At 35.2% G+C, this 72,089-nt stretch overlaps 1 long non-coding RNA gene across 6 annotated transcripts; it reads right to left on the reverse strand.

The window, feature by feature from the left end:
* Positions 1–16,054: 16,054 nt before the first annotated feature.
* On the reverse strand, positions 16,055–57,963 carry LOC128549476 (uncharacterized). 6 transcript variants are annotated; one of them, XR_008367741.1, is made up of 9 exons: positions 57,919–57,963; positions 48,360–48,494; positions 47,471–47,587; positions 30,883–31,096; positions 29,607–29,755; positions 29,124–29,265; positions 26,008–26,143; positions 17,618–17,752; positions 16,055–16,148 (listed from the first exon to the last, which is right to left on the reverse strand). It is a non-coding gene; the product is annotated as an uncharacterized LOC128549476 (long non-coding RNA). The 6 variants fall into 6 exon arrangements; XR_008367744.1 differs by lacking the exon at positions 57,919–57,963 and adding an exon at positions 36,529–36,658 and having other exon boundaries at positions 48,360–49,097; XR_008367740.1 differs by lacking the exon at positions 57,919–57,963 and having other exon boundaries at positions 29,615–29,755; positions 48,360–48,814.
* Positions 57,964–72,089: the final 14,126 nt, after the last annotated feature.

Raw genomic sequence — 72,089 nt, forward strand, 5'->3', positions numbered from 1 at the left:
TACATGTTAGCTTCTAAAACAACATTAGTTTAATGTGAAATAGTCTTAAGACACAAAGTACACGTTTCTTGCCATCAAAAGAAGCGTGGTCATACGGTGATAATTATTTTACTGAGGAATAATTGCTTTCGCATACAAAATGGCGCGTGGAGAAAGCGCCACTTCCGGTAAACGAGATCTCATTCCGTTATCACGGGATGTTGGCGAGATTTGCTCTACATGCCTTTCAAGTTGCCGATCTATTTATTTTTTTTTAGCTCTTTGAGATAATTTGCCATTTTCAACGTGAATATAACAACACAAATTTTTGCAAAATGTTGCAAAACAATGGGATTGGGTCGCCTGTAGTAAATATATCTATATTCACTATATTTTTTTTTTTTGCAAAAAAAAAAAAATCTATAAATCTTTGAGAGATCTGTAACACAGTATTGCCATTACCAGAATGTTTTTATTACATTATTCGATTGATAAAATACTATCCCACCTTTCATGCTTCTGTAATTCGTTTTTGTAATTAAAGATAGCTAAACTAGGACTTGGACTAAAGAAACATTTTAATATTTTTTTTAGACGTAAGAATTTCAGAATTGTTAGATTTCCAGGAAATGTTTAGTCAGTGGAACATTATCATTCAAACAGTAAACACCAAAAACATATAAAATTAAGAACATATGTACAGTTTTTAACCCTTTCTTGACCATGCCCACCGAGGTGTTGGAGAGTATATCGTCGAAGTCATAGTGCTAGTCTGTATATGTGTAATCTGGGAAAATTATAATATTACTAGCACAAAAATATTAACAAGAGGGCCATGATGGCCCTGTATCGCTCACCTGAGTACCATTGCTCAATATGATATGATCAAATTTTCACATAGAGCACATAGGCATACACATTAAATATCATCAGGATGAACATTTTCTTGTAACAGTCCCTTTTGACCTAGTCAGGGCCAATTTCCATACCAAGTTTGAGGGTCCTAGGCTCAAATGCTGCATTTTTGTACTAACATGACTATTCCTTATCCTAGAAGACTTAAATTACATTTAAAACCAATCTCATTAGATCCTGCAGATATATATTCGTTTACATAAAATAAAGGGTCATTTGTCATAAATTCTGTCAAAAGTTATCTAACCCGATTGTCCGAGTCCTTCTGAGATACACCCATTTTAATTTGAAACAAAGGGAGGTAATTTGACATAAAATTAGTTCATAGCTATCTACCCTACTTGCCTCTGTCCAACTTAAGACAATAATGAAATTTCAAATTAGTTCTATAAATATTTTCCGAGATAAATCCATTTTTATTAAAATCAGGGGAGGTAATCATATGCATGTAGAAGATACAGAGTTCATGTCTATACAACAATATATTAGTAAAGTATTCATATCAAGAAGACATAAATAACGTTTCAAACCAATTTATTAGAAGCTGCTAAGATGTATTCATTTAGATAAAAAATAAAGGGAGGTAATTTTTCATAAATTCAGTCAATATGTATCTCCACTGATTGTCCAAGTCCATCTGTTGACATAAATGAAATTTCAGATCAGTATCTTCATTAGTTACAGAGATATACCCATTTTAATTTGAAATAAAGGGAGGTAATTTGACATAAAATCAGTTCATAGTTGTCCACCCTGATTGCCCCAGTCCAACTAATGACAATAATGAAATTTCAAGAAAGTCCTATAAGAACATACTGATATAAATCCATTTTGATTACAATCAGGGGAGGTAATCAGACATAAAATAACTCAGGAACCTATCATTGGATCTAACAGATTCGTCATGGAATCCAAGATTTATTGTTGTTAAAGATATTCTGGAAGTTTGTATCAAATCAAACCATAAATGGAAGTCTCTATATGGCTGCAAAAGCCAAAATAGCAAATATTGGACCTATAAGGGGCCATAACTGGAACCCATGAGGGAATCTGGCCAATTCAAGAAAAGAACCAAGATCTTGTGGTGATACAAGTTGTGGGCAAGTTTGGTTATTACAATAAAATCATAAATAAAGCTGCTATTGTGTAGACAAGGTCAAAATACATGTAGCTAATTTTGGCCCTTTCAGGGGCCACAACTCTGGAACCCATAATGGGAACTGGCCAGGTCAAGGAAGGAACCACGATCTTATGGATGACACAAGTTGTGTGCAATTTTGGTTAAAATAAAACCATGAAGCTGCTATTGTGCAGACAATGTTAAAATAGCTAATTCCGGTCCATTTAGGGGCCATAACTCTGGAGCCAATAACAGAATCTGGCCAGTTCAAGAAAGATCTTATGGTGATACAAGTTCTGTGCAAGTATGGTAAAAATCAAATCATAAATAAAGCTGCTATTGTGAAGACAAGGTCAAAATAGCTAATTTTGGCCCTTTCAGGGGCCAGAACTCTGGAATACATAATGGGATCTGGCCAGTTCAAGAAAAGAACCGAGATCTTATGGTGAAACAAGTTGTGTGCAAGTTTAGTTAGAATAAAATCATAAATGGAACCTCTATCGTGCAGACAAGAAATTGTTGACGGATGCATGGACTGATGACGGACGAAGGGTGATCACAAAAGTTCACCTTGTCACTATGTGACAGGTGAGCTAAAACAGAAATTTAAAATGGACTTCATGTTATCAATCACATTAACGTGAACTTGGACACTGGAACCAACAACCCAGAATTCCAGTATCAGTCAATTGATGACTTCCATGTCAGTGTACACTGCCTAGAGAGTTCCCTAACCTGGAAAGGAACAATGAATACAAACAACAGTGATCCTCGGTCATACATCCTTTAAGTGTACACTGCCTAGAGAGTTCCCTAACCTGAAAAGGAACAATGAATACAAACAACAGTGATCCTCGGTCATACATCCTTTAAGTGTACACTGCCTAGAGAGTTCCCTAACCTGGAAAGGAACAATGAATACAAACAACAGTGATCCTCGGTCATACATCCTTTAAGTGTACACTGCCTAGAGAGTTCCCTAACCTGGAAAGGAACAATGAATACAAACAACAGTGATCCTCGGTCATACATCCTTTAAGTGTACACTGCCTAGAGAGTTGCCTAACCTGGAAAGGAACAATGAATACAAACAACAGTGATCCTCGGTCATACATCCTTTAAGTGTACACTGCCTAGAGAGTTCCCTAACCTGGAAAGGAACAATGAATACAAACAACAGTGATTCTCGGTCATACATCCTTTAAGTGTACACTGCCTAGAGAGTTGCCTAACCTGAAAAGGAACAATGAATACAAACAACAGTGATCTTTGGTCATACATCCTTTAAGTGTACACTGCCTAGAGAGTTCCCTAACCTGGAAAGGAACAATGAATACAAACAACAGTGATCCTCGGTCATACATCCTTTAAGTGTACACTGCCTAGAGAGTTCCCTAACCTGGAAAGGAACAATGAATACAAACAACAGTGATCCTCGGTCATACATCCTTTAAGTGTACACTGCTAGAGAGTTCCCTAACCTGGAAAGGAACAATGAATACAAACAACAGTGATCCTCGGTCATACATCCTTTAAGTGTACACTGCCTAGAGAGTTCCCTAACCTGGAAAGGAACAATGAATACAAACAACAGTGATCCTCGGTCATACATCCTTTAAGTGCACACTGCCTAGTGAGTTCCCTAACCTGGAAAGGAACAATGAATACAAACAACAGTGATCCTCGGTCATACATCCTTTAAGTGTACACTGCCTAGAGAGTTGCCTAACCTGGAAAGGAACAATGAATACAAACAACAGTGATCCTCGGTCATACATCCTTTAAGTGTACACTGCCTAGAGAGTTGCCTAACCTGGAAAGGAACAATGAATACAAACAACAGTGATCCTCGGTCATACATCCTTTAAGTGCTAGATTCTAATTGATATACATGTATCAATTACTAACCCTATCCTGCTAAATTTCTATAATAAACTTGTCCAATTTCAAATTTTAACAGTACCCATTGCCAAATGGTGTGCTTACCAAAAAGTTACCAATTCAAAAACAGTACAGATCTTGATCAGACTGCACAGAAGGCAAAATCAATCGTGTCCAGCATGATAAAGGTGAAAGGATAACCACACTGTGATTGCTTGTCAATACACTATAAAGATAGTATTTAAGCCATGTCTAAAACTCCAAATTATTCATCTTTTAGACACAATATTATGATTTTTGCCACAAGGCAAATACCATAATAATTGTACAAGGCAGTCTGAAAGACAGCTAAATTCCCCGCCACTGTTATGGATAGTGAAAGGGTAAACCACGATTCTTTAGCTGTGACCTTGACCTTCAGCTGGCATGGCTGACATATAAGTTCAGCACATCGTCTTGATGGGGTGATCATTTGACCCAGGTTACATATGAATCCTTCAAGGGGAGTAGGAGATAGGAGTGGACACAAAATGGAAGGCTCAAACATTTGACCCCTAGTTGTGACCTTGACCTTGAGGCAACATAGCTGACTCATGACTCCTGCACATTGACTGGATAAGGTGATCATTTGACCAAAGTTTCATGAAAATCCTACAAGGGGTTTAGGAGATACAGAGCTGACACAACATGGAAGGCTCAAACCTTCAACCCTAAGTTGTGACTTTGACAGCATGGCTGACTCATTAGGTCTTTATAATGAACACTGCTTATAACGGAAAGGAAAACCTAATTACTGGACTGATCATACCAAAAATAAACAAACAAAAAATGTGAAATTATTAATTTTCGTTTTGCACTATTTTTTTATAAACTTCAAAAGGAATAAAATCCAAATAAGAAATTAATTAATCAATTAATTAGTCAATTAATCAATCAATCATTTATGCCAAAAACTTGATGTCCACAAATTCAAGCCCCTATGAAGTAGCCGTATTTAAAGTACTTAATTTCTTGGGCACAAATTTTTGTGATTTACATTTTAATGATTTTTGCTGTATGAGAACTTTGAAAACATTCTGTACAGAAAAGAAATAGCATTAGAATATTCAACTTTACTGCGAAAAAAATAGACGTGTGAGGCTTGCTACCACTGAAGTGTTCTAGACGTGTGAGGCTTGCTACCACTGAAGTGTTCTAGACAGGTGAGGCTTGCTACCACTGGTGTTCTAGACGTGTGAGGCTTGCTACCACTGAAGTGTTCTAGACGTGTGAGGCTTGCTACCACTGAAGTGTTCTAGACGGGTGAGGCTTGCTACCACTGAAGTGTTCTAGACGGGTGAGGCTTGCTACCACTGGTGTTCTAGACGTGTGAGGCTTGCTACCACTGAAGTGTTCTAGACGTGTGAGGCTTGCTACCACTGAAGTGTTCTAGACGGGTGAGGCTTGCTACCACTGAAGTGTTCTAGATGGGTGAGGCTTGCTACCACTGAAGTGTTCTAGACGTGTGAGGCTTGCTACCACTGAAGTGTTATAGATGGGTGAGGCTTGCTACCACTGAAGTGTTCTAGACGTGTGAGGCTTGCTACCACTGAAGTGTTCTAGACATGTGAGGCTTGCTACCACTGAAGTGTTCTAGACGTTTGAGGCTTGCTACCACTGCAGTGTTATAGACGTGTGAGGCTTGCTACCACTGAAGTGTTCTAGACGGGTGAGGCTTGCTACCACTGAAGTGTTCTAGATGTGTGAGGCTTGCTACACTGAATGTTATGACGTGTGAGATTTGCTACCACTGAAGGTTATGATTTTTTGAAGAAAAGGGTTTGATTTTTATCTCACCATTAATTAATTTATCAGGGTTATTACAGTTTCTTCTTGTGGTTTCTGCATAAACATCATGTCTATTCATTTTAATCATGCGACAAATTGTTTTTTCAAATAATTGGTAAATGATATACTTCCCCTAACTATTAAAAGCTATTTTTTTTGTACAAAATTTTCAGGTCAAACTGAAAGGCATTTTAATTTACATCGAAATCAGAAAAAATGTTACAGCTATTGAAAGGTTTCTATTTAAAGAAAAAAGTATCAAAAATATTAAATCAATAATTTTTTTATTTGACTGGAAAAGGGAAAAGAACAAAAGAGGTTCAAAAATAAGCTACAGAACCTTTATTAAAGACCCTTGAAATAGAACAATGACCTCTTACCTAGACATAAGCTTTTATTGGGAAACAAGTAAATATCCATTTTTCCTTATGACCTAGTTTTGAACCCACATGACCAGATTCCCACTTGACCTAGAGATCATCAAACAAAGTGTTCACAAGCTTTTCGTTCATTTGACCTGGCGACTGTTTTAAACCCAAATGCCCAGTTTCCCCAACCTGACCTAAAAATCATCAAAGAAACATTTGTTAAGAATCAGAAATTTTGGGTTTCCAAATGGGGCCCTAAGAGTGTAAAAAGCTTTCCTTTATCTGGCCTGCTGACCTAGTTTTGATCCAACGACCCTTTTTCAACTTTGGGCCTAGAAATCATAAAGAAAAAAATTAAAACCCAAGTTTCAAAAAGTTTGGGGTCACTAGAGCTCCGAAAGCTGTGTGTATTTACGCAAAAAAATTACAGAAAACCCAAATGAATTTAAAAAGTGTGTGCCAAAAAACCAAAAAAAAATTCCTAATACCCAATTTAAAAAAAATGTTTGCTTTTCGCATTTTCTTAAAATCACAAAACGTTCGGGGACTTTAAGGATACAGAACAATAGAAAATAGCGCAAAAAAGGTGTCGCATAAGGGGGGATACAAATAGTCCTCAGCTTTTCTTTCCCCAAAAACACATGACAGATCAGCTTGAATGTAGGTGCTTTTTCTAATAAAATAAATAATGGAAACTTAGCTCAACACCACCGAAAATTTTTGGGGTTTTTTTTTTTCGTGATTTGCAGTTGTTATTTGATAAAAAATATTTTTCTTGCATCAACATGCCCCCTACTTTCTTTTGATTTTTATTGCATGACAAATTCTCAAGACAATGTTACAGACTTTTTAAAAAAGGGGTTGAGTGAGTGGGGGTATTTAAATAGGAAATTTTATAAGAATAAGAAAAAACAACTATTGAGTGTGTTTTTTCCCTTACAAATGCAGAAAAACGACGGGTTATACTTACCAAAAAAGGGTCACAGTTTTGGGAAAAATACAGTACTATTCAATTGGGTTTTAAAAATTGACTTAATGCAAAAAAGTAAAAAGAAAACGTATCAAAAAAAGTATCCAAAATACATAAAATGATTGGAAAAAAAAATATCTTTAGCACTATTACTTAAGATACACATAATTACCTTCATAACAGGCATATCTTATAAATATTTTTTAAAGAGACAGTTAAAAAGTAGACAAAATTTTTTCCATGAAATTTGAAGCAAAAAATATGGGTTTTTTTTTGATGTGAGTTTGGTGAAATACCCAATTCGTTTTAGCAAATCCCCAGTACTCGAAAAGGCTAGGTAATGATTTAAATTTACTTTTCCCCAAATTCGATTTCCAATACCCCAATTCAGGCAAAAAGTGATGGGAAAACCCCAATTTTGTACCCAAAGTTACCGGATTTTGGGTCCAATTGGCCCTTTGGGAGGGGTAAAAAGGGAAAATTTTGACAGACGACACAAGATGGACAAAAACCCGTCAAAAATGCTCCCTTGACACTTTTGCTCTGTTGACTAAAAAACAATCACGTAATCTTCGATCTTAGAGACAGTAAAGTCACTTCATAAGTTAAAAAAAATATTTAAACATAAAAAATTTTTCCCTGTTTTTTTTTGACATACAAACTTGTCTCGATACAGTTTTTTTCCCAGATAATTTTTTGCACATGGGAGGGCTTTTCCCGGGTGATTTTACCCATCCCGGCAAAACCCATCGGCACCCCCATGCCAGATGACTCTCGTGTTTTAATGACAACATTTTAGTATCAAATGTACAAACAAACAAAAAAATTTTTTTAATCAAAGGGAATTGCTTTTTTTTCCCAATCCATTCGTTTAAAAAAATTTCTTTGTCGTACTTTTTTGATTGTATATGTCTTTTTATAAAAATTTTTTTAATTTGATATGTACTCTTTTTGTGTAACAATTTTGGAAATAAATAAGTTTAAACCCAAACTGGGTTAGGGGGTTAAAGCACTGAAATTATTTTTAAAAATCGAAAAAAGCAGTCCCCTCGATAGTTTCTCTCATTTCCCATAGAATTCTTTGATTCAAAATACAATAGGGTTTTTAAACAGTAGCTGATTGGGATGCAGTATTCGGCTCGGGGGTTTTTTCCCAATCGGTCTCACGGGGCGCGCAAGCCCCGATTGTATCCACCCCCAAAATCCACAGACCCAAATACAAAGTCCTGTTTAGCTACTTTTAAAATGCCCCTTTTTAATATCCTTTACCATTTTGATTTTTTTTGTTCTGAACAAAATTTCAATGTTTATCGATTTTAAATGGAACAATGAATTTTTTTATTCGCTTTTTATAAAAGGTCGGGTCTGCATATTAATAAAAATAGTCCGGCAGCATACAATAGGGAAGGGTACAACGGAATTAAAAGGTACAATACGGAATTTTTGTTGTTTGTTATATTTTAAAAAAAAATACAAGCTTTTTTTTTCAAAATTTTATTAGGTTTTAAATAATAAATTATTTACTGAAAGAACATAACGTTACGCACAAACAATTTCAACTAAAGCGGAACTTTGTTATTGTGCGTAACGCAAAACATCATACGTCCTTTTTTTCGGATGTTAATTCCTGCTTTTTGTGTTCTTCTCTACTGTAAGAAAGAGGCTAAAAGAAGTTTTTCAAAAATTTTTAATTTCTAGTCTTTTGTAAAATACAATTTCCCAAGAAATGCTGGATTTTAAAAGGAGCTTTATTCGATTGCAAAAAAAAATCAGTCATTTTTTAGAATCAGATGGATATATCGTCCCTCGGCCACCTGCCAGAGTGGAATTTGGAAAAGCCTCTTCCCCCCCAATGGCAGGTCCCCCTCTGGGGGGAAATTTTTTTTAAAAACCGATTCTTAAACACATGCGATTTTTTTAATGTTAAAAAAAAAAACCAAAAACAACAAAAAAAAAACAACACAAAAACCCTTTGGTGAAAGCAGTATAAAGTAGTTTTGATTAAGTCAATGTCACTTTTTTAAATCTTAAAAAAACATTCTAAGATGATGAGGTTCTCCAGACTAGAATCGGGCAGCTGTCCCATTTTAACTCTTGCCAGTTGTTTGTTGTGTTGAAAAATATAAAAGGCTGGGGGGGTGATACTGCAAACTTAACCAAAGGTATATACATGTCCCTGAAAAATGCAATAATTATTGGTATGATTATGAAATACAAAGAATCTAAAATTCACATACAATTTTCTGTTTCTTGCCCTTTTTACGCAATTTTGCATTAATTTTTTTTTAAGAACACAAGGATTCCAATTACTATTATTAATAAATGTATTTTTTTGAAAAAATGAAATAGAAAGAATAAGGAAAATTAACATAAATTTAAAAGGGAATAATATAAAACCCCCGTCTGCCAAAAAAAAAAAAAACATTTTTAAATAAAATGTTACATTATTTTTTAACCTTTTTTGGGTTGCCAGACCACTGGGGAAAGGCAAAAGCACCAGAAAAGAATATCGTAATTTCGTATATGTAGATTTAACAGTGAGTGAGGGGAGTTGGGTTTTCGGCGAATCAAAACAAAATGGTCATAATCGCGAGCAAGTGAGGTCATTAATAAACAAGAGTGTGTGTGGGGGTTTGGGGGGGGTGTAAAAAGGGAAGGTGCGGTTTTATGAAAAAAGGTCATGGTTTCAGACCAATGGGTCAAGCCACATCCCCTTTCTTTGACACAAAACTGGGAACAATGTGGTTTAAAAAACTTGAAAATCATCACAATTTAAACAAAAAAATTAGCGTAATAACGAGCTGTCAGTGGACAGCGCGCCCTATTTCAGGCTTGATAGTATAAAATAAGCAATGAGAAAACTTTAACATACTATAAAATATTCTAAGCGAAAAAGGGGCCATAATTGTCAAAAAGCTTGATAGAGTTGCCTTTCCTTTTTTCAAATGGGGGCATGATGGTAAAATAGCAAAAAATGAAAGCAATATCCAATGGACTTTGAAAATATTTGGGGGTGGTACGCAAACTTTAACTTTATTTAAGTGAAAAGGGGCCCCAAAAAACAGCAAAATGTTTTAGAGTTGCCTCCCCTTTTTTCGATTGGGGGCATGATGGTAAACAAATATTCAAAAATATGAAACAATATTCAATGGTTTGAAATATTTTGGGGTGGTACGCAAACTTTTAAATTTATTTTTTAAGTCGAAAAGGGGGATAATTCAGTCAAAAAGCTGATAGATTGCCTCCCCTTTTTACGATGGGGAGTGGGAAACAAGTTTTCAAAAAAATTTAAGAATATCTCAATGGACTTTGAAAAATTTGGGTGGTATGCAAAATTTAACATTTTGTGGGGCGCTCACGCTGGCCGGGGGGGTTAAGATACTCCCCTATTCTTCGAATAGTCTCTAAAATGAAAAACCCAAAAAAACAGTGCCCCGGCTGTGACCTTACTTTTATGTAAAATTGATTTATGAAAAGCAATAATTTTCCCCAAATATTTAAATCTGTGTAAGGGTTTTATTGGAATCCCCTTTAACTGTTTAAAAGTGATAACTCAAGACACCAAGTGTTTAAACAAGGGGAAATTTAAATAACTACATAAAACAGAGTGATTATATATAGGGTAAAAAAGTCTTCTGCCTTTAGTTTCTTTTTAATAGAGAAAAACTGTAACAAGTTCTAGCAAAAAAAACCACTTTTGTGTTCAGTTAAAAAAAAATAAAACTGGCCTCGCAAATGCACCAAAAAAAACTGATTTCTCGATTTTAAATGGCCGAAAAAGTTGTAATATTTTAATAACAGTTATATATGTGGAACCCATTTCTGAAAGTGGGGAAAGGGAAAAGCAAAAAAAATTGTTTTTTTTTGTAGATGTTTTGGACTTTAACTTTAAAACTCAATAATCGTATAGTATTATTAATTATATGGCGGTCAAGGAGAGCTGGGGTCAAAAATCACTGGGCTTCATGACTTGGCAAGGTAGACGGGAGCAAGTAAGCCACTGGCTTCTTACATATGCACAGTTTAAAAATGGGCCCCAAGGGGAAAGCACTGGGTTATGAAAATACCAGTAAGTGGGAGCGAAATCATCCACGTCATGACAATGTACACGGAAAAGCTGGAATCAAGAAAGTCATGAGCTTCAGACAGTGTAACGGGAAAAGGGCTGCAGAAAGCACGGCTTCATGACGGTACCAGGGAGAGCTGGCGAAAAAAGTCATGGGCTTTATGGACATGCACAAGGAAAACCGACCGCAAGAATTTACTGAGCTCATGACATGTAACTTTAATGGCACAAAAAAGCATGGGGTTCACGACAGTGTACACAGGTATGGGCTTCATGACATTTAACAGGGAGACGGCAGCAAAAAGTCACTTTGGGGTTCAGACGTGTAAAAAGGTAAAGGGCCGCAAAAAGTCCTGAGCTTCTGACTGTCACTGGTAGAGCGGGGAGCAAGAAAGTCCTGAGCTTCATGACAGTGTACACAAGTAGAAATTTGGGAGCAAAAAAGCACTGGGCTTCATGACGTGTAACAAATAGAGCTGGGAGCAGAAAGTCACAGGGGTTCAGACATTTAAAAAAAAAGTGAGCTGGCAGCAAGAAAGTCCTGGGCTCATGACTTGTGCCCAAGGTTTGAGTGGGGAGCAAGTAAGCCCTGGGCTTCATTACATATGCACAGGGAAAGCTGGCCACAAGAAAATCACTGGGCTTCATGACAAATACACAGATAAACTGGAGCAGAAAATCACGAGCTTCATGACAGTGTACACAAGTAAGCTGGCAGCAAGAAAGCACTGGGCTTCATGACAGTGTACACAAGTAGACTGGCAGCAAGAAAGTCACTGAGGTTCATGACTTTTTACAAAGTAGAGCGGGGAAGAAAGTCACTAGCTCCGACAGTGGGGCCGGAAAAACGGCAGCAAAAAGTCAGGGGTTTAGACAGTGTACACAGGAAGGGGGGCACAAAAAAGTCACTGGGCTCAAAGGTAAAACTGGTAAGTGGGAGCAAAAAATCATGGGGTTCATGACAGTGTAAAAAGGAGAGCTGGTCGAAGAAAGTCACGGGGTTTATGACAGTGAACAGTACAGCTCAGCAAGAAAGTACTGGGTTCTGACAGTGTAACTCAGCTGGCAAAAAAAGAAAGTACTGGGTTTAGACAGGTACACAAGTAAGCTGGCAGCAAAAAAGTCACTGAGCTTCTGACAGTGTACACAAGTAGAGTTGGCAGCAAAAGACTGGGCTTTATGACATTGACACAGGCAGCTGGGGCGAAAACACTCGCTTCAAGACGGTACACAGTAGAGCGGCAGCAAGAAAAATCAAGGCTTTATGAATTGTAACAGGGCAGTGGGCAAAAAAAGTCACTCGGGTTCAAGACAGTGTACCGGTTTGAGTGGCAGCAGAAAGTCAAGAGCTTCATGACCGTGTAACAGGTAGAAATGGAAGCAAAAATCACGGCTTCCGAAGTGCACAGGTAGAGCTGGTAGAAGAAAGTCACGAACTTCAGGCAATTTTACAGGGAGAATTTTAGAAAAAAGCACTGAGCTTCACGCAATGTAAAAAGGTAGAGCTGGGAGCAAGAAAGTCATTTGCTTTACCATGTTAAAAGGGAATGATGGAGAAAAAAAGACGGGGAAAATTCCTATCATGATAAAAATCATGCAGTTTATCAATTTATATCAAAACTTTTTGAGCAGGTGTGTTTTAACTTTGGGCGGGCGGAAACACGGGCAAGACCCAAACTTTTTATGCCCCTACCCCTCATAAAAAGGGGGGCTAAATAGTGGTTAGTTTCAGTTCAATATTTGCATTTTTTGGAGAGGCAATGTATAGCAAAACCCTTTAACCTTAAAGGGGGAAAACTTTTGTTAAAATTTAGTAAGGTTTTGTTACTTTTTTAAGTTAAACGGGGCATATTTCTGGAAATTCTGCACTTAAAAAAAACTTCTCACACTAAATGCATGTATAACATGCTTCAATTTATTTATTTATCTATTTTGTTGTGTTTAACGTTGCACCGACAAAATTTAAATATATCATATGGCGACTTCCAGCTTTGTTTTGGAGAACATCACGAGCGGGCACATGGTAGAACCACTGACTTTTGGGTAAACCAACTTGTTAAATTCCTAGGCACATGAAGAATTCAAGGTCCTAAGTGAGGCTCGAACCTACATCTATGAGGGACAAGTGATTTGAGATGTTTCAATTGAATAGAAGATATTTAACTTAATAAAAAAAATAACCAGTACAGATATACATGTAGACACCAGACTTTCTTATTCTTTGAATAGTTGAGCTTAAATTCAGCTTTATAATTTTGGGTCCCTTGGACACTATGTTATTTTGCGTATGAACATAATAACAGTTTAATAGCTGAAATAAAGTTGATTCAATGCTTACAATTTGTATTTTTTTACTGAAAAATTAATGAATCCAACTATACCATGATGTTGTTAATGCAGATTAGCAAATTCCCTGTTTCAAGAACCTGCTGAACTCTGATTTTTCCATGAATAACAGACATTTTGTCCTTAGCAACTTGTATCTGCTGTATCTGTCTTTCCTGGGGCCATTTTCCTTTTCTTTTTCCTGTAAGACAATCTTAAAAGATATAACCAAGGAAGAGTTTAACTGCCAGAATTACATCCAATATACATTTATCACCCTTTATTTAAATGTGACATCTTCGAAACTTTTAAAGTACTGGCAATAAGCTTGAAGCCAATTTGATTTATTTTGTGCCTTTTTTTCCACATTGGCAAAAGAATAATTTCTAGACAATATTAATACAAAAGCACTGCCTTGCGGTTGCAGAGCTCATCTGATTTGACCCTGGATCGCTCACCTGAGTATATGAGCTATATGTTCAAATGGAAAACTGATGCTAAAATATTAAGAAGGTAGATCAGTAGGTCACATTCATGTGACTGAAAGTCAGTTTTAAGATCGGTGTGCAAAACTGCCAGTCATCCAAATTTCAAGGCTGTATCTTTAAAAACAAGAAAGACGGATCGCGGGGTCGTGAGTTCGATCCTCGGGCGGGGCGTATGTTCTCCGTGACTATTTGATAAACGACATTGTGTCTGAAACATTAGTCCTCCACCTCTGATTCATGTGGGGAAGTTGGCAGTTACTTCGGAGAACAGGTTTTGTACGGGAAACAGAATCCAGGAACACTGGTTAGGTTAACTGCCGCCGTTAATGACTGAAATACTGTTGAAAAACGGCGTTAAACCCAAAACGAACAAACAAAACAAAAACAAGAAAGTAGGCCAGAACGTTAAGATCACAGTCAAGTGATCTGTAATTGCTTGGGGTCATCAGGTAGTTATCAATAAACAACCTAGGAAATATGATCTGTTAATTTTTGAATTATTTTTCCCTATATAACTCATAATTTTAAAAAGTGACCCCCAGGGTAGAGCCTCTTTTCACCCATAATTTGAACAAACTTGTTAGAGATTCACCAGGCAATGCTACATACCAATATCAAAGGCCTAGGCCTTGAACTTTCAGACAAGAAGATCTTTATTTTTCATAAACATGTACCGTATAAGTCTATGTTAAACTTGGTACCCCCAGGCCAGGGCCTCTTTTCACCCTAGGGACATAACTTGAATAGATCTTGTAGAGAAACACTAGGAAAGGCAACATACTTCATACTAAAACCCTAGGCCTTGCGTTTTCATGCAAGAAGATTTTTTAAAGTTTTTTTTCCTATATAAGTCTATGTAAAACCTGAACCCCTGTCAGATCAGTTGAAAAATAAGCCTTTATCACTTACACAAGGTTTTTCTTTGATTGACCTGTCACCTATTTTTTTGACCCAAAATGACCCATTTCCAAATAGCCTAAAATTTCACCAGGGTTAACATTCTGACCAAAATTCATGAAGATCAATTGAAAAATACATTCTTTATCTCATACACAAGGTTTTTCTTCACTTGAGCTAGAGACCTAGTTTTTTACCCTAGATGACCCATTTTCGAACCTGGCCTAGATTTTAACAAGGCAGAGCTCCAGATAAGGGCCGTATTTTCGTAATTAAAGCATTTGAAGGGTCGGATACGAATTTATTTTAAAATGTGGCCATATCAATACGAATTTATTTTAAAATGGTCGTATCAGTACGACATCTAAACAGTATTACAAATTTCAAAGGAAGATCGAGCCGAATTGCATGTCGCCCCAATTTTGCGCTAATCAACGCTATCCTGACTGTTGACAATTTGCACAGTGGCCCAAATGAGTGTGGAATACACGAAACACACGCAGTAGCATAATTGTAAGATCCGCCTACTTCAGGTACTTGTGGATTTTCCAGAGAAGTGTGAAGCGAATCAAATTATCCGATACACTGCAGTCAATTGTGTTCAGCCAACGGGCGCTGCGGTTACGTATTGACACTTTGTTTAGTTGTCACATTTTCAGAGAGCAAAAAAAACACAATGTTTTTAAAAAGGGTGCGATTAATTAGAATATTGTACATTTTTTTTTGTCATATATGGTAAAAGAATGACATGTAATGTATTATTATGTTAACTCTAACTGACTTCCACCGATGAATTGATTTGAATATATGTAATTTTAGTTACACAGTTTTACTTTCTTTTTTATTCGAGTAGATACTTTTCACCAATGATATGACTTTTTCTTATTTTTGTCGTTATCTGGAACTCCCTTTACTAATTTCACAAATATCGGTAGTACCGTTACGATTTCACAGAAAAATCTGGTAGTACCGTTACTAATTGAAACAAAACCTTATCGGGGAGCTCTGACAAGGTATTTATTCTGACAAAATTTCATGAAGATCAGTTGAAAATACTGCCTCTATCGCATACACCAAGCAAATGTTGACAGACAGACGACAATGGATGCTGGACATTGAGCAATCACAAAAACTCACCGGGAGCAAAGGTGAGCTCAAACATTATACATGCATATAAGGTTTTTTGTGTTTTTTTATCAGTTTTTATGAACTAATATACCTGTTACCAAGCCAGCTTTATACCTTTGCACGACAGGTACATCTTTCTATCAGAAGGTGGCTGCATGGAATCTTGGGGAAGATGTTTGGCTATCTGTACGGCAAAACATCAAGGTTAAGTTTACTCTCTAGATAATGTGAAGAAGTTATCAGTTATTTGTAGAAAACAACAAAAATTTGTAGCAAAGGTCCCTGGCTTAGGGACATTTTTCACAAAACATATTGAATGCAATCAAAATGTCTTCTTCTATACTAGAGAATAATGTACATAAATCAGAACTACATATCAGAAAATACAAATGATCTTACTTTCATTTTTAAATTACTGGGAAAACTGATATAAATACATATGTATTGTACTTTATCATAAAAAGGGAAGTAATTTAATGAACAGAAAAAAGAAATTAAATGGGGTGCCTGTGACCTCAAATTTGTATATGACACCATGTCTTGTAAGTAAAGTTAACATCTAACTGTGACCTTGACCGTTGAAACAGACACATTGCCTCTTAATGAGGAATATTTGTGCTAAGTGATTTTAAAATTCCTTGACAAATGGCAGAGGGAATGGACAGGACAAGAAGCAAGACCATGTTAACCTTTGACCTCTATGTGTGAACTTGACCTTTGACCTACAGGTCTGGATCTTGCATATGACACATCAACGACATGATAGGGAAAATTTGTACCAAATAACTTTAAAATCCCTTTATAAATGGCAGAGCTATGGACTGGACAAGACGAGGACCAAGTTAACCTTTTACCTCTATCTGTGACACTGACCTTTGAGCTAGGGATGTTTGGGCTACAGAGTGACACATAACTTATTAAAGGGGAAAATTTAAATTTAAAAATCCCTTAAAGGATGACTGGGCTAGAAACATGCAACGAGAACACTGAGCCTCTAAGTGTGACCTTGTCCTTGGGACTTGAGGTCTGAGTCTTGCACATGACTCATTGCCCCATTACGGTCAAAAAAAAATTTTTCCAATCAATTTAAAAATCCCCAGAAGAATGGCAGTTATGGATCGGACATGAAATCAGACACTATTTACCTCTTGTTAAACTAAAAGCTACATGTACATGCAGATGTTTGGTTATCCATATAATTCATAAAACAGGATCAATCACACGCACTTCAAAGCATTATTCAAAGTGAAAAACAATTATCAAAACTTTAACCCGAAAATTTTTTTAATGAGGGCATGACGAGGAAAGACTGGTATGAAAATTTTTGGTCTCAGTTTCATATGATGCATGGGGTTATGAGGGAATTACTATTTTCAGTGAATTAAGCCATCAAGAATAACCAGACGAAGTAGAAGTTCAGGAAACTTCAGCATTTTAAACTGAAGACATGAAAGCCGGTGCCCGAGAGACAAGAATTACTATTTTCAGTGAATAAAACCATCAAGTAATAACACCAGACGAAGATAAGTTCAGGAAACGTTTAGCATTAAACTGAAGACATGAAAGCCAGTGCCAAGAAACAAGAATAACTCTCTGTATACTTTGTCAGTCAACCTTAAATATTGATTCGTTTACAATTTTTTTTAATAATACCATATCCTTACATATTCTGTACCCTTTTTCTATAACTATTCCTTCAACTCCATACATGTGAGACACAAATCTGTGCAACAAATTTGAACTTCTTGTTGCGTTTTTGGAAAACTGCCCTACCTTGAATATATTTCTCTACAAAAGAAGAATATTTCCTAACATGAGTACATTTAAAAGATAATCATGTTTAATGCAAAGAATATATTTAAAACATATCTCAGTGTTATATCAGAATTGTGCATTGTAGCAATTGTTAGATCACAAAAGCTCACCTTGTCAACGCTCACCTTGTCACTATGTGACAGGTGAGATAAAAAGTCTTATGTATGTAAAATGTGTCAGCTAAAATTAGAAGTAATCCCGACCTAATATTCCCACTTGGAATACAGCTTACTGTACCAATTATTATGAACAAAATCCTGTCCCAATTTTCAAAGTAACAGATAACTAATGTATCGCATACCACACATGCTTCAGAATGCAGTCATTATAGTAAAACTGGCTGAAACAAGTGAATGAAGTATTGCCATGCAATACAAAGTCCCCTACTGGAAGGCACCTAATTTTCTCTACTGCAGTATAACATAATGAACTGATATCTGTCAATGATGTATAAACAATATTGTACACATATACAATAGTTATAAACAACACACTTGGATTAAAATGTGCATATATAAAAAAACCCACAGTTGTTTTCATATTGAATTTTTTTTTTGGCTGATTATAAAAAAGTTTTCATGGAAGTTATTTATAGTAACAACAAAGGGAAATTAATCTTTAAAAAAAAAAAAAATAAAAAAATAAAAAGATAAAAATAATATAAGTCCACAAGAAACTCTTTACCAGGTAGAGATAGGTCAAAATACAACTAAAAATTGGATGTAACATGCATGCTGTACCACAAAAAAAGTGGTCTCGATTTTTCTCTACCGCCAGTAATAAAAAAGTTACATTAAAATCTATTTATAGTAAAAACAAAGGGACGTAATTCTAAAAACAAGAGGGCCATGATGGCCCTATATCGCTCACCTGTTATCATTGCACATGAGGACAAGAAGGTCTTCAGAAAAAATATCTAAGTCCAAAGGGCAGGAACAACAAAGGAAAGAAATTTAACCAAAAAGAAAAAAAAAATTCTTACAAGGTACAGATATGTCAAAATACACCTAAAAATTGGAGGTACCATCCATGTTGTACCACAGAAAAGTGGTATCGGTTTTTCCCTACGGCCAATAATAAAAAAAGTTACTAAAAATAAGCTATTTATATTAACGTAAAAGGGAAGTAATTAAAACGAAAATTATTGTAAGTGAAGAAAAGAAGGATCTGCCAAATAAATCTGTTGACATAAATGAAATTTCAGATCAGTATCTTCATTAGTTACGGAGATATACCCATTTTAATTTGAAATAAAGGGAGGTAATTTGACATAAAATCAGTCCATAGTTATCTACCCTGATTGACTCAGTCCAACTAATGATAATAATGAAATTTCAAGTAAATCCTATAAGTACTTACTGATATAAATCCATTTTGACTACAATCAGGGGAGGTAATCAGATATAAAATAACTCTGGAACCTATGATTGGATCTGATTTGTCATGGAATCCAAGATTTATTGTTGTTGAAGATATTTTGGAAGTTTGTATCAAATAAAACCATAAATGAAGTCTCTATATGGCTGCAAAAGCCAAAATAGCCAATTTTGGACCTTCAAGGGGCCATAACTCTGGATCCCATGATGGAATCTGGCCAGTTCAAGAAAGGAACCAAGATCTTGTGGTGATACAAGTTGTGTGCAAGTTTGGTTAAAATCAAATCATAAATAAAGTTGCTATTGTGCAGACAAGGTCAAAATAGCTAATTTTGGCCCTTTCAGGGGCCATAACTCTGGAACCCATTATGGGATCTGGCCGGTTCAACAAAGGAACTGAGATCTTATGGCAACACAAGTTTTGTGCAAGTTTGATTAAATTCAAATCATAAATGAAGCTGCTATTGTGCAGACAAGGTCAAAATAGCTAATTCTGGCCCTTTCAGGGGCCATAACTCTGGAACCCATAATGGGATCTGACCAGTTCAAGAAAGGAACCAAGATCTTATGGTGATACAAGTTGTGTGCCAGTTTGGTTAAAATAAAATCATAAATGAAGCTGCTATTGTGCAGACAAGGTCAAAATAGCTAATTCTGGCCCTTTCAGGGGCCATACCTCTGGAACCCATAATGGGATCTGGCCAGTTCAAGAAAGGAACCGAGATCTTATGGTGATACAAGTTGTGTGCAAGTTTGGTTAAAATAAAATCATAAATGAAACCACTATCGTGCAGACAAGAAATTGTTGACGGACGGACGCACGGACGGACGGACGGACACACGACGGACGACGGACGAAGGGTGATCACAAAAGCTCACCTTGTCACTATGTGACAGGTGAGCTAAAAACAAATTATTGTAAGTGAACAAAAGAAGATCTGCCAAATAAAAACAAGAGCACTGCAATGCACAAAACAAAGTCATATGACCTTTGACCCCTAAGTGTGACCTTGATCTTGCAGTGAGCCATCCGAAACATGCGCTCTGCATGTCATTTCGATGAGGTGAACATTTGTGTCAGGTTTCTTTGAAATCCTTCAAGGGGTTCATAAGTTACAGAGAGGAAGGAAAATTGCTAACCAACAGATAGACAGACAGACGGACACCGAGGTGATAACATAATACGTCCCTTCGGGCATAAAAAGGATCGAGATCTTATGGTAGCAACAACCGCGCATGTGCGAGGCAAATTATTGCGCAATCGGTGTTCCAGTCAAAACCTGACCCGAAAATATAGCATGTTTCATACGCACTTATACGAATAAAATAAAGGTTAACCAATTGAAAAATCTGCATAAATGGGAGGGGTTAAGTCCAAATATGGCGTATATGACATATTTATCCTTCTACGGTTGACATTTAGTAAAGAGAATAGGGAGCGAAAAAAACAAAGCTCGCGCTTTTCATCAAAACGGCCATATACGCTGCTGTTTTTGTGGTTTTTTGAAAGTTTTATCTTTGTTCCTTTAGAATTGGGCCACTTGAGGATAGTATATTAACGTGATATACCAGTATTTAGCTCATTTTCTGAGCAAGTGCTCGGCCGACAGGGGAGGTAATTTGCCAGGGTCACACCGTCTCACGTTTGTTCTTTCCAGAAAAATTCTACAGAAATAAACAAAGATCGACAAATACATCGTCATCTGTCCTGTGACAGTGGTTTGTTTCTATGCAAAGTTGTTTTATTGATTGTATGCATGTATGAATTTGCTATATTTTTGTGTTTCTACAGAGTTTAAGACATATGTAAAGCTATGTTTTTCGTACCAAAACTCGTTCGTACTAAACTTTAAAGTACTGTCTACTACTGATGATAATACGCAATAACAGTTATTGATGGTGTTGAATGTAAAGAATAGCCTATAGAATAGATGTTGCATTATTAGGATAGGGATTCAGTGATTTATATTAGATGTTAGTGTACTCTGAAACAATTCTGTACTCTCCCTAAAAATCAGCCTAGAACTTTAATTCTGGTCATAAATTATAATTTTTAATTATATAAAACAGTATTTAATAGAACTTTAATACTAAAGTTATAAATTATAATTTTTAAAGAACAGTATTCACTAATTCAGTAATCAGAAATTAGAGATTCCAGACTCAACTTCAAGTGCAGAAAACTGTTTTTTTTTTAAAGGATATGTAATATCTGTTGTACCAGGATTTGGTGATTGGTACAATGTAAAGTATGAAGAAGATGATGCTATTTATGCATATAATTTATGTGAAGATTATGAGCAGGGTGATTTACAGTTGTTGATAGATTAATTACAGAAGATACAAGTTAAACCAGTTGAATTCTGGACTGTTTTTGCAGAATTATGTACTTATTCTATACTGTGAAAATTAAGATCTGTGAAGGTCTACTTGAGTATTTCAGATTTTTTCATGGAGACTGGTGTTGGCATATACTGTATTATTTTCATGTAAGCACTGCTCAGAGTTAATCCGCTTTGCTATAGCTCATTTCATCTGTTCACTGTTGGTTTCAGCTTAGATTAAGAGAGTATGTAGGAGAGTGTAAAATGACTTTCACTTCTTTACACCTTTTTCCATTGGAATAAGTTTATTATTTATATGCATAAAATAACACATCTATGTCAGTAAGCAAATCAAATATCATTCAAAATTTTTCTTGCTAATTGTCACTTGAAGTAACACATTTGGTCATTTTTCAATTACACTCTCCACTCCTGTTAACTCTCATGTATGGCTGCTAGACTAAGTCACTTGCATGCTATTTTGCTGTTCATGGCTACATATTTGAATCACAATAGCCTTGTAAAAATATCCTGGAAGTTATCTTCATCTTTTGTATATAAGATGTACCGTTGTTTGGTGCCAAAGTAGATAAAATTACAAGGCTTACACTAACTGTTCATTGCAGTCAGGCTTATTTTAGACATCATGAAGGTTGCATACGCATTGTTTAATTAGTTTAAGACTGTTGGAAGCTAATCATATCAATAAGAATGCAAAGTTTTTAAACTTACTAACCAATGGATACATGTTTAAATGCATTTGACGATCTGTGCAGTTTGATCAGGATCTTCATTGGTTGCTTCTCAGTCAAAACAAACTGTGGAGATCCTGATCAGATTGTACAGATGTGTAGGCTGATCTGGTTCTGCACTGGTTGCAAATGTGTTAAGACATGTATCCATAAACTGTCATTTCACCCCCCCCCCCACCACCACCCTTCCCCTAAATTTTCATCACAAAACTTTTTTTTTTCATGTTTTTTTCTTCGGCCTCTTATCTTTACTAAAATGAGTTTATTTTGTGTAGGTATCTAACATATTCATATATCTTAAATGCTTAACAACTCTCTTTTTCTCAACATAACTTTTGTACTTTTGTAAACACTATTACTGAAAGTGGGTGGGGTAAATTTATATCCTCCAAACTCATATTCTGTCAATTTCTTGATGGCATATCTTTCCTCTCTTGGCAGACTGAAATGCTTCAAGTACATATACATAAAACTTAACTGCAGCATCATATAATAATCTTTTAAGTAATGAAACTAACTTAATGTATATATTTTTTTATATTTTCGGGTATTTTTGATATGAAGTAACATACTTAGAATCCATATAGTGGTGGCACAACAACCTGGAAGTTAAAGTTCAAGCTACAAAACAGGTCAGAGATGTATGTAGAACCTGTTGGAATTGACTATTGTGCTAAAAATCATTTCTGGGATGGAAAATTAAACCCAGGTCAACTTTTTTGTAAAATGGAAAAATGGCCCCTTTTTTAGCTGAAATTTTTGATGTTCTTAAACTATTAAACTGAAAGTGTTTTGACAAAAACTATTAAAAGTATACATTTTTGTGAATGGTTTGGTCCTATCTACCAGAAAATGTATGGTTTCACATGTATTTTGGCATTTTTCAAAATCAGTGATTGTTGCTACTTATGGTGATACAAGCTGTGTGCAAGTTTGGTTAAAATCAAATCATAAATGAAGCTGCTATTGTGCAGACAAGGTCAAAATAGCTAATTCTGGCCCTATCAGGGGCCATAACTCTGGAACCCATTATGGGATCTGGCCGGTTCAAGAAAGGAACCAAGATCCTATGGTAACACAAGTTTTGTGCAAGTTTGATTCAATTCAAATCATAAATGAAGCTGCTATTGTGCAGACAAGGTCAAAATAGCTAATTCTGGCCCTATCAGGGGTCATAACTCTGGAACCCATGAAGGAATCTGGCCAGTTCAAGAAAGGAACCAAGATCTTGTGGTGATACAAGTTGTGTGCAAGTTTAGTTAAAATAAAATCATAAATGAAGCTGATATTGTGCAGACAAGATCAAAATAGCTAATTTTGGGCCTTTCAGGGTCCATAACTCTGGAACCCAATATGGGATCTGGCTGGTTCAAGAAATGAACCGAGATCTTATATTGACACAAGTTTTGTGCAAGTTTGATTAAATTCAAATCATAAATGAAGCTGCTATTGTGCAGACAAGGTCAAAATAGCTATTTATGGCCCTTTCAGGGGCCATCACTCTGGAACCAATAATGGAATCTGGCCAGTTCAAGAAAGGAACCAAGATCTTACAGTGATACAAGTTGTGTGCAAGTTTGGTTAAAATAAAACCATAAATGAAGCTGCTATTGTGCAGACATGGTCAAAATAGTTAATTCTGGCCCTTTCAGGGGCCATAACTCTGGAATCCATAACGGAATCTGGCCAGTTCAAGAAAGGAACCACGATCTTATGGTGATACAAGTTGTGTGCAAGTTTGGTAAAAATCAAATCATAAATGAAGCTGCTATTGTGCAGACAAGGTCAAAATAGCTATTTATGGCCCTTTCAGGGGCCATCACTCTGGAACCAATAATGGAATCTGGCCAGTTCAAGAAAGGAACCAAGATCTTACGGTGATACAAGTTGTGTGCAAGTTTGGTTAAAATAAAATCATAAATGAAGCTGCTATTGTGCAAACATGGTCAAAATAGGTAATTCTGGCCCTTTCAGGGGCCATAACTCTGGAATCCATAATGGAATCTGGCCAGTTCAAGAAAGGAACCACGATCTTATGGTGATACAAGTTGTGTGCAAGTTTGGTAAAAATCAAATCATAAATAAAGCTGCTATTGTGCAGACAAGGTCAAAATAGCTAATTTTGGCCCTTTCAGGGGCCATAACTCTGGAACCCATAATGGGATCTGGCCAGTTCAAGAAAGGAATCAAGATCTTATGGTGATACATGTTGTGTGCAAGTTTGGTTAAAATAAAATCATAAATGAAACCACCATCGTGCAGACAAGAAATTGTTGACGGACGGACGGACGGACGGACGGACTGACGGACGCACAGACGACGGACGACGGACGAAGGGTGATCACAAAAGCTCACCTTGTCACTATGTGACAGGTGAGCTAACAAGGGTGCCTCATGGTGGTGAACATTTGGTCCAAGTTACATCAAAATCCCTCCATGCATGAAGAAGAAATGTTCCATACAAAGTCATTCTTGAATTTGACCTTTGACCTCTAAATATGACCTTGACCTTAGACCTAGGGACCTGGTTCTTGCGCATGACATGTTGTCTCATCCAGGGGAATATTTGTGCCAACTGATATCTAAATCCTGCTTTGCATGACAAAGTTATAGACCGGACAGGAAAAAAATCCTCTTGACCTTTAAGCTAGGGTACTGGGTGTCGTCTCATCATGGGAAACATTTGTGCCAAGTAATATTAAAATCCCTTCATGGATGGCAGAGTTATGGACAGGACAGGAAAAAAACTCTGTTGACCTTTGACCCCTAATTGTGACCTTGACCTTTGAGCTAGGGGTCCGGATTTGCGCATGACACGTCGTCTCATCATGGGGAACACTTGTGCTAAGTGATATTAAAATCCCTTAATGAATGTCAGAGTTATGGACCGGACACGAAACAGACCCTGTTCATGCTATGTTAACATTTGACTGCTAAGTGTGACCTTGACCTTTGAGCTAGGGGACTGAAAGTTGTGCATGACACATCGTCTTATTATGAGGTACATTTGTGCCAAGTAATATTAAAATCCCTTCATAGATGGGAGAGTTATGGACCGGACAGAAAAAAGCCTTGTTGACCTTTGACCTCCAATTGTGACCTTGACCTTTAAGCTAGGGTCCAGGTTTTGCGCACGACACGTCGTCTCCTCATGGGGAACATTTGTGCCAAGTAATATTAAAATCTCTTCATGGATGGGAGAGTTATGGACCGGACAGGAAAAAAGCCCCGTTGACCTTTGACCTCCAATTGTGACCTTGACCTTTGAGCTAGGGGTCCGGGATTTGCGCATGACACATCATCTCATCATGGGGAACATTTGTGCCAAGTAATACTAAAAATCCCTTCAAGGATGGAGAGTTGTGGACCGGACAGGAAAAAAGTCCTGTTGACCTTTGACCTCCAATTGTGACCTTGACCTTTCAGCTAGGGGTCCGGGTTTTGCGCAAGACACGTCGTCTCATCATGGGGAACATTTGTGCCAAGTAATATTAAAATCCCTTCATGGATGACAGAGTTATGGACCGGACACGAAATTGCGGACGGACGGAATGACGGAAAGACGGAAAGACGGAATGACGGAATGACGGAAAAGTGCATTCCTATAGTCCCCGAAACTGGTTTTCAACCAGTAGGGAACTAATAATGCTATTCCAATATAATTCTAATTTCTACCTGTCTTTCAATTGCCGTTGCAATTTAAACGAAGTCTATTAAATTTTAAAGTATCACGGAAAAGTATTTTTATTAAAAATATTTACAAAGGAATTATTTACCTATTCCCAACACCAAACAATTGTCTTCAGTCAAATCTGAGAAGTTGTAGACTTATATATACATAAAGGCGGTCAATCCCCATCTATGCGACAAACTTTACACTGTTCAAGCGCTCTCATTTCATGTTTTTGGGTACTGAAAATATAAGAAATCCAACAGAATAAGTAAACATGCAATTCAGGACTGCAAATATGAAGACTTATGCTCAATTTAGCATTTAAGGAAACCCATATTCAAGTCTAGCGTGTGAAAATCTGCCTGTTTTCCTTCCAAATCTATTGAAAAATACCAGTTTTAGGACTGATCTGTTCAATTTCAAGTCCGTAAACTATTTTTCTTGCACAGATTATGATTACACATATTTCTCTATTCAGACTGTGTGTACTGTGTAAATTCAAGTATCCAAAAGAGCAATTTAATGTAAACAAGAATAGAAATATATATGAGCCGTGCCATTGGAAACCAACATAGTGGCATCCGCACAGTCTGGTCAGAATACATACTGTTCGCTAATGGTTTCTCTAATTGCAGTAGGCTTTAAAAGTGAACAGCATGGATCCTGACTAGACTGCGCTGATGCGCAGGCTGGTCTGGATCCATCCTGATCGCAAACCCACTATGTTGGTTTTGTCATGGCGCGGCTCATATATAATATCTGACTCTAGGTCAGATTTCCTCGGCCGCAGCTCAAATTTCTAAAAATCCATGGCAGCATTTGTAATACACCATTTTGTTTTCCACAAACGGTTTCAAACATAGAACTTATACAAATGCATTTTATGCATGAAAACCTGCAAAATTAGAAAATTTTCAGAAATATGTATGCTGAAAGTAGGATTTTCACATTTTTCAAGCATGTATAGTTTTTACTCAAACTGAAGCTATTTCAGCAATTGTAATAATTAATTCAAGTAATTTCCAGATTTCTATGCCAACCAGCCATTCTCCATCAAAATTACAGCCATGTAGATTGCAAAATAACAAAAATACTGACAATTTACTTTCTGAATTTTTCCATTAAATCAGGCCTAAGACCTTGTTACAACTTCCTTATTGTGGACAACCAAGGGCAAGTAACTGTGATCTTGTTCCTATTTAGGCACAGCCTCTGCACATACCTTGTTTGAATGCTGAACAATGTAAATGTGAAGTTCAAGTAAGATATACGCAATAGTGACAAAGAAAAACAAAATTTGTCGAAAAACTTTAACCACCTCCTAGCAGTCATGAGCTTTAATGAAACAAAATTATTTGAAGGAATTTGGTAAACGGCTATACAAGGAACAATGCTTTGAAATTATTTTCAAATCAAGCCAGATGTTTCAAAGCTGAAGATTTTCAAAGTTTTCTATACATCAATACTGGGAAAACTAACCTACCCCTGCCCCAGCCGACATGTTTTTAATGCAAAAGAATTATCTGAAGGAATTTGGGAAATGGTAATGTAAGGAATATTGCTTTGAAATAATTTTCAAATCAAGCCAGATGTTTCAAAGCTGAAGATTTTCAAAGTTTTCTATACATCAATACTGGGAAAACTAACCTACCCCCGCAGCCCTACCCCACATTTTTTTAATGCAAAACTGCTGTGTAATTACTTTAAAACCGGACACGCAATTTCTGACAAGATCTTCCAAAGTTTTCCATATAACTAAACTAAGAACATTAGCCTGGACCTATGTGGTTTTTTTTTGTTTTGTTTTTTGTATAGGTCACGCAAGGAACATTTCTGGGATAGTATTTCAAAATGTCTTCTGGGAAGAATATTATAATGTTTCTCCATTTAGTTGCCATCGCAACAAGAATTCTGCTATGATAGTCTTGAAATCTGAAATAAGAGAAATAGAGGAATTGCATCGAGACTTTAACCTAAAATTCAAGGTAAAAGTGGGGGGGGGGAATAATTCATGAAATATTGGTACCAGAGTTCTGGACTTTAATTCAAATGATGTGGTGATAAGGTGGAACAACGACATACAGTTTGAATCAAATCCATTCAGTAATGCCTGAGACAGAGTGAAATGGCATCAGAACTCCAGATAAGATGCGTATTTGCGTATATACTTTTTGAAATTTACGAAAAACGCAATTAAAATCAAACCTATGGTACTGGTACACACTGAAAAAAATGGGATACATAGATTACTCGATTTAAGTGTGTAATCCAATTTTATCGTAAATCAAGCATATCTTTTTTGTAATCGAGTACAACAAACATAAATGCTGTCTCATACAGTAACTGAAATTAAGATGTAGTGTAAGATGTATTGTATACAGTTAACAAAATGTTACAACTATTTGAATGAAGGCTCAAGAATATTCAGGAAAACAGCATTGGTCGACAAAGGCACATCAGCAGAGCACATGATTTTCAGAAAATGATACAAACAGTTATTATTATTACCCTGTAAATGATTTCAAATACTGAAAGATTATTTAGAAAATCTAAAATACGCTTTTGAAAAAATATCTAGGAGTAAAATACCCTTTGAGAAAAAAAAACTGTGGTAAAATACCCTTCAAGCTAAAATCTTATCTGGAGCTCTGAGAGCATCAAAACTTTGAATCTGAAATACATAATAAAAAGGGGTATAATTCATGAAATATTGTGGCAAGTGTTATGGCCCTTGTGTCATATGATATAAGTGATGATGTTGAATAACTATTTTAAGTTTGAATCAAATCCATTTAGTAATACCTGAGATAGAGTGAAAGTGTATCAAAAATCTAACCTTAAATTCTAAGTAAAAGGGGGCATAATTCAGGAAATATTGGTACCAGAGTTATGGACCTTGACTGTCAAAAGATATGGGTGATAAGGTAGAATTACTATTTCAAATTTGATTCAAATCTATTTAGTAATACCTGAGATAGAGTGAAAGTGCATCAAAACGTTCTAAGTAAAAGGGGGATTATTCGTGAAATATTGATGTGAGAATTATGGCCCTTGCAATGTGAGTGGTGATGAGCAAACACCATTTAAAAATTGAAACAAATCCATCAAGTAATTATAGTGATAAAGAGGAAATGCATCAAAACTTTTACCAAAGTGCATACACAGAAGGACGCTGAGTAAGACAGTTCTCTACACTTTGTATAGTTGACTAAAACTTACCAAACATTTTTTGCAATCTGTCGTAGTAACTGTGAAAACTCTGCCAAATTGTTTGGGAATCTACGCATCTATTGCGAATTTGTCGACTGGACAGACAGGTAAAAGTACGACAGACTGGTACACACATCACTGTAGAACAGACCTGTAGAGATAATATTATACGGTATGGTAGTGGTTAATTGGTATGAAAATATAATGCTTCATTTATTGTAATTATGGAAGCATCCATCAATTCTTAAAATACCAGTGTAGTCATACTCAATCCAAAACTAGAAACTTGGTAAGATTCTTTAAGTGAAAATTTCTATGAAAGCTAGGGCATTTTAGTATGTATTTTTTAAACTGAGTTAGCTCCCTTCGATTGTAAAATCTGTTTTATAGAAGATTAGACATTTGTTGCTGCTTTTTAAAGTATTATATCTATAGCTTTATGTAACTCTAAATGCAGTTTTTAAGTGGTAAATTATTCTTAACAAAAATTACCTGGTTACTTATTAGATATTTCTATGACTGCCATGAAATCCAAATTTCCACCATGGTTCCCTCATACACCATATAGAACAAAGACCTGCATCTCTTCTTCAATTCTGAACTAATTGTCTGTAGCCATTCTGCTTTACTGTTACTTCACACTACAAAAGAAGAGACATTTTCAGAGTGTTTAGAAAGAAATATATTATGAGAAGCAATTTTACAATTTAATGATAATCATCTAAAACATTTAAATCACTTGCCCCTCATCGATGTGGGTTCGAGCCTCACTCAGGGCATTGAATTCTTCATGACAGGAAGCCATCCAGCTGGCTTACGGAAGGTCGGTGGTTCTACCCAGGTGCCTGCTCGTGATGACATAATGCATAAAGGGGCACTTGGGATCTTCCTCCACCATCAAAGCTAGAAAGTCTCCATATGACCTAAACTTGTGTCGGTGCGACGTTAAACCCAACCAAAAATAACCATAAACAAACAAATAAAAAGAATTTATGTCAGTAAGTAAAAGGTTTAGACTAAACAAGAAAAAACAATACCTAAAATAACTGGCGTTCAAAATTTATGTCACTTTGATTTTCCTTGAAATTAATTTCCCCTGTTATTTTGCGTATCTGAATAATTACAAAATCAATGCATGTAATGTAAATTTGTTGAACAGAAGGAAACAGGAGTATGTTTACTGATACTCTTAAATTATTTTTACCCTGCTAAATTTTTATAATGCACTTGTCTATCTTTCAATTTGGACAGCACCATTAACTGTCAAAAGGGGTGTTTACTAAACAGATACTGGCTGAATGGCGAACAGAGCAGATCTTGATCAGACTGCAAGGACGGCTTATGCTGATCATGATTTACAATGGTCACAAAGGAAGAATCAACTGTGTCCATTATTGTAAGGGTTAAGGGACCAATGATAGAAAGAGGAAGAACAGAACAGAAAATATCTGGTATGAATCAAATCTCGGCCATCAAATATTTTTACCAGGCTGCTGGTGTAGTATATCATTATACCTGAACAGAAACCTAAAACCTTGATTTGTTTCTAAACTGTCTTTGTAAACATTTCTGTGAAAATAAACCCTGTAATTTACCAAAATAGAATTAACTTTTTATTAAGCAAGGGCATTTGTGTGTATGTGTTTTTTTTTTCAAATTTGAGTTACCTCCCTTCAACTGTAAAGTTAAAAAAAAATCTGGCTTAAGAAGTGCAGTTGGATTTACAGGAAAATAATTCTAAATACAAATTTATGGTGTGTTTACTTACCAAATCATTTCATGTCTGTGACCCACAATGTTTCCCATATACACCACGCTGAACAGAGGCCTGTGACCCACAATGTTTCCCATATACACCATGCTGAACAGAGGTCTGTGACCCACAATGTTTCCCATATACACCATGCTGAACAGAGACATGCATCTCTTCATTTTCTAAATTTCATGGTCTGTAGCTATTCTGCTTTTCTGTAACTTCACACCTACAAAAAAGTAAAATTTTTTGAAAACGTTTTGTAAATCCATCAAAGTTCTAAAGATGCACATTCAAACAGCACAAATTTAATGAAAATCATCTACTGCAGTTGGACAGACTGACAGACATTCCATCAGCAAACACTTATAAAAGATAATAAGCACTATACCTAACATTATATACTTGAATTTCAAAGTTACCTTCAATAAATGTAAAGTTGTTTGATAATGGTAAAATCATTCAAGTAGATTTAAAACAGTCTTCATAGTGAGTAGGTTATAGGAAAAAGATGTTTTCTTTTGCGAAGAAAACACCAAACTTTGTATGCAACTATTTTGAAGTATGCTGAATCCAAAACAAGAGGACCATGATGGTCCTGAATCGCTCACCTATCCCCACATGACCCAGTGTTGAACTGAGTACGACGTCGTTATTTCTATTATTTGACATAGTGACCTAGTTTTTGAGCACATGTGACCTAGATATCATCAAGATAAAAAATTCTGACCAATTTTCATGAAGATCCATTGAAAAATATGACCTCTAGAGAGGTCACAAGGTTTTTCTATTTTTCGACCTACTGACCTAGTTTTTGACCGCACGTGACCCAGTTTCGAACTTGACCTAGATATCATCAAGAGGAACATTCTGATCAATTTTCATGAAGATCCATTGAGAAACATGGCCTCTAGAGACGTCACAAGGTTTTTCTATTTTTCAACCTACTGACCTAGTTTTTGACTGCACATAACCCAGTTTCAAACCTAACCTAGATATCACCAAGGTGAACATTCTCACCAATTTTCATGAAGATCCATTGAGAAATATGGCCTCTAGAGAGGTCACAAGGTTTTTCTATTTTTAGACCTACTGACCTAGTTTTTGACTGCACGTGACCCAGTTTCGAACTTGACCTAGATATCATCAAGGTGAACATTTTGACCAATTTTCATGAAGATCCATTGAGAAATATGGCCTCTAGAGAGGTCACAAGGTTTTTCTATTTTTAGACCTACTGACCCTAGTTTTTGACTGCACGTAACCCAGTTTCAAACCTAACCTAGATATCACCAAGGTGAACATTCTCACCAATTTTCATGAAGATCCATTGAGAAATATGGCCTCTAGAGAGGTCAAAAGGTTTTTCTATTTTTAGACCTACTGACCTAGTTTTTGACTGCACGTGACCCAGTTTCGAACTTGACCTAGATATCATCAAGGTGAACATTCTGACTAATTTTCATGAAGATCCATTGAGAAATATGGCCTCTAGAGAGGTCACAAGGTTTTTCTATTTTTAGACCTACTGACCTAGTTTTTGACCCCACGTGACCCAGTTTCTAACTTGACCTAGATATCATCAAGGTGAACATTCTGACCAATTTTCATGAAGATCTCATGAAAAATATGGCCTCTAGAGAGGTCACAAGGTTTTTCTATTTTTAGACCTACTGACCTAGTTTTTGACCGCACGTGACCCAGTTTCGAACTTGACCTAGATATCATCAAGATGAACATTCTGACCAACTTTCATAAAGATCCCATGAAAAATGTGACCTCTAGAGTGGTCACAAGCAAAAGTTTACGCACGCACGCACGCACGGACGGACGGACGACGGACGCCACGCGATCACAAAAGCTCACCTTGTCACTTTGTGACAGGTGAGCTAAAAAGGAGGAGACATGCAGATCGCTAATCCCAATTAGCTTAAACAGAGGCGCCGAAAAGGGACCTATATTTTACTTATTTTAATCATATATTTTTGAAAGCAATGTCCAAAAGGTTAATTAATAACCTAAATAAGTAACTATTATTGACATATTATTTATTTAGTTACATTTTATACACATTTAATATACAGGACACTGACAAATGACATAGATGAGGCCCTAAAAGGGGGGAAATTGTTTAAAAATTTCATTTACAGGATGACTTTATTTTTAAGTGTGAACATTAGGCCCATATCACTCAGGTAAAGTTTAACAAAACTAATTTTAGTATTCAATTATATCAAACTATTATTTAAACATTCTTTACATTCTGAGGTTCATTAAGGATACTTTATAAAACAAGTTCACATATGGCCTAAAAAAATTATTTGTTTCTGGTAACATGCTCAAAAAAATTAGGGTAGGTAGGTCTGAATTTTTTTTTTTTTTGTGAATTTTTTTTTTATTAAAGGAGACTTTTCAGAAATTATTTTTGTGTCAAAAAATGAATGTAAATAAGGGGGTAATGCCTTCAGAGCATCAGTAAGTTGATTTCTAATATCACTGGACATGTTTAAAGCATAAAAAGAGCAGTTTTGCAACTTCTTGTTAAAAAGTTGAAAAAAATATTCTCCAAAAAACATTTAGGGTCGGGCCAAAAATTTAGGGTAGGTCGGGATACCGGAAACAACAATTTTTTTACGCCTATACATTTGTTCGTCCAAATTTAGTTGCCTTTGATTAAGATTTCAAGTTTTAGAATCAGTCTAAATTCCACCAAATAGATTTGGATATAAATTTTTAAGGTAAAGATTAATCGATTAGTTTATAAACAATGTCTCCTTAAAATATACTGAGCTACAGTTATCTTGCATGTTAAGCCTTTTGACAAATAATGAAATAGTGTATTTTCTGTCTTAGGTTTCAGATCGGCATAAATAATTATATCATGTATCTGATAAAGAAACGATCATTCAGAACATTGTACATGTGGGTCAGAGTTGAGTATACTCTGCATCTCGATATAGCCGATGGAGCTCATTCAGCATGGGTAAAATGACTATTGCAGGCCGTCCTAGTTATAATCATACCTGATATGTGCTCTTTGTCCAATACAGTGTAAGGAATACCTCTCAGTAGCGCAATTTTAAGTCCTAGAATAATTGCATGTTTAGGGTAATGTCCCAAGCATTTTTCGTGAACAGAAGTTGAAAGAAAAGTTACGATCAGGTTACCCTAAACAAACATTTTAATTTTAGGCGTAACAACCCTTTCAATATTTAACTAAAACTGTAATAGGTTTGCCTATTTCACTCTCTAGTACACATGTCTTCAAAATGTCTAAGAATACAGGACTGGCTTGATACATTTATTTCTGCCTTTGTATGTATTCTTGTAGTTACACTGATGAGTTTCCTCCAACTTAAAGCGGCTAATTATGAAGCGTATTACATAATCAAAGCAAAGTACCAGTTCTTTTGACCATTTCCAGTTGACAGGATTAGCAATGTCAATGTAACTATGCTATAAATGCCTGTTTACAACCTGCTTGATACAATGTTATTTGCAACATACGTGAACATCTCTTACGGGGTTGCTTTTAATACGTCTAATTGTTTAAGAAAATATATTCTCTGGCCTCATTTTGATATTTCTTTGCATGATAGAACAACCTATCCTTCCAGTTGTCATGTCTTGCAAACGTATTGAGACAGTATCATAACCAGATAATGTATTATGAAGAATGTTAGCTTTAAGTTTACGTTCTTTGATGTGTCTTTTCCTGTCGGATTTTAGTCCTTGTTTTTATTCCAAAAAGACGGCTTACCACAGAATTAGTCAGCATGTACCAGAACTGTTCTGAACGGCCAAATTAAGCTACAGCTAACAACTAGCAAACTGTTTTACTATAGAAAATAACAGTGTGTATAAGTGTTGGTTGCTCGTAAGATTATCCCTTTGTGGTTTTGTTTTATGCATCTGCAGCAAACAAATGTGTACCATGTCCCATACAAGTTAGTGCACCACATGTTGTGACTTCAAACTTTTGGAACAATACATGGTCATGTTATAAACAAAGGTATCAAGCTGTAAGTCAGTAAATTGTGCCAGATAAAATTCTAGATTCTAACAGAAATAGACAGCATGAAAACATCTAAATTACCTCATGTTGGCATTTCTAATATTTATATAATTATGAAGCCATGTTTGGGGAGAGTCATTAAGGTATGAACATACTAAATAGCTGGCATATTCTAAGATAAAATTGACAAATTTCAAATGGCTACAGCACAGAGCAGGACCCGTTCTAAATGTCTGTAGCTTACATTTTTACATTTTATTAAAGAATATTGTCGGTGCTGAATAAGAACATCAAAAGAAAATTGCGGGTAATGTTCTTCAGTCAAACAAACCAACTACAATATCAAGTAAAAATGATATCCCAAATTGTATGACCTACAGAATATTTCAATTAATAAATCTGTCATGCTATCATATTATTGTGAAAATGCTTCCTATATGCCAAGGATAGATCCGTTATGTGATTTCAGCAAAACAAAATGTAAAAAGGGAAGGAAAAAAACCTTTACAGAGCAAAGGAGGAGGACTCTTTAAATGCTCCATTTTGCGATTACCATGATTTTTTTCCGCGCCAGTTTTCAATTTAGTGTCTATATACCTTAATAGTGACCCTTGCATTGCTTGATTCTGTTGTTAAATCTGGATTGACCAGTAATGACACTTGACTTTCATTACTATGTACACTTCATAGAACCAATTAAATGCCAGCGCAATAACACATTCATGTATAAGAAATATAAATTTGTCAAACAAATGTATAGGAGAAGTGCTGGGAAACCTATTACAATTCCTGGATATATATCAAAAGGGTGTAAATATCAGTTTCATTTATTTTATGGGTCTTTGGATAAGTCATTTGATTTGAAAACATGATCATGTCATATACATATAACATACAAAAATAATCTATTGAAGGGTCTCTCTTTTTGATATAAAGATATTGCCCCCTAATAATTACAGATATAAAGGTAACCTCGTGGACCTAAACATGAGAATATGTTTTACTTTTCTGATATGTTATACATAAGATCCATGAATTCTGTTTCTTTATTTATGTTAAGTTCAGTAATATGATATTTGTTAAAATTTAACGATTGAAATAAATTAATTTGCCCTTAAATTGTGATTTTTAACAATTTCCCCTTTAAGGATCTCATATTTTTCCTGAGTCTTGTATATTGAATGTGTATAAAATGTAATTGAATAAATTTTGTGTCAAGGGTTATAATTGGTAAAGGTAATGAATTAACATTTTTGTATATGTAGTCCATTTCCGATCCAGTATACCTTATAATACTTAAATTCAAACTCTCATGCTTTCTTCATAAGAAACATATTTTTACATGCAGTTGTGAAATTAAACATACAGTAAAATATAATTTCCTCCCTTTTTAGTATGTATCTTGAGAAATAAGAGTATTTTGCAGTAAACTTTGTATATCTGTCGATACCAAATGGTTGTTTGTCTATGCTAGTGATATGTTATCCATGTTTAGATCATATGAAACATTACTTTATAAATAAATTTCAATTTAAAGGAAAATTATTTTTTTCCAAGACATTTTTACCTCCCTTTTTAAAATTGATTTAAAAGGAGGTTCCAGGACAGATATAGCGTGTCTCCTACTCTTGTAGGATTTGGGATACCTTAAAGTAATTTCATGCAAAACTTGGTGCTTTCTTCACAAACGGGAACATCTTTGCCATTTTTCGTTCCATATCTTACTCGCTATCATGCATCAGTGAACACGAAGGTTTGTAGTATGTGGAAAGGAGTCTGAAAACAAAGAATGTTTCTCATTGCAGAGTTGGTGCAGCCGTTCTGCGCAGGCGCGGAATTATTATCCATTGGAGCGCACGGCAAAATTACTCATTTTTTTGCATGTCCGCACGCATTTAGTGTATCAAATGCATAATATCGATGGGTCAGTGCAACACGGTCGTAACTCAATTTTTGAAAACTTTACAGGAGAAGCAAAAAACATTTTTATATTCAAATGATGTAATGAAAAACAATACAATCTATATTATTTTTATCAAATAACAATAATAACTACAATACTATGGGAAAAAATGTCAAAAAAATGTTCACTGAGGAGTTAATTAACGTTATTTGAAAGTTTTCCAGTTACGACCATGTTGCGCTGAAATGTGTGGAAATTTTGTCAAAAACTTAGTGCAACAAGGTCGTAACTAAATGATAACAAGTAATTTATTGGAGATAATTCATAACAGAGATGTTTATTCAAAAGACTATTAATTCAATATTTTTAAGCATATCCATTTATCTTTTTCTGTACTTTCATTGACTTGTTTTACTCGCAAAAATGTCAAAAAAAAATCATATAATATGTAGAAATAACAAGAGCACCGCCTTGCGGGTGCTGACGCTCATCTGATTTTTTTTGAGTGATAGAAATATTGTCCTACCCGTGATTTTCTAAGTCTAAAAAGGGCCATCATTCTTGCAAAAAGCAGGATAGAGTTATGTTTCTTGATGTACAGTGTCCACTTATGATGGTGAAAAACTGTTGAAAGTTTTAAAGCAATAGCTTTGATAGTTTATGAGAAAAGTTGACTTAAACATAATACTCAACCAAGAAAATGATTTTCTAAGTCCAAAAGGGGCAATAATTATTGCAAAAATCAGGATGGAGTTACGCTGCTTGCTGTACAGGGTCAGCTTATGATGGTGAACAAGTGTTGCAAGTTTCAAAGCAATAGCTTTGATAGTTTAAGAGAAAAAGTTGACCTAAACATAAAACTTAACCAAGAAATCTGATATTTTCTAAGTCCAAAAGGGGCCATAAATCTTGCAAAAAGCAGGATGGAGTTATGTTTCTTGCTGTACAGGGTCAACTTATGATGGTGAACAAGTGTTGCAAGTTTTAAAGCAATAGCTTTGATAGTTTAGGATAAAAGCTGACCTAAACATAAAACTTAACCAAGAAAACTGATTTTCTAAGTCCAAAAGGGGCAATAAATCTTGCAAAAAGCAAGATGGAGTTATGTTTCTTGCTGTACAGGGTCAGCTTATGATGGTGAACAAGTATTCCAAGTTTCAAAGCAATAGCTTTGACAGTTTGGGAGAAAAGTTGACCTAAACATAAAACTTAACCACGAAATCTGATATTTTCTAAGTACAAAAGGGGCCATAAATCTTGCAAAAAGCAAGATGGAGTTATGTTTCTTGCTATACAGGGTCAGCTTATGATGGTGAACAAGTATTCCAAGTTTCAAAGCAATAGCTTTGATAGTTTAGGAGAAAAGCTGACCTAAACATAAAACTTAACCAGGCAACGCCGACGCAGACGCCGACGCCGACAACCGCTCAAGTGATGACAATAACTCATCAGTTTTTTTCAAAAAATCAGATGAGCTAAAAATGTACTACTACAAAAACACATTTTAAATTATTAAAAGTATTTTACAGTAAAAAGACAATAAGAGCTTGACTTGGTCCAAGATATTTGCATATTTTACTGAATGTAGGCTCTGAGAGTTTTAATATTCAAAGTTATTTCAGTATTTTACAGTAAATGGACATAATATAAGAGCTTGACTGATCAAAGGTACTTGAATATTTTACTGAATATAGGCACTGGGAGCCTTTATGGTCAAACTTATTTCATTATTTTACAGTAAATGGACAATAGAAGCTTGACTTGTCCAAAATATTTACATATTTTACTGAATATAGGCTCTGAGAGCTTTTATGGTCAAAGTTATTTCAGTATTTTACAGTAAATGGACAATAAGTGCTTGACTGGTCCAAGGTACTTGAATATTTTACAGTAAGTAGACACTGAGTGTCTTTAAAATACAAGATATTTGCATATTTTATAGAATATAGGCATTATGAGCCTTTAAGGTCTAAGATATTTGAATATGTCTGTGTTTAGTTATTAGATTTTCAACAAGAATATGCACGTTCTGCAGCATGAATAACGCATGCCAAGGAGCAAAATACTATTCTGCAAAAAAAATGTGCATGCTTCTTGATACAAGTCTAAATGTCTTTTTATTACATAAAAAATCTACACTTAAACAATTATCAATGGATAAATTTGTTCTTTAGCTTGAGTAAAACTGAAAATGTTATAATTAAAGAACATTATAAACACAACAACACAGTCACATGAAACTAACATCAAAAATGATGCCATACACCTGATGTAAAATTTGAAAGTCAGTATGGTCTGTTCCTGAAAAATTTTGTAAAATATGTATGAAGTGGCAGCCTCTGATGCATATTTTTTGTCTAAATTTTCAGGTATTAAGAGGGTCCCCACTTCCTATTAGGTTGGTCAGGGGGGTCTCCCTCTGGAATACAGGTAATAAATGGAAGCCTCTAGTGCCTTTTTGGGTCACAACTTGGTACATGATGGGATACCTCCCTCCTGTTAAGGGGGTCAGGTGGTTCTCTCCCTGGATTTTCTTTTTTAATATAGGTATGAAATGGTGGCCTCAGGTGCAATTGGGTTTAAATGTAAAGGTATAGAAGGGGTTCAGAGGGTTTCCCCACTAGAAATATTTTGAACATAGTTATGAAATACTGGCTTCTTGTGCATTTTTGGGTCTGAATTTTGAGGTACAAGAGGTTAGGCCTCCCTACTGTTAGTAAGACTCAAGTGAGGAGAGAGGGGGAGGGCTCTCCCCTGGAAATTTCTGTAATTTAGGTATGAAATGGTTGCCTGTTGTGCATTTCTGGGCGTAAATTTTAAGGTACAGGAGGGGATAACGCCTTCCTGTTTGGTATAATACCTCCTTCCTATTTGGGGAGGGGGAATGTGTCTCCTCTGGAAGTTTTTGAAAATTAGGTATGAAACTAGAGCTGCTTTTGAGAAAAGCACATGTCTCCCACAGCTGCCAAGTCATCAGAATAGTAGTATGAGATCGGACGAGAAATGTTCAAGCGTAAAACCCTTCTCCCTATATATTCTTAATTCCCAATCAGACTTCCAGTTCTTTGATTATCAAAAACAACCCAATCAGACTTTCAGAGCTTTGATACAACCTAATCAGACTTCCAGAACTTTGATTATCAAATACAATCCAATCAGACTTTCAGTGCTTTGTTTATCAAAAACCAGTGTTTCAAGGGCCATACTTCCAAAGTGCCTGGGTTGATTTGGCTAGTTATCAAACTTGGATGAGGACTTATTGGCAAACGCATTTTTTCAAGTTTGGAGAAAATTGGATGAGAACTGTTCGACTTAAGAGTGTGGACAAGATCTGTGATAGACGGATGGATAGACAGACAGGAGTTAATCAATATGTCTCCCACCACACAGTGGTGTGGGAGACATAATAATGGCCTCTAGTGCATTTGCATCGGTCTATATGTTGAGGTACAGAGGGGATACTTCCCTCCTGTTATGGGCTCGGGAGCATCTCCCCTTCTGGAAATTTTGAAATGCAGGCATGAAATGGTGGCCTCTGGTGCAGTTTTGGGTCTATATATTGAGAAAATATTATTTTGTTTGCATGCAACTTCGATGAGTTTAAGTCACTGTGGGGTGGGGGATATAGAGGGAGCATGGGCTCTCTTGGCCATGGCCCTTGATCAGCCAGGCCTTTATGTTGGGCGTTTTTGAAACACAAAAATCAAGTAACTCATTCATTAAATTTAAATGTAAAATTATTAATGCTGATCATTTATGTTTTAGTGGTTTAACAACTTATACAAATATTCGATATACCTAAAAAAATCTTCTGTATATCCAAATAAAACTTATCGGAATACAAGCTTTACAAGCAGAAGTCATGCTTCACTTATAGCACAGAAAAATTTCCACCTTTAATAATACCATTTTGTATTTTGCACAATTCATGGAAATATGCATACAAAAGAAAAATGTTCATTGTTATCCTTTCACAGTTTTACATGAAACTTGCAAAAAGGGAAAAGTTTATTTAATAATTACAAGTATAACAAGAGCTGTCACAGGAGACAGCGCGCTCGACTATTTCGATGCTGGATAGTGAAACTGGGCACATCTGAGGAAACTAGAGCTGTCATTGGAGTGTTTAATGACTCCAGTTGTGGATGAAGATATTGCACAATAGCCTGAGTTGCGGAAAGACGCCGACGCCGGGGCGAGTAGGATAGCTCTACTTATACTTCGTATAGTCGAGCTAAAAAGCATAGCTGTCAAGGCTCCACAAAGGCCACGAGTGTGATCAGGGTTCAAAGGGAAGGTTTTCCCTCGTGGGGGTCTAGAGGGCGATGATCCCTAAAAGCTGGAAACGCCCTCACACGGAAAATATAGATTTTTAACACAAAATATATCTGGTTTTGAATAGTCTCCCTCCGTGTTTACTTTTTGTGACGTTTATTCATGCGGTAGAAATAACACGTTGCACCGGTGAATGTAAAAGATGTATTATACAGTATAGAAACACTGTGTCAATGTCGCCTCGCATGTTTGATTCAGTATTATTATAAATTTTCTACGAAAAAAAAAACAATTGATTTCTTTATTTCTTTAAAATGCGTGTGGCCTTGAATAGAAGGCGTGTGAGCGTGATCTAGGGCCAAAATGCGTGTGTCTTGACAGGTTTGAAAAAGGTGCATTTTCTCCTCTTAAAATTAAGTCAAGACATTATGAATAGGGCTTCTGATGCTAAAAACTACTGAATTTGGAAGAGGTTTTGCTGAGAAATAGTTAACAGAGTATTTTTTTAACAGAGTAAGACTTTTTAATGTTTTGGTAAAATCCTAAACATGTTGGTCAATAAATTCTTAACATCACTTAACAAAATATGAAATATGGTAATAATATTAATTTTGTAGTATAAATACCATTTCAAAGTTGTTTAAAAACAAAAATCATCCTTATTTATCATTTAAGGGGGAATGGTACTTTGTCAAAATTTAAGATTTGCTGATTGTCTTATATACCAAAATAAACTTGAAGATATTTCCAATTGATATCATCATCTTTTAGAGCAATAAACATTCGTATGACGTTACCATGACGTCGCAAACATGACCCGTTTTCGCGCTTTTTACGTCCGTTAATGGTAGCACTAAAATAGTATAAAACTCGATACTACAAGCGTATTGTTGGCGTCAATGCATTAGATATATATCAAACGACAGAATAAAGCAATTTCTTAGTGATTATTAACATGAACAGGTATTTTCTATCTGAATTTTCGAAGGAGGTTCGAAAACAGACATTTGGTTGTTTAAGAAAATTCAGGAAGAAAATCGATTCTGATCCATTTTGCAAAAAATTGGGCCCGTGGAATTTTTGCCAAATTTTTGTATGTGAAAATTCATTATGTTGTTAATATCTATGCCAAAATAGAAAAAAGTTCACCGAAGCGTTTTTTGTAGTAAAACCGTTTGAACTTGACTACTGCAGCGTCGTTAAAAGACATGTAATCGTTATGTAACGTTACATGTGTTTATTTTAAATGGCTTGTCATAATTCTACCTGGAAACCTATAAACAAGCAGTTATGAGACATGAATTAAATATTTCAATCTAATCGTAAAAATATTACACATTTCATAACATGCAGTATTCCAAAATATTTTCATTGAAAAGTGCGTATCTTTTAAATTACTAGAAGTTCTTGATGTTCATTTCAATAGCCACTTCATGCACCTTTTTCAAACTCAGCTGCTCTCTAAAATAAGTCGCGATAAATACGGACAGTTCAGAAGGCTAGAAAAGTTAAGTTTTTGAAGAAAGGGAGTGTCGGGAGTGATAATAAAACGGAGAAAAGCAAAATAGAAGAATCGTCGATTATGCATATTTTGGTAATGTATTTGACAATGGTTGCAAAATATGCGGAAAAAGACTTTACTGAAGCCCGCCCGCTTAGCTCAATAGGTAAGAGCGTTGGTCTACGGATCTCGGGGTCGCTAGTTCGTCCTCGGACGGGGCGTATGTTCTCCGTGACTATTTGATGAACGACACTGTGTCTGATTCATTAGTCCTCCACCTCTGATTCATGTGGGGAAGTTGGCAGTTTACTTGCGGAGAACAGGTTTGTACTGGTACAGAATCCAGGAAAACTGGTTAGGTTAACAGCCCGCCGTTATATGACTGAAAAACTGTTGAAAAAATGGTGTTAAACTCAAAACAAAGACTTTACTGGAAAAAACCTATTTTCCGAAACTAAGTATGGTCTATATAGTGTACTACATTTTAAATGTAAAATCTAAAATGCCACGGCATTTTACGGAACCCCTATTTAATAAACGTTGCAGCTGCATTAGGTAAGCATGGGATAATTAAAATACAGATTCAGATTCAGATTTATTGGCATATCGGCATATACAATATACCTTTGGCCATTTACAGAAATAAAAAGGATGGCCAAGATATCACAAAATATACAGTAAAAAAACAACTATAGGTTCTAAATATATATATTAATCATTAAGAAGCAGCAATATCTGTAAGTTTTTCCTTTCTTAATTGCATAGCATAATATACATATTTGGCTGTATTTCTTATATTTTTATTATTACTTGAAGATAATGTCCTTGCAAATTTATTTATACATGGAAATGACTGAACAATACCATACTTTTGACGAAGATTTCTATAAATTGGACAGCATACCAGAAAATGATATTCAGATTCTACATTTTGTGTACAAAGTTTACAAACACGTAAGTTTCTTTCAACTCCAGAAAATCTTCCACTTTCAATTTCAAGATTATGAGAACAAAGCCTAAAACGAGACATTTCTTTTCTATGTAAATCGTTACCTACTACATCTAAATATTTTTCAAATTTGTACACCTTTTTAAACTTTCTATAATAAAACAATTTGGACTGGTTACTTATCACATCATTCCAGTCTTGTACATACTGGTCACGTAATCTTTGTTTAACATGGCATATAATTAATATCATAGTTCTGATTATTCCACAAATAACTATATCCTAAGATATCCAGTTGTCTTTTAACAGCTGAAGCCCAAGTAGATTCAATATTGTTATTTAACAAATCACACTGTTCTATAAAAATTTGTGTACAAGTGACTGGGGAGTTTTCATTATATTTAACCAATACTTTAGAGATCGCTCTTTACATATAACAGAAAGAGGGAAACGACCAAGCTCACCAAGAACAGCAGCATTGGAAGTCTGAGGACGAACTCCTAGAATGATTTTACAGAACCTTTTCCGCACAGTTCTATCCGAATGTGAATTTCGTTTAAATTGTATTAATGATACAATTAAAGGCAGATTTATAGAAACGGTAATAAGACTGTTAAAAAGTTGATTAATTTTCTGAATCAAGTTTTTACGCTCGTTTCACAGTATGGCGGGTAGTTTCCTTAAACATGTTCCTGGGAACGACCAGTACTAAACCCCTAACTTCCGACACAAAACTACCAAGTGTTCTCACATAAAGAGCCATGTTCGGTAGCGGGGCTCGAACTTACAGTCCTCCATCAGTGAGATATCTCAGTGAATCAGACCACGTAGGCAGTCCTAAAAGTTGACAGTTTATATATATACGTTATTTTTCTTTTGCAAGCAGTACAACGGAATTTTAAAATTCGAATGTTACGTATGAATTTTAAGATTCCGCCGTGTACTGTTTGCAAAGATTACACGTCAAAACATTACATAAATGGATACCGTTCTACCTGTTTTAACATATGTTATTTGAGCCGCGCCATGAAAAAACCAACAAAGTGGCTTTGCGACTAGCTTTGATCCACACCAGCTTGCGCAGTCTTGTCAGGATCTATGTTGTTCGCTTTTAAAGCCTATTGCAATTTAGGAAACCGTTAGCGAACAGCATGGATCCTGACCAGACTGCAAAGCCACCGTATGTTGGTTTTCACAAGGCGCGGCTCATTTCATTTAAATATTTCTGTTATTAGTTATTTGTTGCACAGGACGGGGAAAAAAGCCTGAATAGAAACGACTAAATTATGAATTTTAAACATGCCATCACGGACATGCCCCTTCCGTTTACATGACGACATAACGATATAGAATGATGAATGTTCGTCCATATGCCGTCGCGGCTTGTTTCACAATATTGTCTTTCCTAAAATTCAATAAAAAATATATTAAAGTTTGCAATGTTGATCCAAATAGAAACTAGCAGTATACACTAGAGAACGATCACTCAAAAAGATGCTAAATCCGTTCCCGATCCTGGATTATGTACTGAGCTTTTATTTTACACGTATTTTAGAAAGAATAAGTTTGAATAGAATGGCTGTATAATAGGTCTTAATAAATTAAGAATGCTTATATTTTTAATAAAAAAACAGCCAATGAGCGGCAGTAAGCTTGTCTACCTGCCTGACATAACTGAAATACTGAAAGGGCCGTAAAACAGGATTCTATCAATCAAAACAAACAATAATATGAATTCATTTGGAATTTCCATATAAGCCGACAATCTCGCATGTTATGCGCCCTTTTCCGAGGTCACCGTACCGCGCTACTGATAATTTCCTGACAAGTCAACACGATGCTGGTACAAATCTATAATTTAGGTTGTGTTTCTGTAATAAGAATGTATATAACAGCCGTACTTAATCAGTATCTGTTTGTCTCCCTTGGCTATATTTTTGCATGAAAACAAAAATGGGATAATCTCGTAAATATCAGCACTAAAGAAATATTATCAATAAATCTATCTATAAATATAAATTTGCCATCAAAATATTATGTTTGTTTCAAAGCAACTTATTACATAAAATAAATACACATAAAAAATAATATATATGTAATTTAACACACCCGTGTGAGTGATAATTATCTATGACTGCTATATAAGTTTAATAATTTTCTAAAAGTTAGAGTGAAAAAGAGCAATATTTTTATTGAGTTTTTTGTCAATTATTTATGTTAATTTCGTTTTGAAAATTATATTATTATTGACCCTTGAGCCATTGGATATGCTATGGTATTCACTGAAGAGGTCAATATTGTCCTCCTCCGTTGAATATCACATCATATCCGATGGCCCTTAACAGTCAATAACTGTTTATTATATGGGTTCAAGTTTATAAATAAGTAACAAATATTGTTGCAACATATGTAATGTTTGAAAGTAACAATAACTGTGTGAAAACTTATCAAAGTTTACACGAAAACAATTAAATATGGTCAACTTCACAGATGCCAAAAAAATGGAGCAATTCTGTAAAAGCTATGGAGCCCGATATTCGTGCTCAGTTGCATAAAGAGGCAAGCAATTCTGGACTGATGTACAAACATATTTTTACTCTACATTTTAATTGTCCTGAATATTTTTTTTTAAAAGAACAATTAACAATAGAAAATAATTTCCATTGCAAGCTTGTTTTCCAGTGCAAAGTGAGTTTCAATAAATCTTGAAGAAAAAGGAGAAGCTGAATTAATACAGGCGCTAGAAAGCATAGTTCCACATATGTATGGAGAGCACCATCTTTGCAACCACTGGTGTAAAAATAAGGCTAATAATGTAAATATTCACGTGCTTTCGTCATGTCTTAAGCGACGTTGTTTACTGCGTCACAATGCTCTAATTCAAACGGTTGTACTAGAAAAACGCTTCGGTGAACTTTTTTCTATTTTGGCACAGCCATTAACAACATAATGAATTTTTACATACAAAAAATTGGCAAAAATTCCACGGGCCATTTTTTTGCAAAATGGATCAGAAGCGATTTTTTCCCTGAATTTTCTTAAACAACCAAATGTCTGTTTTCGAACCTCCTTCGAAAATTCGGATAGAAAATACCTTTTCATGTTAATGATCACTAAGAAATTGCTTTATTCTGTCGTTTGATATATAATCTAATGCATTGACGCCAACAATACGTTTGTAGTATCGAGTTTTATACCATTTTAGTGCTACCATTAACGGACGTAAAAAGCGCGAAAACGGGTCATGTTTGCGACGTCATGGTAACGTCATACGCATGTTTATCGCTCTAAAAGATGATGATACAAATTTGAAATATCTTCAAGTTTATTTTGGTATATACGACTATTAGCAAATCTTAAATTTTGACAAAGTACCATTCCCCCTTAACTATTGTAATATGTTACTCTTTGTGAGTTACAACCATGTTGCACAGAAATTTCAAAGTGAAATAGCATACTAACTCTGTGCAACAAAGACGTATGTTGAGTTACGACCATGTTGCACTGACTGAAAGTGTCTTCCTGAGATACAACCTTTTGACAATTTTACTTTTTTCACTTTAATTTTAAGAATGTGATTTAGATATTTTAACAAGTGATGTATTTCTGTTAAATAAGGCAAATTATGTAAAAAAGTGTATTTGGTAAAAAAATCAAGTTACGACCATGTTGCACTGACCCATCGATATACTGACTAGAGGTTAGGGTTAGTATCACCATGGTTACAAAATATATACATTTAAGATATTTTCTTTCAAATTTAGTTAATCCGGTATATACCGGAGTCTGTAATATATCACAGGTGCACCAACTCTGTATTTAGTCACAGCCGAAAACAAACTATGTGTAATATCAAGAGGTGCGGCAAAAGTTAGTTCCCTTGGTCCGAAGCTTTTTTTCACATAGGTTGCTTGCCAGTAACCTCTTATGGTTACATGGAAACATGTATCAATGATCTACCTTATAAATTCAAAACTGCACCATGGTTCCACCAATCACCATATAGAACAATGACCTGCATCTCTTCAGTTCTCAAGTTAATGGTCTCTAGCCATTCTGTGTTACTGTTACTTCACACTGCAAAAAGAAATATAAAGTGCACAGACATATTAGATGCACATATACCACAATAAAATCAAGCTGGAGAATTTTAGATATATAGCTGTAATTTGGTAAAAAATTGCCAAATAAATAGATCCCATTTTTTCCATTTTGGCACAACTGAACATCACAAAGAGTCAAATTTTATGGACATTATTTCACTTTTCATAAAATAAGACACTTTATGTTTATATTCGCTTGTTTTCAGGTTGTTACTTGAAAATGAAAGTATGGTATTTATTCTGTAGACCGCTTTCTGGAATGCTGCAATACGATGGTACCCGACTTCAACTGACTTACACTCACTGCATACCATTCAACATCACCTTTTCTTTTTGTATTTTTGAAGCGAATGTATGAATATGAATACGTTGGAAAATAGATCTCTGATGGAATGAATATCTGGAAACTGTATTAAAATTGATCTGAAGTAGCTCAATTTTATATGAAACAAACAAAAAACAATTTCTTAAAATATAGCCTTTTAGTTTTCTTTTTTAAAATTGAGTTACCTCCCTTCCATTGTAACATTTGTTTTATTTTTACAAAAAAGCATGTTCTGGATTAGAGGAAAATGGTTCTAAATAAAAATGATCTTCTTACTTGACACATGATTTCTATGCTTCATATCCACTATCCAGTATGTTTTATTTTTACAAAAAAGCATGTTTTGTTTGTGTTCAGCTTTTCTATATCTCAGAGTACAGCTGGATTAGAGGAAAATGGTTCTAAATAAAAATGATCTGACTTGATACATGATTTCTATGCTTCATATCCACAATGTTTTCCCCACACACCGTATTAAACAATTCAGAGCTGCATTTCTTCATTTCTCAACTTCATGGACTGTAGGTATTCTGCTTTACTGTTACTTCCCAATGCACTGCAAAAGATTTGTTTGTTTTTTATTTTGAGGTCAATGCTATTTTTCAACAATATTTCAGTTGTTTTCTGGCAGGTATTTAACCTTACCAGTGTTCCTGGATTCTGTACCAGTACAAACTTGTTCTCTGTAATTGGCAATTCCCCATATGAAACAGAGGTCGAGTACAAATAATGTCATGGAGAACAGCATGTGCCTCACACGTGGCCCTAACTCATGGATGGTCAGGCTGATCTTGGTCTGCACTGTTCACTATGCTATCAATAAATTTTCAGAGAACACCCCCCTGAATGATAAATTGTATTGTCCAGACTGAATGATAGACCAGTCCATTTTAGTAATTTAGGAGGGTAAAGGGTAATTCTCAAAGTCTTCAAAATATCTTACAGTCAACATTGACTTCAAGTTAACTGATTAGTATTCATTTACCAATGGACTTTATGCACTGGTCACAAAGGCAGAATCACTAGCCGACACATGCTAAAGGTTAAATAACAACAGTTTAGGGCTTTTTGGGCCTGATTAAGGTGAATTCAGGCATTATTTATTATGATTACTTAGACAATAACATGTGAAACTATCGCAACAAGGAAACATTTAATATGTATATAGCAACAATAATGTGCTGACCTAGTCAAAACAATCTGACGTTCAAATTGTTTTATATTTGTGACGGGCAATCTAAACATCAAAACTTTGAAGGAACACAGTACACAGTCAGGTAAATGTCTTGGTTTTATCGCTTGCGCACCAGAAAATTTGTAATTTTGGATATTAATTGATAATTTCTACATAAATCAAAGAGGAATTGAAACCCCTTTTGATATATGTAAGTTTTATTTGAATTTACAGCCAATTCGTAAAATAATCAGCATTTTGAAGCATGTAAAGCGTTGACAGCTATGAAAATTTCATCGGAAATTGCTTTAACTATTTTGGTGTTTTGAATACTTGACGCTAGTGGAGACAATGAAAAAAATTATGTCAATGTTTCCACAGATCGCGTCAAATTAGTTGGACTAGTGCCAACCGTATCGCCAGTGGAATAGTTTGATTAACGTCTGTTGATTTGATCACAATTGATCAAATCGGCAAATGCTTCAATAATTTAACATAATGGCTGATATGATCTCACATGAGATTATCTCCTGTTGTCATTCTGTATATTCTATACTTCCTTTCATTGTACTTTCACTTTGGAAAACAGTGTATAAATTCTTAACTGCACATTTTTTAAGTCTTAAAAATCATACAGTATTTTAAATACCCTCTATGTAACATGATAAGATAGGTTTGAAAAGCGAATGCTAGCATTTCATTTTCTTTGCGGACACATTTTTCGGAAATCCTGCAACAAGGATTTGCAAGAGTTATCTTTCTTGTGATTACAGCCCTTTTCACGCCAATTTTGGGACCAAAATTTGGCCCCATTCCCAAGGCAAAATAATAAATTATACTTTTATCCCCAAGATTTCACTCGCGTTCATTTCAGTCGACGCAAAGATTTCAATCGTGTTCATTTCAATCTATGTGTATGTTACATTTCAGTAGAGTTTGGAAAATTTAAGTGAGGAAAGTTTTAGATACAAATGAACTAAAGCAGTTAATGTTTGGTTCTTTCAGGTGCCCAATGATTTTTTAAAGCACCTCCCAAGAGCCTCAAATCAAAGTGCTAATCATACCTTTAGGTGGTATTTTCGCTATACAGTAACAATTACATATTGTATAGAATAGATTCTATCTATATTTAAGTTTAATTATGGTCTATCCGCCCTTTCAGACACAATGAAGCATATAAATGCTACGCAGAGCATAGACCGCGTTTTTATATAGAATAGATTGTTTGTTTTTGGGTTTAACGCCGTTTTTCAACAGTATTTCAGTCATTTAACGGCTGGCAGTTAACCTAACCAGTGTTCCTGGATTCTGTACCAGTACAAACCTGTTCTCCGCAAGTAACTGCCAACTTCCCCACATGAAACAGAGGTGGAGGACTAATGATTTCAGACACAATGTCGTTTATCAAATAGTCATGGAGAACATAAGCCCCGCCCGAGGATCGAACTCATGACACCGCGATCCGTAGACCAACGCTCTACCTACTGAGCTAAGCGGAAGGGTATATAGAATAGATTATAAACTGAAATAAATATATAATAAAATTTTAAGCATTTAAAAAGCTTTTTAAAAGTCATAAAATACAAAAAGATAACTCTGTTTTTGATAAATGACCATATATTAAGTTTGAAATAAAAAGGTCAAAAATAAAAAGCTAAATATTAATAATGCTTTATAAACATCTAAGTAGTGAAAAAATGCCAAATAAAGGGAGATAATTAAAAAAATTGCAAACTTTTAAAGGAATAATTTTATACACTGAGCAATTACTTTTGCTGAAAAATAATTAAAACATTTTAATGAGAAGATTATAAACTATTTTTGATTCAATGTGATATTAGGATGAAATGGTTCAAGGGCAAATTGCTTGGTTAAAATATATAAAATTAAATAGAGATTTAAAAGAAAAAATAATGGCTACTAATTCTCGCACTTTGGGCTATGAAATGATTCCAAGATCTTGCAATTGGCTAAAGTCACGGCTAAAAGTGTGAAAGAGCCAGGGGAGGCCCTGATCTTACCCAATCTGTTTTTTGTTGTTGTTTTTTTTATTAAAAAAATCCCCAATCTGGTATTTTACGACGCAAATTTCCCCTTCTGAAAGGACCCGCCACCCTTCCCCAAAACTAAAAGGCAGTGGCTGGAGAACCGGAATCAGTTCCCTAGACAGCGATCTTATTTGTCCGGAACCGGTCCTCTAGCCTAAGTACTGTGCATTGGCTAGGGAACCGGAATTTAACTTCTATGCATAAAGCTCTGAAATTCACTTGTTTCTTTTGGTAAGTATTATGCATGTTTAATATTATCTAAATAAATTTAACATTTCAATTTTCAGCAAGTAATGCCCTAGCTTTCATTTATCTGTGCAATACCGTGTCTCCAAAAGTATACTCGCCGCATACTGTCCACCATACTGGAATGATAAAATAAACTAGTACGAATGTGGAAATAGGCAGCATTGGAGCAATCCGAAATAAACATGAAATGTAAAATTAAAAGGTATAAAACAATAAAAGAAACAGTTAAAACAAATTAAGTAATTTCTGTTAATTAGTATTGATCACATATCTTTGAACGTGAATTAAATGCAAAAGTGTTATAAACTGATCAAAGAAACTGCATGAGGTTTTAATGGCAATTAAATTAGTTTGTACATCTATAAACATGTAATGATACAAATAAAAATCAGTATTATTTTATATTTAAATAATTTTAACATAGTACATGTTGAACATGTTGAAAGCAAATAACATTTAACAAGAGGGCCATGATGGCCCTATATCGCCCACCTGTTATCATTGCACTTGAGGCCAAGAAGGTCCTCAGAAAAAATATCTAGGTCCAAAGGACAGGAACAACAAAGGGAAGAAATTTAACCAAAAAGAAAAAAAAATATCTTACAAGGTATAGATATGTTAAAATACACCTAAAAATTGGAGGTACCATCCATGATGTACCACAGAAAACTGGTCTCGTGTTTTCCCTACGGCCAAAAATAAAAAAGTTACTAAAAATAAGCTATTTACAGTAACATAAAAGGGAAGTAATAAAAAAAAATTACTGTAAGTGGACAAAAGAAGGATCTGCCAAATAAATCTGTTAACATAAATGAAATTTCAGATCAGTATCTTCATTAGTTATGGAGTTATAACAATTTTAATTTGAAATAAAGGGAGGTAATTTGACATAAAATCAGTCCATAGTTATATACCCTGATTGTCTCAGTCCAACTAATAACAATAATGAAATTTCAAGTAAGTCCTGTAAGTACTAATAAACTTTGATAATGTGGCAGTTGACCTCAATACAATCGACACTGTTTATTTTCCAATACAGGTAAATCCAATATTTGCTTTACAATATAGATCTATAACTGATTATCATTGAACATCCCTGGACTTATTGGACTCAACTGCCACATTATCAAAGTTTATTAGTACTTACTGATATAAATCCATTTTGATTACAATCAGGGGAGGTAATCAGATATAAAACTAGAGCTATCACTAAAGGTGATGAATGTACCCCCCCGCATGCACTGACACAGTACATTGCAATTTGATGCACACAAGATTGCATAATTATGTGGACTGTATGTATATAGACTGTATGTATACAATATAGTAACAAAAAACAAAGTCCCGTAACTATGCAGAATATTTATCTAAAAGAACGTAACATGCACCATGCACAACTAGGGTTGGTACTGATCACTTGTGTGAAGTTTCATTAAATTGTGTGCAAGGGTTCGGAAGATTAGGCGCGCTCAAGATTGCATAATGCAGACTGTATGTACATAGTATGTTAACAAGAAACAAAGTCCCATAACTCTGCAATTTTTGTCGTTGAAAGAACCTAACATGCCCCATGCACAACTACTGTTGTTACTGATCACTTGTGTGAAGTTTCATTAAATTGTGTCAAGGGGATGAGGAGCGATGGTGCACACAAGATTGTGTTTATGTATATAATATAGTAACAAAAATCAAAGTCCCGTAACTCTGCAATTTTTTTTCTGAAAGAACCTAACATGTCCCATGCACAACTACTGTTGTTACTAATCACTTGTGTGAAGTTTCATTAAATTGTGTCAAGGGGATGAGGAGAGATGGTGCGCACACGATTGTGTCTATGTATATAGTATAGTAACAAAAAACAAAGTCCCATAACTCTGCAATTTTTTTTTCTGAAAGAACCTAACATGCCCCATGCACAACTACTGTTGTAACTGATCACTTGTGTGAAGTTTCATTAAACTGTGTCAAGGGGATGAGGAGAGATGGTGCGCACAAGATTGTGTCTATGTATATAGTATAGTAACAAAAAACAAAGTACCGTAACTCTGCAAAAAAAATTTCTGAAAGAACCTAACATGTCCCATGCACAACTACTATTGTTAGTGATCACTTGTGTGAAGTTTCATTAAATTGTGTCAAGGGGATGAGGAGAGATGATGCGCACAAGATTGTGTCTATGTATATAGTATAGTAACAAAAAACAAAGTCCCGTAACTCTGCAAATTTTTTTTCTGAAAGAACCTAACATGCCCCATGCACAACTACTGTTGTTACTGATCACTTGTGTGAAGTTTCATTAAATTGTGTCAAGGGAATGAGGAGAGATGGTGCGCACAAGATTGTGTCTACGGACGGACAGACAGACAACCTGAAACCAGTATACCCCCCCTTACAACTTTGTTGTCGGAGGGTACAATAACTCTGGAACCTATGATTGGATCTGATTTGTCATGGAATCCAAGATTTATTGTTGTTCAAGATGTTTTGGAAGTTTATATCAAATAAAACCATAAATGAAGTCTCTATATGGCTGCAAAAGCCAAAATAGCCAATTTTCGACTTTTAACAGTCAGGGGTGTAACTGTTTCAAGTTATCACAGTTTATAACCCACTTGAGTTACTGCGTTTACTTTCATAACTTGTTTCAGTTATCATAAAATATTTCAAAGCCCTCCATTGTCAATTCCTCATTTTGAATGTGACTAATGCAGTCATTTCCTGAACCCTTGGCCTTTTATCTTTCCAGCTGTGCAGTAAATTTTTTTAGGCAAGGCTGATAAAGTCTTACGCAAATGGTATTTAAACTATAAAACTCTTAACATCCCATTATGCTCATCAGGTCATGATCAGACTAAAAGAGAATTTGATTAACCACAGTTTGCTACTAATTATACTTTAAAGGTCACTTTGTGAGAACAGTAAAAAGGCGTTTTTTGAATAACTTACCTGGGTTATCCTTATTTTATAACTAATACAGGTTATAAAATGCTTGAAAAAGTAACTGAAATAGGTTACATAACTTAAAACAGTTACACCCCTGACTGTTTAAGGGGCCATAACTCTGGAACCTATAAAGGAATCTGGCCAGTTGAAGAAAGGAAGCAAGATCTTGTGGTGATACAAGTTGTGTGCAAGTTTGGTTAAAATCAAATCATAAATGAAACTGCTATTGTGCAGACAAGGTCAAAATAGCTAATTCTGGCCCTTTCCGGGGCCATAACTCTGGAACCCATTATGGGATCTGGCCGGTTCAAGAAAGGAACCGAGAACTTATGGTGACACAAGTTTTATGTAAGTTTGATTAGATTCATATCATAAATGAAGCTGCTTTTGTGCAGACAAGGTCAAAATAGCTAATTCTGGCCCTTTCAGGGGCCATCACTCTGGAACCCATATCGAAATCTTGCCAGTTGAAGAAAGGAAGCAAGATCTTGTGGTGATACAAGTTGTGTGCAAGTTTGGCTAAAATCAAATCATAAATGAAGCTGCTATTGTGCAGACAAGGTCAAAATAGCTAATTCTGGCCCTTTCAGGGGCCATAACTCTGGAACCCATAATGGAATCTGGCCAGTTCAAGAAAGGAACCAAGATCTTATGGTGATACAAGTTGTGTGCCAGTTTGGTAAAAATCAAATCATAAATAAAGCTGCTTTTGTGCAGACAAGGTCAAAACAAGAGGGCCATGATGGCCCTATATCGCTCACCTGTTATCATTGCACTTGAGGACAAGTAGGTCCTCAGTAAAAATATTTAAGTCCAAAGAACAGGAACAACAAAGGGAAGAAATTTAACCAAGAAGAAAAAACAATTCTTACAAGGTACAGATATGTCAAAATACACCTAAAAATTGGAGGTACCATCCATGTTGTACCACAGAAAAGTGGTCTTGGTTTTTCCCTACAGCCAATAATAAAAAAGTTACTTAAAATAAGCTATTTATAGTAACGTAAAAGGGAAGTAATTAAAAAAATATATTGTAAATGAACAAAAGAAGGCTCTGCCAAATAAATCTGTTGACATAAATGAAATTTCAGATCAGTATCTTCATTAGTTACAGAGATATACCAATTTTAATTTGAAATAAAGGGAGGTAATTTGACATAAAATCAGTCCATAGTTATCTACCCTGATTGTCTCAGTCCAACTAATAAGAATAATCAAATTTCAAATAAGTCCTATAAGTACTTACTGATATAAATCCATTTTGATTACAATCAGGGGAGGTAATCAGATATAAAATAACTCTGGAACCTACGATTGGATCTGATTTGTCATGGAATCTAAGATTTATTGTTGTTGAAGATATTTTGGAAGTTTTTATCAAATAAAACCATAAATGAAGTCTCTATATGGCTGCAAAAGCCAAAATAGCCAATTTTGGACCTTTAAGGGACCATAACTCTGGAACCCATAAAGGAATCTGGCCAGTTCAAAAAAGGAACCAAGATCTTGCGGTGATACAAGTTGTGTGCAAATTTGGTTAACATCAAATCAAAAATAAAGCTGCTATTGTGCAGACAAGGTCAAAATAGCTAATTTTGGCCCTTTCAGGGGCCATAACTCTGGAACCCATTATGGGATCTGGCCGGTTCAAGAAAGGAACCGAGATCTTATGGTGACACAAGTTTTATGCAAGTTTGATTAAATTCAAATCATAAATGAAGCTGCTATTGTGCAGACAAGGTCAGAATGGCTAATTCTGGCCCTTTCAGGGGCCATAACTCTAGAACCCATTATGGGATCTGGCCAGTTTAAGAAAGGAACCAAGATCTTATGGTGATACAAGTTGTGTGCAAGTTTGGTTAAAATAAAATCATAAAAGAAGCTAGTATTGTGCAGACAAGGTCAAAATAGCTAATTTTGGCCCTTTCAGGGGCCATAACTCTGGAACCCATAATGGAATCTGGCCAGTTCAAGAAAGGAACCAAGATCTTGTGGTGATACAAGTTGTGTGCCAGTTTGGTAAAAATCAAATCATAAATAAAGCTGCTATTGTGCAGACAAGGTCAAAATAGCTAATTTTGGCCCTTTCAGGGGCCATAACTCTGTAACCCATAATGGGATCTGGCCGGTTCAAGAAAGGAACCGTGATCTTATGGTGATACAAGTATGCAAGTTTGGTTAAAATAAAATCATAAACGAAACCACTATCGTGCAGACACGAAATTGTTGACGCACGGATGCACGAGACGCACGGACGACGGACGAAGGGTGATCACAAAACCTCACCTTGTCACTAAGTGACAGGTGAGCTAATAACTAATTTTGGCCCTTTCAGGGGCCATAACTCTGGAACCCATAATGGGATCTGGCCAGTTCAAGAAAGGAACCATGATCTTATGGTGATACAAGTTGTGTGCAAGTTTGGTTAAAATAAGATCATAAATGAAACCACTATCGTGCAGACAAGAAATTGTTGACAGACGGACGGACTGACGACAGACGAAGGGTGATCACAAAAACTCACCTTGTCACTATGTGACAGGTGAGCTAAAAACGGGAAAGTGAGTTTTCACGCGTTTTTTCTAGGGCTGTAACGGGTATCCGAGTACTCGGATATCCACGAGTTTGACCAAAAGTTTGAGTACGGATATTCCTCATTGTCAAGATCGCTGGATCGCGATCTTTTTCATTAATACATGCAATATGTAAAATTCTATCAATAAAACTAAATTAAAGCTACATTAAACGTCTTCAATGAATTTTCTTGCACATCTAAGACGATTACGCGTTGTCAGATTCTAAACCGGATGTAAACAAATGTCTAAGGTAGAGTTAGCATTGGTCTTATATTCGAACTAAAATTAATATGAAATCTGTCACATTTATCATTTAAGTAATTAAATTCAATAAAAAGTTAGATACGAAATTTCTGTCCAACAAATAAAATTTTCTTATCAAAAAGTGCGGAACTGTTACTAAATATTGTGATATTAATGACCGACGTCATATTGTTCATCTGCAAGTCCACCCGCGAAACCTTACATTAATTTATGAGCAAAACATTAAACATAGGTCAAAACTATTTAACTGTGCACTATGAGAACTGCAAAGTTTAGATTCCATAAAGAAAGAAGTACAAAAATAACAGGCTTGCATTTTTGTATCATTATGTTCGTTACTGCTGGTAATCCGTGGTTCGATCTGTGAATCGTCAGCCCCGACTTGCGGATCGGATTGGATCGCCACTTGTCTGACGATCCACAGCCCTAGTTTATTCGTATACTAGTTTTTATCATTCCAATTCTGTGGTGCCAGGTTGTGGATTATACCTGAACATACCACTGCTGAACCAGTTGGGTTTCGACATTTCTGGCAGTCAAGATTACAACAACAACAATATGGCGGACAGTAAACGCAGATAAATGCAAGGGCATGGTAAAATTAATTAAGAGAACAATATGCATGACATTTAGCAAAAAAAACAAAAGTGGATTCTGGCAGCATTATGCATAGAAATAAAATTCTGTTTATTTAGGTTATAGAAGCGGTTCCGGACAAATACGTACGCTCTCTAGGGAATCTGCCAAACAAAAAAAGGGCTGCTCTATCACTTAGTCCAAATAATTGTTGACCTTGACCTAGTCTTAAAATTTGGAACATTCAAAAATGGCTCAGTGGTGGGCGCCAAGATCACTCTGTGATATCTTGTTAGGTTAAAGGTCAAGGTCAGATTGAACCAGAACGGTAGAACTTTTGTTTACAGTGAGCATATAATTTCTGTTCCTTGTGCAATTACTGAATGCATCAAGGGGGGCATTTCGTATTCGACGAGCTCTTGTTTTCATGGAATCTGCCTGAAAATTGGTCAGAATGTTAACCTAGATTATGTCTAAGTCAAGTTTGAAACTGGGTCACATGCGGTCCAAAACTAGGTCATTAGGTCAAATAATAGAAAAACCTTGTGACCACTCTAAAGGCCATAGTTTTCATGGGATCTGTATGAAGGTTGGTCTGAATGTTCATCTTGATGATATCTAGGTCTAGTCTGAAACCGGGTCAACTGCGGTCAAAAACTAGGTCACTAGGTCTCAACATAGAAAGACCTTTTGACCTCTCTAGAGGCCATATTTTTCAATGAATCTTCATGAAAATTGGTCAGAATTTTTATCTTGATGATATCTAGGTCAAGTTCAGATGTAGGTCACATGAGCTCAAAAACTAGGTCACTATGTCAAATAATAGAAAAAAACGACGTCATACTCACTTCATGTGGGGGCAGGTGAGCGATTCAGGACCATCATGGTCCTCTTGTTTCTCTTTGTAGTTTTCATTCTTTTTAAAACTTTCTGATATATTTGCCTCACACATACATACTGCCAATACATGTTCTAATATTATGTTACTTATCATGTGCTTGTTTCATGCTCATGCATATATTTTTTTCTACTCCAAGACAAAAACAGCATATATTGAACTAACTCTTACCCTGCTAAATTTCTGCAATGAACTTTCCTTGTTACAATTTCGACAGTATCATTAGTTGTTAAAAGGAATGCACACCTAAAAGATACTGACTGAATGGCAAACAGTGCAGATCATGATCAGACTGCACAGATGTCATGATTTGTGGAAACCCGCTCTTTATATATATATACAGTTAAATATTTTAAACAGGAAAAACAAAACACATCAGAAAAGAACTGGGAAATTTTGAAAAAATTCAGATCTAAGGGTGCAGATGGTTATAAGAGCTTAAAGACATGCCTTGTTAACACAAAACAGACGCTGTTGGTCGAGTTACTGGAACGTATCGAAAAAGGTGAAGACACAAGCCTTTTGGAAAAACAACTTCAAGGTTTGTTTTAATACTTGACATTGTAAATGTTTTAACAGAGTACGCACAAGCATTGAAAAGTCCTTGAATTCGATGGTAGTCCTCAAAAACTCCTTAAAATGACATAAATAAAAAAAACATGGAAATGTACATGAACTTTTTGGGAAAAAAACTGTTTGAATTTTACTTCCGTCTTCTTGAAAACATTCTGCCTACTACTTCATTGCTTTGCAGAAAGAATAAGGTTCGTCCGTTCGTCATCGTCTACAGTTTGACTGTTAACACTCTAGAGGTCACAGTTTTGGCCTAATCTTAATAAAACGTCAGAATGTTACTCTCAATAAAATCTTGGACGAGTTGGATATTGGGACATCTGGTGGCAAAAACTAGGTCATCAGGTCAAATCAAAGGAAAAGCTTGTTAACAAGGTCACAATTTTGGCCCATTCTTAATAAAACTTAATATAACAGTCAGAATGTTACTCCAAATTAAATCTTGGACAAGTTCGATATTGGGTTATCTGGGGTCAAAAACTAGGTCGCCAGGTCAAATGAAAGGAAAGTCTTGTTAACACTCTAGAGGTCACACTTTTGACCCAATCTTATTTAAACTTGGTCAGAATCTTACTCGCAATTAAATCTTAAACAAGTTCAATATTGGGTCATCTGGGGTCAAAAACTAGGTCACCAGGTCAAATGAAAGGAAAAGCTTGTTAACATTCTAGAGGTCACAATTTTAGCCCAATCTTAATGAACCTTGGTCAGAATCTTACTCACAATTTAGTCTTGGACGAGTTCGATATTGGGTAATTTGGATTCAAAAGCTAGGTCACTAGGTCAAATCAAAGGAAAAGCTTGTTAACACTCTTGAGGGCACAATTTTTGTCCAATCTTACTTAATCTTGGTCAGAATTTTACCCTAAATAGAATCTTGGACGAGTTTGATATTGGGTCATCTGAGGTTAATAACTAGGTAACCAGGTCAAATCAAAGGAAAAGCCTCTTAACACTGTAGAGGCCACATTTATGACTGTATCTTCATGAATCTTGGATATGTTTATCTTGATGGTATCAAGGTCCCGTCTGAATCTGTATCATGTAGGATCAAAAACTAGGTCACCAGGTCAAATCAAAGGAAAAGCTAGTTAAAACTGTAGAGGCCACATTTATGACCATATCGCAATGAACCTTTGTCAGAATATTAATCTTGATGATCTATAGATCAAGTTTTAATCTGGGTCAGGTGAGGTCAAAAACTAGGCTACTAGGTCAAATCAAAGGAAAATATTGTTAACACTCTAGAGGCCACATCTATTTTTTTATCTTCATGAAACTTAGTCAGAATGTTAATCATGACGATCTTTAGGTCAAGTTCGAATCTCTGTCATGTGGGGTCAAAAACTAGGTCACAGGGTCAAATCAGAGGAAAAGCTAGTTAATACTTTAGAGACAACATTTATGACCAATGAAACGTTAATTTTGATGATCTCTAGGTAAATTAGGCAGGGAGCGATACGGGGCCCTTAAATTTTCCCCCTCTTGTTTGAGGGTTTTCCCTTAAATATTCAAAGAATTGATTTTCCACAAAGGACTTTTTTTTTGCCAGGGCAACAAAAGGAAAATTTACAAAATTTTCATGTCTAACCCTATATTAAAGGGTTTTGATTTTTGGGTTTGTAGCATCATCTTGTGGCCCTACACGATGTTCAAAAATCCAAGGGTAAATGAAGTCACAGGGTTTACCTGATTTATATATGAAAATTTTTGAAAACTTTTTGCAAAAACCCACAGGAATAGGGTTTTGGATCGGGTTCCCCAAACTACTGGGTGACAAATTTTTTCCAGGGTCAAATATGGTCACGCCCCCGGGCAATGGTTTATATAGATTAGATGGAAAAAACTTCAAAAATCATTTTTGTTAAAATTTTCTTGAATTATTTTGAAAAAAAAAGGGTAAAAAAAGCCTTCCGTTTTTTTGCAACAGTTTCATCGTTTCACAAATTTTCGCTGACAAGTTTTTTGGGCAAATGTTTGGGCCATTTGTACCAACCCCCAAATCCTCAAACCCCTTTTGGGATTGGGGCCCTTGAATTACAAAACAAACTCGAATTTTTAGACTCGTCGCACTCTAGTCGAAAGTTTTCATCCGTCTTCAGCAAACTTGCTGACAATGTTTTTGGGGCTAATATCTCGGCCAAGCGAAAAACCCCCAGACTCCAAGGCACCGTGGATTATGCCCCTTAATTAGGCAATTTAGATGATATTATATCAGCAATTACGCTATATCTTTTGTATATTAAAATTAAAAAAGACAAAAATACAAGATGTCTAAAAAAAATATAATAGAAATGGGGACACGAAAAGTCTTTAAAAGTTCCAAAAATGTATGAGTCCTTTTAACACGACCCACCCTTTTATCTAAAACTTGTTAAAAGTGAAATTCTTTTTTAAAAAGTGAAATTAATGATTGCCCATTAATTCCCCGAAAAAAAACATATATTATTTTATATAATCAAAAACATTTTTTTTTTTTACCCCAATGACTTTTTTTTTCCCAAAGAAGGCCACGATTTATATAATCAAAATTTTTGCTGAAAAAAATAAAGGAAAAAGTGTTGATTTTTTAATTTTTTGCCCCTTGCTCAATGAATAGTTAGGTTGAAAATGATTACCGTACCTCTTTTTTCTCTTTCTTTTTTGTTTTTTTGGGGGGGGGGGTTTACGCCGTTTTTCAACGTATTTCAGTCGAAGGGGCAGGCGAACCTACCAGTGTTCCGGAATTCTTTCCAGTGCAAACTGTTCTTCGCAAGAAAATTGCCATTTCCCCCAATGAATCAATTGGATGTAATGTTCAACACAATGTCTTTTATAAAATAGTCAGGGAGAACATACGCCACGCCTGAGGATCGAACTCACAACCCCGGATCCGTAACTGCGCTCTCCCAACGAGCTAAGCGGGGGGGCCTTTTTTTTTTCTCTAAAACTTTTTGCTTCGAGAAAATATGTTGTATCTTTTTTAAATGTTTTGTGATATACCATCATTCCACAATTTTTTACCATGTTTAGAATTATAAACGCTTTATTCCCCCAAAAAAGTTATTCCATTAAAGACAAGGAACAAAACGCCATTAGAAAATCTGTACGAAAAGTGAATATGCAGAAGATTTTTTAAAAAAAATATTAAAATAGTTTTGATTTTCAATTTTAATAACTCATCTAGTATCCCCTCTTTTGGAAATTTGATTTTTTTTACTAAGCCAACCCCAAATTTTTCCCAAACGATTCCAAAACTTAGTCGGGTTAATATACATTCTTCTCCCAATTGCTTTTGCGGGTTAGGGCCAGTAAGGCGCTAATAAATCTCTGCAATAAGGTCAAAAAATTTTTTTCTTTCTACAGTTCCTCGCAGGTTCATGTATTTTAGTTTCTTGTGAATGACAGGGTCAATGTATTCTAAATTAGATTTTGTTTTAAAGGAAGACTGATGTGCCCAGGGGTATAATAATAATAGTAACAATGATTTAAAAAATGACCAACATGTTTAAAGGGTGCAATTTGAAAACCAATAAGAAGTTTATTTTCAATCTATGCAATTTTCATTTAAATTTTTAAAAATTAAACCTTTTTAATAAATTGGGTTTGTTTAAGGGAAAACTGAATATATTCAACATTTTCCATGAAAAAACTTTTTTTATTTTGTTTGCATTAGGTTCTTTTGTAAAAGGTGTGGGAAATTTTTTTCAAGCTGGAAAAAAAAAATCAGCGCAGCAAAACCGGAAAGTTTTTAAAGCCTGCATAGTTTTCGTTTTATTCATACTCTTTTTCTATTCCCCTTAAAGTTATCTGGACGGAAAACCAATTTTTCCATACACTGACCCCAAAATTTCATATGGGGTGTGGGGGACGAAATTCGTGTGGTTTTTGCATATTTTTAATCCCCGCCAAATGGTGGGGGGGGGGGTTTATGGGAAGGTCTCCGCCCGCCGTCGTCCTTCCTTTCGCCCTTTAAATTTTTCGTGTCGCCCCCATATTCCTAAACCCCTTGAAGGATTTTCATGAAATGGGTCAAAATGACACTCACAGCGAGTGCAGAACCTAAGTAGTTTTGGGGTTTTAAGGTCAAGGCACAACTAAAAGGTCAAAGGTTTGAGCCCCCCTTTTTGTGTCCGTCGATATTCCAAAAACCCTTAAAGGGAATTTTAAAAACTTGGCTCAAATGATCACCCTCAAGACGATATGAAAAAATCCATGAGTCAGCCATGCCGGTCAAGGCAAGGTCACAACTTGGGTAAAGTTGAGCCTTCTATTTGTGCCCCTCTTTATCTCCTAAACCCCTTGAAGGATTTTCATGAAATTGGTAAAATGTCCTCACAAGATAATATAAAAAACCCCCATTAGTCGCCTTGTCGCCTAAAGGGACAGGTCACAACTTAAGGTAAAGGGTTTTAACCGTAAAGGGAAATTTTTATAAAAATTTGGGTCAAATGATCACCTCAAAAGACAATAGTTAAAACCCCAGGAGTCGCCTCCAGCTAAAGGTAAAGGCACAACTTGGGGGGAAAGTTTTGAGCATTCTATTTGTGTCCGTCGTTTTTAAAAACCCCCTAAAAGGGTTTTCATAAAATTTGGGGGTAAAAGACACCTCATTAAGGATGGCAAAATTTTGATTTAGCCATCCCGGGTCAAGTCGGGTAACAACTCAAGGTAAAAGGTTTTTAGCCTTTCCCATTTCGTGCCCGCTCTTATCTCCATCCCCCCATGAAGGAAATTTTATAAAACTTGTGTCAAAAATCACCCACAAAATGAGTGCAAATGCAGAGTCAGCCTGCCACTCAAGGTAAGGTCAAAACTTAGGGCAAATGTTTTGACCCTTCATTTGTGTTCTTTTGTATCTCCAAACCCCTTAAAGGGGATTTTCTCAAACTTGGGTAAAATGATCACCTCTCAAGAACTCAGAGTCGCATGTCAACTAAAGGTCAAGGTCCAAAATCAAGGTCTATTAGGCTCTGTATCTCTAAACCCCTTAAAGGTTTTAGAAATTGGTTCAGATGATCATGATCCCCCTTCAAGACGTTGTGCAAAATTTTTGAATAAAGCCATTCTTCGGGGTTAAGGTCACAGCTAAAGGTAAAGGGTTTACCCTTTCAACCCATGCGTGCGGGGGATTTGCTGTCTTCAGACTCCCTTTGTTCTTTTTTGTTCAGTATTGTAATCCTTTTCTCATTGAAAAAAATTTTTGATATTTACATTATATTTAACGTGGATGCATTGTAATAAAAGGTTTTTATCTTTGATATAAAATGCACTCTTTCTTCAGTGGAAAAATATTGCGCTCCTAAAGTCGAAACAAATTTCCGCGAAGAACCGTGCATATTTCCCGATACAAAGCAAATTACTATAAATTAATCTGACATCTTAGCTTGCTGTACAAAATTTGGTTAACCCGGGTTTTGCTCGCTTTCAGAGAAAAATGTAGGTATTGCACTCGCCCTGGTGCGGTGTGGGCGTCTGCGGGGTTTTAAAAGATTTGATAAGTCAAATATCTCTTTTACTATCGGCTTTTGGGTTTGGGGAAACTTAAAAAAGTTATTTACAAACACATCTACACCAGGAGAAACAATTTCCCCGAACCTGATATAATTTTTGACCTTAGCCCCTTTTAAAAAATAATTTTTTTGTTAAAGTTTAAAAACTTTCAAATCTATGATTGGGAAATTTTAAAATAGTTATTTACATCAAAGGCTACCCCATAAGAAACCCCCCATAAACCGATTGAATTTTGACAGAATTATGCCCATTTTATGGCAAAGCCTTATTCGAGCGAGCAGGTTTTTGTTTTTTCGGACGACAGCTTTGTTTTTTGAACTGATGTTTTTTAATGATTGAATAACTTTTTTTTGCTAAAATCAAAAAGATTTTTCTTAAAGCTGTATACTTTAATTTCAACTTTCCAAAACCCCCTCGGAGTTTCAGGGTGTAAATTTTAAAAAAAAGGGGGAAAAAAAGGGGTATTCTGGTCTGGTAAAGCAAAATATTCACAAAAAATTGGGGATTTCAAAATTTGAATTAGAAAAACGTAAGAAGTAATGCGCAGTTTGAACTGTAAGTATATTTTTTTTGTAGTTTTAAAGGTCCCATAGATTTTGTTGTAAGTTTTAATGTATGGGGGGTTTTTTTTTGGGGGGGAAAATTTTTTGCGTTTGGGGGTCTCTGGTAGAATGAAAAAATTTTCCAAAACAGATTATTTCCCAGCAAAAATTTAAAGTAAAAAAATCTGATTTTTTTCACCAAAAGTTTTTACGCTACTTTACCCGGGGGAAACCCAAACTTCCAATGGCCTGGTCAAATTATTAAAATTCCGCCTCCTTTAAACAAATTACGATAAGGGTTTTTTTTTATAATAATTTTGGGTGATGAAAATCAAAGTCCAAACTTAATAAATTGTTCAAATACTTTACAAAACTATAGTTATTGGTTTTTGAAGAAAGGGGATAACAAATCACTAATAGATGTTTGCAATACAAAATTTTTTCCCTTTTTAAATTGTATGCAGTTTTCAATTTTGATATTTTAAAGAATGTTTTAAATCTAGGGAAAGGGGATTTGAAGAGAGTAAAGGACATAACCATAATTTCTTGCCTCCCGGGGTTTTAGAATACATTTGTCCGGCAGCCCCGGGAATAGATTTTCCTGTCTTTCCTAGGGAACAACCTTGTCTAAAGAGTTGCAAAGGTGAGGGCACATAGTATGAACTATTTTGACTCATAAATTTATAAATAAGCGGGAAAAAATACCAATTTATTTGTTCCCACTTTTGAACGTGTAGCAAGAAAAATGATCAAAAAACGTTGCCTGTGAAAGCAGCGTTTTTTAACCCTTGAGACACATGGATAAAAAATCTCGAAATGCTGGTTTTCCATTACATTCCCTCGATAGGGGGAAAACGGGGCATAAGAAAGATCTTATCTCTGTTTGAATTTGTTTTAAAAGTCTTTTTCCCCCTTTTACAAAACCTTGAAAAACTCAGTGCCCGTAACAAGTCCAAACGGTTTGTCAATGTTTTTTCTAACTGGTTCGAAGTTCACATATTCAAGTATTAAAGGGAAGATTAAAATTTCCTAATTTTTTATAATTTAATAACTTGATAAAATGAACATATTTTTACAGGAATTGAAAAAAAGATTTACATTGCCCTTTGGTAGTGATAAGCTTTTATCCATTCGTTTTTTTTTCCAAAAATTTAAAGGGCAATAAACTAAAAAGCCAAGGACTGAAATTTTTCCTTCTTTATAGATTTTTTTTCCCAAAATTGAACATAAACTGCTGTAAGCAATTTTAAAAAAACAGGATAAATACTTCCCAACATAACCTTTCTATCAAGGTTTTCAGTGAGGTTTTGAATCATATTTTGTAGCGTAGTATAAATTAAAATGTATAAAATAATCTATTAAATTTAAAACTTTAAAACCCTAAAGCCCTCTACAGCGTGGGGTTTTTTTTTGTCAACACCAACAAAATTCAAAGTACAGCCAAATATTACGTGGGGGATATGATTCCTTAATTTGTAAACTTAAGTCTTGACTTACAGATTAGGACATGTTCATTTCGTAAGTTTTGCCTACGTACCACCCACGTTAAAGGGAACAAATTGTAAAAAATTAGTTGATGGGCAAGTAAATGAAATTCCAGAAACAAACGCCCAAAAAATAAAACAAATTGAATTAAAAGGTTCTAATGCAAAATGGAAAAACGGAGACACAAAAAGTTAAATGATTGACCCGGCCGGAAAAAAAACCAACATAGTGCGTTTCCGACCGCACCCCCAGTCTGGTCCATGCTGTTACTAAGGGTTTCTCAATTGCAATAGAGTTTGAAATCAAACATCGTTGATCCGAACGACTCGGGATGCACAGGCGGCTGCCCCATCGGTCAAAAAGGGTTTATTGTTGGTTTTTATGGCGTGGGCTCATTTGTGTCAGCAAAATCAATTCATGGGACATAAAAAGGTGAATATTATTTTTTATTTTTAAATAAATTTTTTTAGTACCTATGCATTATTTTATAGGAAAATCTCTGTGATTTTTTTGGAAGGGAAAATACTGTCTGTATGTGAAAAATTCAATTTCAAAAGTGAAATTTTTCAGAAAATTGGGTTTTGCCCCACAAAAACCTACCGTCGTAGGGGGGCTTAAGGTTTTTTAAAAATTAAAATTTTAAATGTGTATTTCAATTATTCTTTTTACGTAAAACGGGTTTTTAAAAAATTTATTTATCTTGCCCGAAATCAGAAGTCAGGCAGATATGACGAGTGAGTTAAATTTAAAAGTTAAATTTAATTCTTTACACTGCCCGGGAAAAAAAGTTTTTTAAAACCTTTTTTTTTTTGGGGAAAATTTTTGAAATTAAATTTAAATTCCCAAATTTGATAAAAGGTTTGACCAGTTGAAATCAATTTTCGTTTGATCAAGGGTAAATTACAATATCAAATAATTTTAAATTGGTAAAAGAATCCAAGGTAAGTAAACAATGTGTTATGGAATACTGTAAAAAAAGGTAAATAAACATTTAACAGGACTATAAAACTTCTGTGGTATACATTGAACAAGTAAGGTAAAATTGCGGTCTATAAAATGCTAAAGTACCTTTTTAAACAAGTTTTTTTTTAAGAAATTTAGACTGCAAATTGTTTTGGCACATTTTCAGATTACAGATTCAATTTGTCTACTCAATGCTGTCATCCTTTAAAAGTAAAAAAACATTCAGGGTACTGGGTCCGGGGAAAACCAGTCTGAAATTTTAAGGTACGGGGTGCGGGGAATCCAGTCGAAAATTTCAAGGTACGGGGTACCCGGGGAAATCCAGTCTGACAATTTCACGTACAGAGTACCCTGGGAATCCATTCAGACAATTTCACGGAAGGGTAACCTGGGAATCCAGCGGACAATTTCACGGTACGGTGCCGGGGAAAATCCAGCTGACAATTTCACGGTACAGGGTAGCCTGGAATCCGTTGAACACGGTAAGGGTAGCCGGGAATCCAGTTGAAATTTTCACGGTACAGGGTAGCCTGGGAACCATTTGACAATTTCACGGTAAGGGTACCCGGGAAAAGTCTAAATTTTTCCCGGGTACAGGGTACCCCGGGAAATCCAGTTTTTACAATTTCTAATTTTTTTCCCGCAAATGACACCTGGGGAAACCTGTTTTCCAAAAGCAGCCCACCTATATTACACCCAAATATCGGGGGTTTGATAAAAAACGATTACTTTAAAAGCAAAAATCCATGGCTAAGAATAGAAAAGGAATTCTCACAAAAAAGACGGGGGAAATCGTTTTTTCCCGAAATTTCGGGGCCATGACAAAACTTTTGTCCCTCCCAATGTTTTTCCCAGAAAGTTGTAAAAATTTTTTGAATATGTCGTTTAAACTTAAATTTGCGTATGCTTCAAGATGTTATATTAATGCAGACTTTTGATCTACGAAAAATTCCCTTTTTTCGTTCAAACAAACGAAATATGATACAGTTAATTAGGTAATTTAAAAAATCGTAATCATAGTGACTTTAAAACTCCTTCAGTTTTTTCGAATGCGGTTTTTATTTCTTTACTTTTTGAAAAAAACATAATATCTCTTAACCCCAATTTTAGGTTATGTAGCAAGAGGGGACAACAATGTGTCATGTAACTTCTGCACAGAATAGGGGTCGAAAACGAAATATTTCAGATTAATTCACAATTATTATGAGATCAAACTTGCAAAATTTGGATTGGCCCAAGGGTTACCAAAAAATGAAAATTTTTTTTCTTTTTAAACTATCAAAAATTTTCTTCTTTCAATTTAAAAATGAGCAGGATTCCCTTTTTGTTTTAAAATAGAGAAAATTGTTTTTAAAGACGATAATTTGTTCTGTTTTTTTGAAGCTCTACGGTTTTGTGAGAAAAATATTATTAGATTTTACAATAAATCTTTTATACAAGCTAGGACCCTAGGGTTTGCTAAAGCTTCAACAATTATGATTTTTCGGTAATAATAAACAAGTTTTCAAAATCATTTTGGTTTTTAAAGGGCGGTTCGGATTTATACAGTTTGAAACTATATTCATCGGCGGTAAAAAATTATGTCCTTACTTTAGAACATGTCAATTTAACAGAGCCGTAACGATATAAATTTCCCAACGTCCCTTGGGTTATTCCAAGTGATACCGAAGTTTTTCATTGTTACTTTGCTTCGCGTACAATACAAACTCACACAATTTAATGAAAAGAGTTTCAATTCGGGGAAAAAATTTTTCCTTTGGGGCTTTTCTCATCCTTTTGGATTTCTTATATTAAGTATGACATGCCCTTTATTTTAGCCACGATTTAAAAGAAAGTAAAGTAGCACCCTCCTTGAAAAACTGCCAGTTTAAAAAAAATACTGAAAAAGAAAAAAAACAAATTATTCGGAATGGACCCCCATTGGGTTTTGGGGAACTGTGTTTAAAAAACGTAGCTTCCCTTTTGAATATACCTTTTCCCCTTTTCCCCCCCCATCACTCCCTTTTTTTTACCTTACCCCCCTCCTTTCCCCCCCTTTTTTATATTTTGCATACAGTTTAAAAAGTGCTTGTTGAAGTTTCGAAGCAAACCGGTCAAAATATTTTCCGTTAAGGTACTTTAGTTTGGGCCACTTTTTAAATGTTTGGGGTCTATAGCCGGATTTTGGTTTTGGTGCTTCCAGAAAAACTTTCCCCTTTCTTTTCTTTTTTATTTTTACATTGTAGAAAAAATCAATTTTATTGTCCTAAAAGTATTTTTTGACGTCAAAAGTTCTTCCTAAATTAAAATAGCTAATAAAAATTGGCATACAAAAACCTTTGTCGGGTAATTATTAACATCATTGGCAAATTTTAAGGTAATAGAAGCGTAATAGGTCCTCTTTTTGAAGGGGTATCAATTCCCATTTACTCAAAAGCAGGGGGGGCGTAGGGCAAACCCTACTGGGGCCAATATTTTTTCCCTTTTTTTCCCCTTTTTCCCATAAAATTTTACTTCTTTCAAAACTTTTTGTGTTTTTTGCCAAAAAGGAAAAAAAAATTTTATAAGCGATTTTTTTGCTGTTCGAATGAATTAAATACAAACAGAAGGAGTAGAGTTAAATCTTTTAAATATTGAGTTTCAGCGGGAAAAGTTCTCTATTTTTCTTTCACTCTTTAGATTTTAAATCGTGAAGAATTAAGGGGTTTTAGTCTGCCCCCAAAGGGTTTCTTTTTAATGAGTAAGCAAAATTCAAAAAAGAAAACAAGGATTTGCCCTTATATTTTAAGTTGAAGTTTGAAGTCGTCCCATTAAATCCTTTTCTTGAGGCCCCTACAAAAAATTATAATAACATTTTTTTTTTGGCTTATAAATTTTTTACCCTGTTTGTGTTCTTTTATTAAAAATTTAAAGGGAAAATGAGTTTTTGCAACGTTTTGGGGTAGTGGCCCCTTTTTAAATTTTTCTTACTTGAGCTTGAGGAGAACATAAGTATACAAAATTTTTTAAGGGCCCGCCTGTTAGTTTAGAGGTAGAGCGTCGGCAGGATCGCGGGGGCGTGAGTTCGATCCCGGGGGGGGGCGATGTTCTCCGGGCTTTTGATAAAGGACATTGTGTCTGAAAATTTGTCTCCACATTGATTTTTGTAGGGGGGTTTGGGGTTTCTTGGGGGGAGAAAAAGGTTTGTACTGGTACGAATCCCGGAACATGGTTTTGTTAAATGCCCCCGTTACAGACTGAAATACTGTTGAAAAAAAGGCGTTTTAAACCAAAACAAACAAAAAACAAAATTTATAAAAAACGGTACGGAAAGTTTTGAAAAAGGAAAAAAAAAAGTGCGAAAAAAAGGGTCACCCTTTAAAAATATACCAAACAAATGCATTTTTTAAACATTATATTTTGGGGTCACCTTAAAAATACTTTTTCCCCGACTCCCAATTATAAATTGGTATTCGTTTTTCAAAATGATTGTCCAAATTTATCTTTTTTAAAATACACCGATTTAAGCGCCAAATACTTCTTCTTTAATTTTAAAAAAAAACCCCCAACTCTCCTTTCTCTCTCTCTCCTCTCTCTCTCTCATTTTTTAAAATTTTCTAAATTCAAATCTTTGTTATGAACTTAAATATACTTTTTTTAACAAAGATTTAAAAATTTGATACAGGTTAGTAAGTTAGTGGGTTTTTGTTTTTGATGCAGTTAAGCATCTAAAGAGCCGGGATTGTTTTTTATTTCCTAAGCCCTTTTTTTCCTGTGTGTATATAATTTAAAGAATATGAATCAATTATTATGTACGAGTCGTTCTTTTTCAAACCCTGACTGCAGACGGTGATTTTATTTTTTTCCGTTTATTCTTTTTCCAATAAACACCTCAATCGCGGCAGGCAAACTAGAAGAAAAAAAAACTCGTAAGTAACAAGTTGATATGTTCACACAATATTTTTTTCTTGCCTTATAAATGTTTGTATTGAATAGTGTGAATTATATAAACTACAAAATAATCAATATAGTATTAACTTAAACAGCAAACTTTTTACTTGAAAAAAACTTTTTGGATCGATGTCTCCAATTAACAATGAGAAATTTCCCCTTACTGAAACCAACAAAATATGCGGAAAATTTCCAGCCACAGAATAGGTCAATCATCAAAAAATTTTTCTGGCACGACGTATTTTTAGCTGGAACTCAAACAATAAATTTTTAACGTATTTTCAAGTTTTATTACTATATTTCCGGGTGGATTTTGACTGCAGTGGATATTTAAAGCGCAAAAAACTAGGTCACCGACAAAAGGCCCGTTTGTTTTCAGCACAGAACCTTAGAGTTGTTTTTTAAGGTTACAGCAACCTGAGGTCTTTTCTGTGCGATTTGATCGAAAGATTTTATTT

This window comes from Mercenaria mercenaria, chromosome 16 (genome assembly GCF_021730395.1).
Source record: "Mercenaria mercenaria strain notata chromosome 16, MADL_Memer_1, whole genome shotgun sequence".
Lineage (NCBI taxonomy): Eukaryota > Metazoa > Mollusca > Bivalvia > Venerida > Veneridae > Mercenaria > Mercenaria mercenaria.